Here is a 72,089-nt window from a genome sequence, read left to right as displayed (position 1 = left end):
TATATTACTCTGTGCCTCTGTATAAATCATAAAAAATATAATAAATAACTTGTGTGGTGATTTGTAGGTGTGTACAATTTATTGACTGTTCAAAGCCCCCATTCCGACCTGCCCGATCCCTCCCTTAACGTGCACGGTTGGCTTGGCTGAAAAGGCGAAGAAAAGAGGATCGGCCAAAAAATTCAACACCGCTGATATACCTGAGATGCATCGGAAAATATTTTTTTAAAGCGACACTTTCAAAGAGGACTCACTGCGTCTCCCACCGACATCTGCAAGCACTGGCGGGATGTGCAGCATCAGACAGGGCAATCTGGTTGCTGAGAACTTTGCAGGAGTGGCTTCTGGCATCATACGGTTGCCTTGACGACATGGTTCACCTTGTCTGGCGCCTCATCTCCCGCCGTCACATTTCCGTGAAAGATGCAACTAATTCTTCTTGTCACTTTGACAACTTGACTTTGAGGGAAAACTGCAGGACTTATACTACTGGTGATTTTATTTATTTGTTTATATGTATTTGGAAGTAAGACATGGAATCAAATCTTGGGCTCTAGACAGTCAAATGTAGCCCATAAAACACAAAAAAAAAACGGACATGCGCCATAATTCCCAGCACAGATCTACGGAACGGACACCCAATCTCTAGCAATACGGAAAGGTGTCCGCGGCCAACAGAACTGAATGGGTCTGTAATTGCGGACTGTATTAGGAACATTTTACGATCGTGTGCATAGGGCATAACAGTAAAACTGTCCTTGATGTCCATAGCAACCAATGATAGCGCAGCTTTCATTTTTCCAGACCAGGTTAAGAAATGAAAGCTGCTCTATGATTGGTTGCTATGGGCAACAAGGACAATGTTGATAAATCTGTCCAACGCCTCTTGCACATGACCGAGTTCGGGCCGTGAAAAATGTCGGCTGCATTTCCTGGCGCGACCGCGGTACAGGTGACCGGGACTCCTGGCATCATAGACATTTTATGATACTAGGAGTCTCAGCCTCCTTACGGAACTGCGGTTCCATACTGAAGAAAATGTTACAGGACGGAACAGCAGTTCCGTGGGGAGTCTGAGACTCCTAGCATCATAAAATGTCTATGATGCTAGGAGTCCCTTTCACTTGTACCGCGGTCGGGCCGGGAAATGCGGCCAACACTTGGACCGTTTTTCACGGCCTGAACTCTGTCGTGTGCAACTGCACTTATTGTGAGGCTTTAGGTTGGTTTCACATGTCCTTATATGACTGCGTTACCCAGACCTTATACAGTTCTGGTAAACTAAACTATAGGGTCCTCTAGTGATCTAAGTTCAGTTCAGTAAAAACGGTGGGGGCCAGTGATTGTGGCTGTAATACAGATGATTAAAGGGGTTGCCCGTTTTCAACAAATGAATGCTATTTTTTTTTTAAATATAATTAAAAGTTATACAACTTTCTAATATACTTTCTGTATTCTTCACGGTTTTCAAGATCTCTGCTTGTTGTTATTCAGTAGGAACATTCACTGTTTACTCCCATTGGATAAAATCCTGACCATGGTCATGTGATGGACACACAGGTGCTGGGATCGTTTCATAGTCATGTGATGGACACACAGGTGCTGGGATCGTTATATGGTCATGTGATGGACACACAGGTGCTGGGATCGTTACATGGTCATGTGATGGACACACAGGTGCTGGGGTCGTTAGAAGACACAGCTCTGATACACAAACTGTAACTAATGAGCCAAGCACCTGTGTGTCCATCACCTGACCATATAAGGATCCCAGCACCTGTGTGTCCATCACATGACCATATAAGGATCCCAGCACCTGTGTGTCCATCACATGAGCATATAAGGATCCCAGCACCTGTGTATCCATCACATGACCATATAAGGATCCCAGCACCTGTGTGTCCATCACATGACCATGGACAGAATTTTACCCACTGGAAGTAAACAATGAATGTTCCTACTGAATGACAACAAGCAGAGATCTTGAAAACTATTAGGAAGTAATACAGAAAGTATATTGGAAATTTATATAACTTTTAATTATACATAATAATAATAATAATTTGCCGAAACCGGACAACCCCTTTTAAATGTGGTCATATTACGGCCCTGTGAATCCGGCCTTATAAGCATCCAATGCGGACTGTTAATAGTTTCTCATTGTTTGGCAGATTATGTTATATTCATGAGATCTGTTAAGTAGTAACCTCCATGTAAGAAAACCGCATATGGACACATCGAAATTAGTCTTAATAATAGACACCAGCCAATGGTCATTTATCATTCATTTATGTAAAACAGGGCTAGGAGCCGGCAGCATGTCATTGATTAATAAAGACCACGCGTGTCATTTTGCTCTGATTCAAACAAATGTGTCCTTAATACAGAATAGATTTATAGGGTCAATCTTATCTCCATTGGCAGTGCAGTTGAATGCAATCTATTGTTCCTTGTTATCAGCTATCTTAAGGCTGCTGTTCCTTAATGGGATTACAGAAAGTCTAGAAAAATGGTCCTATAACCCTTCATTTATGTAAAATTTATATTTTTATGTTTAGTGATTTATAGATTTAAATATGTTTTTCCCCCTTTATTATTATAGGGACTCCTTAAAGGAAGTGGATTTTACAATGAACTGTGTGCAATTGTTTCGGTCACTGCTGGTCGGACACATTGCTGACATGTCTGACGGTTGACGGGCTGGTCGAAACTACAATCTGACAATGACTGAAGGAAACGATGAGTGATACTTTGTATCAGGATTGTCACACATGTCAAGACGCTTGATTTCAGATGCCTCGCTAGTGTCACAGCCATGATAAGAATGACACTTGATGCGCAGCTGCGTTCACAAATTACACTACTATCCGGAAATTGTCAGGATTCTCTTATCCTCCTGGCATATGATACATGGCACAGAGTAAAGATTGTCACCATCACAGATAGATTGGCTTTTATCGCTATGTACTATTACAGGCGTGACGTTTGTATGAAATAAAAATAACAAAAAATAAGAATGGTCCAGCATATGGCTGTTGTCTATTATGTATTCATATGTTGATAAAAACAAATTTTCCCTGTTTTTATAAAATATTTTTACAATTTCTTGCACACCACATGGGCATCTTATTACTATATTGATTAATATAACTGAGCTATGCCGGCTCCTGACGGATCCCATTGACTTTAATGCTGCCCATTTTGGATTCCGGTATTTTTTTAAGGCAAGAATAGTACAGCAGACGGCGCTATTCTTGCCATTAAAGATACCAGAAAGGCTAACGTAAGATAAAAAATCAAAATTTAGTTTTGCAAAAAACTGCATCAGAAACCGCATCATCCAGCCTAATAGCTTATCCACATGTAACGGAATTGCTGCGTATTTTCTGTCCGGAATTGAGGATGGAAAATACGCAGCGGAATACAGTAGCAGCAAAGTGGGTGTGAATTAATAAAATGTCATCCGCACGCTGTAGAAAAATTCAGTGCAGAAATTCACCTGCGGTGCGTAATTTTAGCACCGCAGCATGTCAATTACTGCTGCGGAAAGTCGACTGATGGTTTTTCTGATGTACTGTGTAATTTGCTGCGCAAACGCTGCAGAATTTCTTACAAGGAGTGGAAATTACAAGACAGGAAGAAGAAATATCACCATCACACAGCCCTTGAAACAAACGCACCAAAAAAACGCTGCAAAAATCTGCACTATTTTCTGCAGGAAAAATGCATGAAATGGTACGTCTCTGCTAGTTGATACGGAAATGCTCTGGAAATTTTCTGCAGCAAATCTGTTACGTGTGGACAAGTCATAAAAGTTTTAATGCATTTTTTTCTTCTTTGAAAAACCCTTTCTAAAATATTCCTGGTTTGTATTGCTACGTATATTTTTATTTTTCAGATCTGCCTTCTGTTTTTTTTATAGAAGTCACTTCTTTATTGCATTTTAGATTGAATTTGATTTAGAATGCAAAGGGTGCAGGACCTGTCTAAGAGTAATCTGAGCCGCCGGGCATTAGAGGTCATGGGCCCTTCAGTAGCCACTATAGCCATGATACACATGATTTGGGTTTTAAAAATTATTTTAAGAACACTTATCGCTGGCATTCCCCTATTGTAATCCCGTATGTGGTCCGTGCGCTGAAGCACTTAGGATTCCTCTCTATTATACAGCTAAGCTAAGGCGTCCGGCATATGAAAATTGCCCTTACCTGTCCCTGCCCATTCCCTGTGATTGATTGAAGACTGGCCTCCAACATCACCAGCCTTCCTTCAGCAGCATTGTGTGGGATGGGCCAACAGGACTAAAATATAAATATTCATAAAGTGGGGCAGAAAGTGGGCGGTGATTGAATTATATTAGCATAAAGGGCACAGACAGTTTGCAGGATTCTTTTTGGACAATGCTGGTGGGTAGAAATATAACAATTACATATTTGGAGTCAGAGTCTTCTGACCTATCATGCCATTATAATACTTTGTGGGGGTAAAATATGGTGTCCGGTTCCCTTTAACAGCAGCACGTTCTATTTCAGGCAACATTTGGGAGGGGAAGGCTGCATGTGAGGAGGGTGTCAAAGCAGCAAGGAGATGAGTTTTGAAGCGGGTGAAGAATGACTACCCTGAATCCATTCAGATAATGGGAATGATAACAGCAGCAGAAGAAGAGTGTGTTGACTTTGTGGAAGCAAGTGAACAGTATATGTGATTATTTTAGAACAATGCTGCATGAGACGGGCTGTGTCTTGATGTATGGAAGGTAATAGAAAAAAACAGACTGGAAATGAATGGCCAATGGAAAAATTGGGATTCCTGATAACACAGGGCAATTGGCTTGAGGCTCCTATGGGAAGATTGTGTTGGGGAAACCAAACGATATAATATGAAGTTCCTAAATTCAACTTGTTCTAACTTCATCATCACTGAGTACTAGGCATTTTCAGGATTTTAGCTCTCCGAGTTTGATCTTCATTTTACTCACATCATTACCCAGGTACTGCTTGATATAACTTGATTAGCTCCCTCCCCAGTCATGATTGGTAATTAAAATAGGCATTAAAATTAGTCACTTAGCAATTTTGCTGTTCAATTGGCAATTAAATTACTTAATTGCAATTACGGTCCTAATTTTAATTGGCAAAATGATAGATGTAGATTTAAGATAATATGTATAAATACTTTAATAAGTGTCTATATAAGGACGCTTTAATTGCTTAAGTTTATGCATATGCCTTTCACCTAAACTTTAAATTGAGGTAAAAACACGTTAACATTTTTTATACAACATGTAAAGAAACATTGTGGGCAAATAGTTTTGGAGCTTTTCAGATTGAACATTTTAGAAAATGTTTAATTAATTTTGATTGGTAACTTTTTTAGCAATATTGAAGGCAAAAACAATAGACTAACAATGATCTTAAATCAGATGAATATGCTCAGAATAAGGATACGTCCTCTTGGAGTGGTGGTAGCTAAGTGATAATTTCCTGTTAAACATTTACTGCACTTTCAAATTGCTGTAAGGGTATGTTCACACTCGGCAGATTTGTTGCAGAAATTTTCAAAGTTGCAGAAAATTCTGGAGTTGTTTCTGCAGAATATGCATGGATTTCTGCAAGCCCTATTCAGATGAATACAGTCGATGGAATTTCCTCAAAAAATCTGCCACGAATGAACATGGGCCTAATAGACTTACCATAACATTCACCATGACAAATCTTATCAAATAAGTCTTGAAAAAGGCTGTTTTCCACTGCCGTGGCCTGCTGCTTCCCAAGCTACCGGTTCATGGTACTGCCCAGTAGACACAATGTCTCAGGGCTGTGCCATGATTGGCCGCTATGGAATTTGATGCGGCATCTCAATGGACATATGTGGACATACATCCATTGAGATGCCACATCAAATTCAATAGCAGCCAATCATGGCACAGCTCTGAGACATTGTGGCTACAGGGCAGTACCATGATTGACTGGCATGGTCCTGAAGACATCTCAATATATGTGACCACTACACGGAGGATAGGTGGTGAGACGAGCAGTGGAAACAGTCTTTTTTAAGACTATGGTCTAATGCACACAACCGTGGTGATTTTGCGGTCTGCACTATCACAGATCCATTGAGAGCATTTGCCCGCAAAAAATCTTCCATAGTCCATACGTGTTTCATTAGTATTCACGGATCGCCAAAAAATAAAAAATAAAAATGCAGGGACGGCCATGTGCGATGGGCAAGTACGTGCAGCAAATACAGACCGCAAAATGACTTGTCTTGAGTTTTTGCGTCCCAGACTCGCTGCCCCAACATGGATCCGTGAACATCATGGTCGTGTGCATGGGGACATATAAATGAATGACCAAGGTCATGTGCGTCAGGCCTGTAAGTATATTTGAATTTATAGTCTGACATTCACCCAGATTTTGGGAAATCCCTTTAAGTAACTAGAAAAGCCCTTTCCCTTATGAGCTCCATATCTGAGAGCTCGTAGTATTGAATAATACATTTTCTAGATGAATTTTCTATATATAAATATTACAAGAACTGAAAAGTACCTTTATATAATAATTTCACATAATGTACCTTTTACCTAATTGTAAGTTTACCAGTTCTTTAAATAGTTTTTCCTCTTTTTAGTATATTCCTGAAATCATCACTTAATACAATCCGCTCTGTAATCCGTTTGACAGCTCATGCATTCATAGATAAGATTCTTCAAATACATGACAGGTTGTTACCGACTAAAAAAAAATGAGACATGAAATCAATGTAGTTTAAATGTGGACTTTAAGCTGTCATACTACATGGTGTTACGTAAACAGTCAACGCTCTGAGCTCTTTACACAAGGGGAATGATCGCATTACTGACGTCTGCTGCTGTTATGTGATCCTCAGGAAGTTTGGGGTGAGACATTCATTTTAAGATTGTTTGAAGAACATTATCAAGAAATGAGGATGATCATTTGAGTAAGCGAGGCCATAAATACCATAAGAAGGTACCATAGGGTCCATGAAGGAGAAGTAGTGGTGCATATTGTCCTCCATTCTTCTCTTCTAGAAGGGATGGTACAGAAGGAGTAGGACAGTACCAATAATTCTTTTATAACCCCACTCCTCCAATCCCATATTTGAGAAACGGGGTTTGGGATTATGGCATACTTACCATAGAAATAGGAACCATGAAGGCTGAAGGGCAGCTCATATTGGCTCCACATCCTTAACTGTTGATGGTGTCAACCTGCTCCCTGCAAGCAAGATAGTATTAAAGTAAATAAATCAGCAGAATATTACATATTTTATTTTTTTATGTAACTATTAAAAAATATTCCAGTTCTCACACTAGCTGCTGGAGCACACACAATACTGTAGGCTGACATTTCCTATTTTCTGCAGCCCATTTTTCAGCTTTACCATATAGAATGGTATAGGGTCAGCAGAGTCATCTTATTTTATGTAGGGGATTATCATTGGAGGATTTAATGACATATGACAGCTATATTGTTTTGCTGTGGGCCTAGAAAAGCAGGATAGTTACACTATACACAGATAAGACTCTGTATGCAGCTCCCCTGCCACTTCCTGGCATCTGGGGAAGTAGCAGCCCTCCATCTTCCCAGGGTCTGTATTAGTCTATTGACACTTTTCTGTCCATTAACTTCCATTCATTGCAGTTGCCATAAAACACACACCCTGCTGCACTGTATATACAGGCAATTCCGGATTTTTTTCATGAAATTCCACACAATTATTTAAAATGATATGCATATTCTTCCTTTTTACACTGGCGTGCAGATTATATGGGCATGACCAATAAAAATGAATTGTACTATATCTTTAATTAAGAAATAGTCGGCCAGTACTTTATTCTATTTATGTATATAATGTGAGAACACCTATTATGCATTCTCAATCAGGGCTGTCCAGCAAGTGGCTTTTGGGTTTGATGTGACCTTCTCATTCTTTGTTTTATAACTTGTTCCATTGAGGACAAACTACCGACCAAATTATATGAAAAGGCTTTTTACAATAGTCTTCAGCCTGTAAGAACATAGTCCTAAAAGAATAATACACCACATCTTTTAAATAGTTAGAAGTTAGGCAATCATCTACATTTGAATTCTGACATTTTAAAATTTTTGTTCTTAAATCCAAAAATGCGACATTCTCAATTGAAGAAATGAATCCCACAATGAGAATACTTCAGAATGGTTTCTAGAACTAAGGAAGAACCCAAGAAATGTTTTCATAAAGGACATTATTTTGCTTTAAAGAGGCTCTGTCACCACATCATAAGTGGCCTATATTGTACATGATGTGATCGGCGCTGTAATGTAGATTACAGCAGTGTTTTTTATTTAGAAAAACGATCATTTTTGATGGAGTTATGACCTATTTTAGCTTTATTCTAATGAGCTTCTCAATGGACAACTGGCCGTGTTTTACTTTTTGAGCAAGTGGGCATTGTGGAGAGAAGTGTATGACGCTGACCAATCAGTGACCAATCAGCGTCATACGCTTCTCGCCATTCATTTACTCTTCACATAGCGATATAGCTATATAGTTTTTCTAAATAAAAAACACTGCTGTAATCTACATTACAGCGCCGATCACATCATGTCCAATATAGGCCACTTATAATGTGGTGACAGAGCCTCTTTAAGCTTGCCACACACGCATGGTAACTCTAAGCATGGCTGGACTAGCCCACCAGAGGATCCTCCAGTGGGCACAGGCTCTGACCCAAAAATGGGCTCCAATAGAAGACAACCCCATTAGGAGCCATTCACTTGACACTAGGGTCTATTTGTTATGGGTTGATTCACAAATAACCTATTAGATCTTATTGATATATCCTGTGTGAGCAATGATAAGAACAAAGATTAGGATACGATCAAAACTGGATGTGCCCATGTATTTAAATAGACGAAGAGTGGGTCCAGAGGGCTCGAGGAACTCAGTTTGATGCTGGTGATAAGATAAATGATCCATCTGCTGCCAGTTATCTATTATACTTTCTATAACATCCAATCTTCCATTAATAGGATGGTTATGCCATAAACTTCAGGTGATCGAGGACTACCGGATGAAAAAAATCGAATGCAACAGAACAAAATCTTTGCATAAGAGAATTTTGCCAATTAGTAGCTGATAATTGTGAAAAGGGGTGTTTTGGCTCACATTTATCTCATGACTATGGCCAGCTTAAAGGGAACCTGTCATGTCAAACATGCATTTTGATCTCCGGGCAACATGTTAAAAAACAGCTAAGGAAGTGGGCAGATTGATATATAGTTCTATGCAAAAAGATTCAGGATAACCTGTAATTTATTTATTTAAAATCCTGCTAACACTGGGTTTAAGAGTCCAGTGGGCGGCCCTACTCAGTGATTGGCAGTGATTTATGTATTTACACCCATACAGTGGAGGCTTTCAATCAATATTTAGGACCACCCACTGGACTCTTTAGTCCACAGTGAGCAGGGATTTAAATTAATTAATTACAAATTATTCTGAATCTTTTTTTTACAAAGCTATATATATATATATATATATATATATATATCTACTCAGCTCCTCCTGATTTATAACATACTGCCCGCAGATACTGTATGCCAGCATGCTCGATGTGACAGGTTACCTTTAATGATTCCCCCATTAAACTTCACCCTAAGCTAATCCCTATTTAAGTGAATCTGCAATACGAGACACAGCCCATGGACGAGAGTGGCGCTGAAGAGAAAGCAGACCTTAAGTTCTCTAACCATGGACAACCTCTTGGACAATAAAAAGTTCAAGCTTGGAGTCACTCTAAATAAATAGCAGTTGCCTAACATAATGTTACTATATGAAGCGTCCTGCATTCCAAAAATAAAGTTCTACAAACCATTTAAGAACCACCCCCATGGGTTTGGGTATGCTGCCAAAGCGATTGGGCAGCTGCATGTCAGGTGCCTGGCAGTCAGAGACTGCCAGAGACCCTGGAGAGAAGACAGAAGCAGTTTTCGCTGTTTCTGTCTTCTCTGTACTCGCTTACACAGCGAAGAAGAAGAATAGAAGCAGCAACAGCGCCACTCCCTCTATTAGTCCCAGTGGTCATGTGACTGGTCACATGATCGATGCTGGCAGCAGGAGGCTGCTGCTGGGTCTAACTAGACACTAGTCACTATAAGGGCTCATTCATTTGTATCTCGTCCGTGTGACAGGCCGTTAAAACAACGGCCATCACACGGACTCATGTATTTCAATGGGGCTGTTCACACGACCGTTATTCGGAGCGTTTGAGGGGTCCATGAAAAAGTAGGACATGTCCTATTTTCCTGCGTGTCACGCATCCTTACATAGACTCTTGTCTATGGGGGATCCGTGACAACGTGTCCCGCACAGGTGCACCTCGGAAGTGAAAAACTGCAGTTTTTCACGTCCGCGGTTAGCTACGCTCGTCTGTATGTAACGGGGGCTGTACAGCTCGAATTACAGTGGAAAAGTATAGTGTAAAACTTTTTTAATGAAACACTAAAGTAACCCAAAAGTCTTTTCTGATCTTTGAAGTACAGGTCATAATGTAATATATAAAAAAGTCTGGTCACATAACGATCACAAATAAATAGTTTATTTTAGTTTAACACTGTATTATTACCATAAAAAAATTTGCTAAAATGTAAAAAAAAGCATAATTTTTTACTAAGTTTTTCAAACTATAAGCCTAAAAATGCTTAAAAAAGCAAAAATTACGTGTATAAAGATTATATAAAAAGAAACCTTCATTGATCAGGAAAAAAACATTGCAATAATCACGTCGCTAGCTAAACAAATAAAAACGTATAGTCTTTTAATTAACGTGTGATAAAAATAACTAATTGGTGCCTGGTCCTGAACTGGCTAGGGAATTGTTATTTATGCAGTTCTCTACTATGTAGTAACAAGAAATATATATATAAAAGCTGATGGACTGCCATGGTATAATATTACTAGAATGATCATGTGATGACAATGTTCTGATACTGCTACATTGTGATACTCTTATGATTCAATAAATACAATACCTGTTTGGATTTGCGTCTTGTCGTGGAACGTGTTTTCTGTGGCCACCTTCTGGCAAGTGCGGGCATTCAGTGTAATCCTTTTGTACTTCACATTGCAATGTTACCAGCACATGACGGACGTAATGACTGTAATAATGAAATATGAACTGAAGTCTTCTAGGCAGTGAAGAAGTGAACAAATACAAAAGACGGACAGAACTTTTATAAATATGTCACCTGACACATGTTCCTTCCTCTTAAGAACCAGAATGGGCTCCCACAATCCTGACAAGATACATGGAATGATATTTGAGTAAAGAATTTAAATTCTAAACATTGAGAATTAAATCTGTGGCTTTTCAGCTATCGTGAAACTACAAGTCCCATCATGCAATGAAAGCTGCAGACTGTCAGGTCATGCTGGGACTTGTAGTTTTACAGCAGCTATAGAGCCACGGGTTGCAAACCACTGGTCTTGATGCAGCTAGGTATGTAGAGCAATACCTTCTTCTTTCAGACAGATTTTTGGCTGTTTAAGAGAGTCTATCTGCTCCTTTTTCGATACTAAACTAATAATAGCGCCGGTTAGGCGACATTTAGATGTACATTTGTCGCTAATAGCCTTATCATTTCTTGGAAAATTTACTTTTTTTGTCATATGCAAATGAGGACACAATTCCCCCAAGGGTGGTCCCAAGCAAATGAAGTGCTCCAGCTCTCGTGAGTAAACCCTGCCCAGCACCTCCCCCTTGGCCTTGATTGACGGCTCCAGCATTCGGCCGATGACAATAAAAATAACGTAAGTTAAAATGAAGTATTCTCACTTTGTCATATTTAACCTGCTACAACTTTGTAAATACATGACATGACTTATTTTGTACAATACTATACTATCCTCCAGAGCTGCATTCAAAGCTCTGCTGGTGATTACTAGGACCAGTCAACAAGCTCGTTGACGGACACACCCCTAACAGCTTAGCTGAGCTCCCACAAATGCGGTGTTCTCTGTTTCACTGCATTCTGGGATTAGCTTTTCTCATAGATTACTGTCTAATGTACAACACTTCCCAGAATGGCAGAAAGCTCCATGCAGGCAAGGGTTTCAGCTCTGAAGCATGTAGTTTTATAAATGCAGCTATGGATTATAGTACAAGCTGTAACAAAGGATCAGTACAAGATAAGTAATGCAATGTATTTACAAAGTTACTCATCTCTTCACGCAGATTAATTATATATGTAAAATGATATTCCAAATTGGATATACACTTCCCTTCCCCCTTGACTTCATTGAAAGATGAAGAGGCTTTACAGAGGTGACAAGCCATATACTCATTAGCATATGCGCTGCTCTATTTTTCATCTTTTTAATTGGTACTTTGCAGGGGGTATTTGTTCTAGCTGCAGGTTCTCTTTAGGGTCTATTTACCCGATATACCAGTATTATATCTAGTTGATGAACACTTTCCCTAATAATGTGTATATAGGACATGGCTGATATATAGATACTGGCTAAATATACAATATTAAAAATACATTTATCATAAGAGGTCCTCGGTGAAATAGGAAATAAACGCTGAATTACTTTTCTACAGATTTGCATTATTGCATTTGTGCGGAATATGTGGAGATCCCATTCTCTTTCTAGTTGTATTATTAATGTGCAGCAGTTTTATTTCCAGGTTCACAATGCATAATTACAAGTCCCGCTCATTCTCATGGTTTTCCTTACATTGAAGACGTGTAATAAGTGGTTATGGGATTGGAATCAATAGAACAATGGAGATTTTCTGCAGCAGTGTAAAATTGTTTCCCTATTTAAGTGAAGGTATTGCTAATTGGATGTATTGTAGGATCGAGTATGTCTGGCAGCTTATTTATGGCAGCGTAGGACACGTTATATTAATTGTACTCAATACTTATAATAAGAATACAGTCGTGTGGGTGCTTACAGCGCATAGGTTATATAAAGGGGATTAGAAAAATAGATATTTTTTTTGGCCAGAGACAGCGCCACTCTTGTCCATAGGCTGTGTGTGGTATTGCAGCTCAGTTATATTTACTTTTATTGAGCAGAGCTACAATACCCAAAAATAGCCCATAGACGGAGTGGTGATGTTTCTGGGTAAAAAAAACGGAAAAATAATAAGGAATTGTTATATGTACAGGTCTATACTGTACTATCATCAACTAAATGTTTTCTTCAGGACCTAGAACAAAAAAATTAGCAAATTTACATTATTTGTGTTTGCATTAATTTTTTTATTTCCCCTCGCTCGTATAGTACCAACATATTCTGCAGAGCTGTACGTACTCATTATTTCCTGTTCCCAATGGGCTCACAATCTAATTTCTCCTCAACTCAGACTCTTAGACAATGGTTGGGAGGTTGCTTATGACTTTTATTCTATAGGGAAACATCGAGATTGTGGCAATCCCGAGATTTTATCACAACTTCCGGGTGATGCTGTGCAGTCCCAGCCTTAAAGGAGTTTTCTCGCCGTGGGTCCGCCTACTGGAAACCCCACAACTAGCTGCTATCACTGGGTGAAGTGTCGTCTGGCCATACATTTCCCCTGCTAATGAATAAGCATCTGTGTAATGCATGGCTGAGCCAAGACCACCAGGATGGGAGCCACGTTTATGTCGGCCACTTTTGGGCGTAACAACGAGCGACGGTCAACGAGACAGCTCGTTGATCGGTGCTCATTTGCTCCGTTTATAAGGAGCTATGATCAGTAATGTATTGGGACGAGCAATCAGGGTTTTATTTTATTATTTTTTCTATGCCCTTTATATCAAGTAAATAAAATATTGCGAGGGACCGATTAACAGGTCCATCAGCCAACATGGATATTCCACCCTTATGTATTTCATTCATTGGGTCCTTACAGCCTAAACATCTATGAAAGAACATGGAATTGTATCTGCGATGAATGAATGGACTTTTTTGTCTGTTTCCTCAGTACATGCCTTATGACAAAAATCACATGTACTGTACATTATATAACAGATTCTGACCCTGCGGATTATTTCCATGACCAGAATATTGAAACATTCTGTGCATCAACAAGTTTCAAGAGAAAAATGTATTCCGGTTTTCGGTTCACTTGTGGTGTTCCCCTGTTTTGTTCTCCTTTTTCAGTTACATTATAAGCTGATTAGCGGTGGCATGGTGAGGTTCTGCATTCTTTCTTGATAAGGAAATTACTAACAGAAATATTGTCCATCACATACAATTTTTGAAAAATAAGTATTTGGAAAAGAAATAAAAAAATTGGTCCAAAATATGGTATTTAGGGGTCCGTGCTATAAAGAGCAACTTCTACCTATTCACATCCTAAGGGCTTGGCCAGACGTGGCGGAATTGCTCTGGAATTCTGCTGCGGCCAGTCTGCTGCGGAAATCCGCAGCGGACATTTTCTCCATTGGTTTCCACACCTTTTTAGTAGGGTTCGTGCACTCGTGACGGAAAACTCCGCTGCGGACCATAGACTGCGGTGCAGAATTTGGTGTCCACAGCATACACTGGCTGTTGCGGATGTGTTGCGGACTTGTTGCGGAATTTCTCCATTGACTTCAATGGAGATTCAAAATTCCGCAATGAAATCTGCAGATGTTATGTGTGTTGCGGATTGGTTTTACAAACAGGATATTTCTTCATTCTGGCTGGACCTACAGTGAAGGAAATAAGTATTTGATCCCTTGCTGATTTTGTAAGTTTGCCCACTGTCAAAGATATGAACAGTCTAGAATTTTTAGGCTAGGTTAATTTTACCAGTATGAGATAGATTATATAAAAAAATAAAAATAAAATCACATTGTCAAAATTATATATATTTATTTGCATTGTGCACAGAGAAATAAGTATTTGATCCCTTTGGCAAACAAGAATTAATACTTGGTGGCAAAACCCTTGTTGGCAAGCACAGCAGTCAGACGTTTTTTGTAGTTGATGATGAGGTTTGCACACATGTTAGATGGAATTTTGGCCCACTCCTCTTTGCAGATCATCTGTAAATCATTAAGATTTCCAGGCTGTCGCTTGGCAACTCGGATCTTCAGCTCCCTCCATAAGTTTTCGATGGGATTAAGGTCTGGAAACTGGCTAGGCCACTCCATGACCTTAATGTGCTTCTTTTTGAGCCACTCCTTTGTTGCCTTGGCTGTATGTTTCGGGTCATTGTCGTGCTGGAAGACCCAGCCACGAGCCATTTTTAATGTCCTGGTGGAGGGAAGGAGGTTGTCACTCAGGATTTGACGGTACATGGCTCCATCCATTCTCCCATTGATGCGGTGAAGTAGTCCTGTGCCCTTAGCAGAGAAACACTAACCAAAACATAATGTTTCCACCTCCATGCTTGACAGTGGGGAGGGTGTTCTTTGGGTCATAGGCAGCATTTCTCTTCCTCCAAACACGGCGAGTAGAGTTAATGCCAAAGAGCTAAATTTTAGTCTAATCTGACCGCAGCACCTTCTCCCAATCACTCTCAGAATCATCCAGATGTTCATTTGCAAACTTCAGACGGGCCTGTACATGTGCCTTCTTGAGCAGGGAGACCTTGCGGGCACTGCAGGATTTTAATCCATTACGGCGTAATGTGTTACCAATGGTTTTCTTGGTGACTGTGGTCCCAGCTGCCTTGAGATCATTAACAAGTTCCCCCCGTGTAGTTTTCGGCTGAGCTCTCACCTTCCTCAGGATCAAGGATACCCCACGAGGTGAGATTTTGCATGGAGCCCCAGATCGATGTCGATTGACAGTCATTTTGTATGTCTTCCATTTTCTTACTATTGCACCAACAGTTGTCTCCTTCTCACCCAGCGTCTTACTTATGGTTTTGTAGCCCATTCCAGCCTTGTGCAGGTCTATGATCTTGTCCCTGACATCCTTAGAAAGCTCTTTGGTCTTGCCCATGTTGTGGAGGTTAGAGTCAGGCTGATTAATGGAGTCTGTGGACAGGAGTCTTTTATACAGGTGACCATGTAAGAGCTGTCTATAATGCAGGCACCAAGTTGATTTGGAGCGTGTAACTGGTCTGGAGGAGGCTGAACTCTTAATGGTTGGTAGGGGATCAAATACTTATTTCTCTGTGCACAATGCAAATAAATATATATAATTTTGACTAAGTGATTTTCTTTTTTATATAATCTATCTCTCACTAGTAAAATTAACCTAGCCTAAAAATTCTAGACTGTTCATGTATTTGACAGTGGGCAAACTTACAAAATCAGCAAGGGATCAAATACTTATTTCCTTCACTGTATGTGTTTCGAGGTCTATAGCCAGACTGAGATGGAATGTTTTAAAAGAGAGCAGGATGTACTCTTCACCTGAATACGCAATGCCTAATCCGCAGCAATTTACTGCACATTTTAGGCAAAGGCGCAACGGAATCCGCAACGCAGATTATGTGCGGCATTGATGCGGACAGTGTCGGCAGAAATACACCACGTCTCGCCATGCCTTTAGGAGGCAGTGGAAGGCCGGGGTCCGCAAATCCACAGCAAAATCTACATGTGCAACATGCAGATTTAGCGGCGGATTAGACCCAAGTTAATGAAATCTGCCGGCGAAAATCTACAGCAGAAATTCACATGCAGGACCACAGGTCAATTTCTGCATGAAAAAATTCTGCAGCATGTAGATGAGATTTGTTCGAATCTCATCCACACGGCATGTATTTTAATTCGCTGCAGATTTTCCATGTGCAACATGTGTACGCGGCCTTCGGGTACCCACACACGTGGTGGATTTGTCCAACTTAAAGAGCGTTGAAGTAAGATGCAACTAATTTATTAAGAGACGGACGCCTCTTAATAAATCAGGTGCATCTCTGGTCCTTCCAGACCAGAACCAGAAAGTCAAATCTAGATTGGCACTATAATTCATGCTAATTTATGGGGTCAATTATGGTAAATTTGTCGGGCCATTAAAGGTTCAGGCCTCTTTCACTAAGTACTGCCCGCTTTACTAGAAAGAAAGGCAACTTTTGCGATATTTGCACCTTTTCTACATATAAATGCCCCTCCTTTTTTCAGGCAAATAGCTGACTGGGCTTGAAAAGTGACACCTAGTGAACCAGAAATGTGCTCAGAACTATTGTTACTCCCCTTCCCCCACTCATACAAAGTGCATTACTCAGAGGGCAACAACAAGCACAAAAGAAATCTTCTTCCACCAGGGGAAGACTAAGAGCCTTACACCCCTGGGTTCAGTGAGACCTATATACATTTGTCTACAATAAGCTCCCCCTAGTGGTGGCGGCATGCAGCCGGAATTCTATCATTTAACTCTATGATGGTAAACAGGGAACACCAGGTTCGGCATCAGAAATACTGAGCTCCAACCCCTGTAAAGATATATGTTGCAGTTTGGCTGTTGGCTCCCCTAATGGCTTGGGCCCTTGGGCATTACTGATTGCCTGAACTGTCAGTACTCCCCTACCTTCCATAGTATCTCTGCTCTATCCAGGGATGTGAGAAAGTTGCATTTTAAGGGGAGCCATAATAGTATAAGCATACAGCCTATTATAGAATAGTGACATGAAACAGAACATTTTATGCCAAGTACAGTATTTGACCCATTTTTGTTATATATTTATACTGGGGCTAACTATAACGGAATTACCCTGTAATGGGCCATAAGTCTGCATCCCACAGGGCCCTGGTAGATTGACATCACTGTAGTTGTACTAATTATGACACTAATTACCTTTTCGCTCATTGCAAAATGTCACAGCTTTAATTTCGCTTTCTCGGTGGCAGAAAGTATCCCTATTCTATCACTACATTTGCCGGGAACTAAAGTGTAGGTTCATCTTTGGTGATCTTTAACATATATGGGGAATTGCATCTATAGCAGTTCACTAACATGTTTCTATCATTGCAATTCTTACTAGTAACAATAAGTCAAGGGAATTCATATTTCTCATTATAAATATAGCAGACAAGGAAGACACAAGAAATTTTTATTCCCTGCCTTTCTATCATTCCAACTTTTAAAAGGATATGTTCCAATAAGAGAAGTATATTAGGAAAATGCTTTTCATCTTGCCATAATATGTGTAGATTCACCCAAGGGTTTATATGCCATATAGGCAGCCAATGTTTCTAATAGGGGCCGCAAGGAGAAGCCGGTGGACTGCTCAGGTTGTTCCTGCCCCTCAAGAAATGGAAGGAACTTGAATGGTACGCTCCCTTTCCACACAATTTGTAGCATTAGCAGGCACGGAAAAAACAAGAACACAGAAGGCTTCCACCAACCTGTATAAGTGTAGAAACATTGGGCCATTCCTAACCCTAAATAGGGGCATATGGTTCTGTATTTGCTCTAGGGCCACTCACCATTATGTATGCCCATAGGTTAACTTTCCATCAGGCTTATAAAGGCAATAGTTCTCCAACTCCTATGGATCTAATAGCTTAAGAAATGTCTCTATTTGGGATTTTCTGTTACAAGGAATGGAAAATGTGAATCCTCGGCCGTTGCCAGGACTTGATGCAGTGAGATATACGGCATTTTTGGAGATCCATAATTTGGAACGGAAATCTTTTTCCATTCAGCTAGCCGGATTCCGTCACGTGGGCAGAAAGTTGTGCTGGGGCATGTTCTGCTAACGCCTACTTTAAATCTATATTTCAACATCAGAGGTGAACAGAGGGTGTGTGCTTATACTTTTACACTCATTCATTTTTCGATGCTGCAGATGTGATCACATGACATGGTTTTAGTGCTTAGGGTATGTGCACACGACCAATTTTCAGGCGTAATGGAGGCGTTTTACGCCTCGTATTACGCCTGAAAAGACGGCTCCAATACGTCGGCAAACATCTGCCCATTGCTTGCAATGGGTCTTACGATGTTCTGTGCAGACGAGCTGTCATTTTACGCGTCGCTGTCAAAATACAGCGCGTAAAATGACGGCTCGTCAAAGAAGTGCAGGACACTTCTTGGGACGTTTTTGGAGCCGTTTTCTCATAGACTCTATTGAAAACAGCTCCAAAAACGGCCGTGAAATACGCGAGTTGCACAAAAAAGTCTGAGGGTATGTTCACACACACTAATTACGGACATAATTCGGCCGTTTTTGCCCCGAATTACGTCCGAAAAATGCGCCTCAATAGCGTTGACAAACATCTGGCCATTGAAAGCAATGGGCTGACGTTTGTCTGTTCACACGAGGCGTATATTTACGCACCGCTGTCAAATGACGGCGTGTAAATAGACGCCCGCATCAAAGAAGTGACCTGTCACTTCTTGGGGCATAATTGGAGCCGTTATTCATTGACTCCAATGAACAGCAGCGCCAATTACGTCCGTAATGGACGCGGCGTTCAAGCGCCTGCACATGCCGTTACGGCTGAAATTACGGGGATGTTTCCGCCTGAAAACATCCCCGTAATTTCAGCCGTTACGGACGCTGTCGTGTGAACATACCCTAATAATGAGGGGCTGTTTTCTCTTGAAAACAGCTCCGTATTTTGAGACTTTTTTTGCTATGCGTGTGAACATACCCTCAGCGAGTATGTTAAAGGGGTTTTTTACTCACCTTTCAAATGCTTCATCCAACGGTTCTGTGGTCCCCCAGCCAATCACTGACATCAGTGGGGATGACATGTCACCGATCTGTTCAGTGACTGACTGCCACACGTACACTTAAAGACAACACGTCATTGCTGCTGTGGCATAAACAAAGTCCAACAAGGGACCTAGAAATTTATGCTTAAGCAGACTGGCGACCATCGCTTCTCCAGCAAAGTGAGTGATACCACTGGATCTCCACAGGAGCGTAGAGCCATGTCACCCGCTGGTAATGTTGCCAAGCATCAGTGGGCACATAATTAGGCTGCTGCTTATCAAACAGTGCCAACACAGTGTAATCCATTATGGGGTCTAAAGGACTCCCTAAGGAATAATTACAACGGGAAAACTATTTTTTGCCAGGGTTTCCCTTTAAGGAAATGTACACACACACACACACACACACACACACCAGATTTGTTGCAGAAATGTCTTCGTCCTTCCAATTCATCTGAATGGGTCTTGCAGAGTATCATACCCATGCTGCGGAAACAAGTATGGGAAGGAATTTTCAACTGCAGAAATGTCTGCATCAATTCTGCCACATGTGACTATGCACTTAAAGAGGCCCTGTCACCAGTTTCATACTTCCCTATCTCCTACATAATCTAATAGGCGCTGTGTTGTGAATAACTACTGTGTTGTTTTAAAAAAAAAAAAAAAAAGTTTATTAGTGACAAAGTTAGGAGCATTTTAACATTTATGCAAATTTTTGGTAAAAGTCCAACTGGGCGTTTTTTTTTACTTTAACCAAGTGGGCGTTGTAAAGAAAAGTGTATGACCAATCAGCGGCATACACTTCTCTTCATTCATGTCCAGCTTTAGTCACAGCACAGCGTGATCTCTCGAGATCACACTGTGCCATTACTTACCCCCGCAGTTTCTTCACCGCTGCGTCGGGAGAATGACCAGACATCATAAAATTCATAACTTAGATGTGATAGATTACAGCTGGACCCGCTAAGGGTATGTGCACACGAGAACTGTGTTTTACGTCTGAAAAGACCGACTGTTTTCAGGAGAAAACAGCTGCGTCGTTTCAGACGTAAAAGCTCCTCCTCGTATTATGCGAGGCGTCTTTGACGGCCGAACATTTGAGCTGTTCTTTATTGAATTCAATGAAGAACGGCTCAAATTACGTAGCAAAGAAGTGTCCTGCACTTCTTTGCCGTGGCAGTCAATTTACGCGTCGTCGTTTGACAGCTGTCAAACAACGACGCGTAAATGACAGGTCTGCACAGTACGTCGGCAAACCCATTCAAATGAATGGGCAGATGTTTCCCGACGTATTTGAGCCGTATTTTCAGATGTAAAGCGAGGCATAATACGCCTCGTTTACGTCTGAAAATAGGTTGTGTGAACCCAGCCTTACACTGAACCCGTCAGTCCCACGTCCTAACGGGAACAGGATTCAGCAAACGATACAGCTGCTCTGTATACAGCGCGCACACACACACACACACACACACACACACACACACACACACTCTTTTGGTGCAGTTTTTGTATAACAAAAAAAAAAAAAAGGAGCTAAAAACTGCACCAAAAATGCGTGTGTGATCCTGGCATAAGAGGAATGTTCCTGTTTTAACACCAATTTATATATTATTTAATCAAAAAGTTGCATTGTATTACTTTCCTTGTACTAATGTTCAGTTACAGTCTGTATTATATTCCAGAGCTGCATTCACACTTCTACTAGTTGTTATTGGAGACACAAAAAAAGAAAGTTTTTCGGCTACTGTACTACAGTCTACTCTTCAATGACCACTCTTCCCAGAGTGCAAATCGTTAGCGCATTTTATTTGTGGACACTGAGCCAGCTAGAAATGCAAAGAGATTTCAGCTCTGAAGCCTACACAATTGTGAATGCAGTTTTGGATTATAATAGATTAAAAAAAAATAGATGTTGTAAGACCTTGTTCACACAGTGCAGTTTGAGTTTTTTTTTTGTAAATTCTTTATTTTTGTAATAAAGTATTTTAGGGAGGGGGGATGGGATACAGGAAAGGAAAAAATAAAACAGTTTGAGTTTTTATGTTTTGTTTTTTAAATTAAAGTTTTCCTTTTGTACTAACTTGAAAAAAACCTGTATCTAATGACAATTGTCAGAAATATTTGTACCGATATCAGGAAGAACTACAGTCCTACAGTTGAATGTTTGTACACATATCAGTAGGATAGTGATAGGTGGGGAACCGACCACTGCGATCTCTGGCAATTGCTAGATCGAAGTGTCAGTGGCGCTAGGAAAGCGTTGTGCTAATTATGTTATTCTAATATATAATTATCACAGTAAATACAGCTCCATAAAAAATTTTTTATCAACTGAATATGAGTTAGAAAATAACAAAAAAACAATGTAGTTATCTTTCAATTCTCCCGCAGCTTCCATGCTGATAGTTTCCAGGTCACTTGCCAGTCTTTGTCTGAGCCGCTGCAGCAATGATGTGTTATGTCGACATATGACCACGACAGCCAATCACTGGCCACATCAGTGAGGTGTTGACCGCATTGATGTAATTAATTGGCTGCCACAGTGACCTATCGACATATCATTGCTGCAGTGTAGTAAACAAAGACTGGCGGGGGACAAAGGAAATGTTAGCGCAGGCGCGGTGAATTTGACATAGTTTTTTTTTTTTTTTAAACCCATATTCAGTGGATTTTACAAAAAGTGATGGAACTGGAAAACCCCTTTAAGGCTCTGGTCACATTTGCAGAGCCTCCGGATCAGTCACATGACAGAAAAAGCAGCGCCCGACGGAACTTATTAAATTTAATAGATACCGTCAAGTTCCCATCAAGGTGCCCATCGTTTTGCCAGACAAAATAGCGCTAAAGGAGCCTGCGACGCAGATGTGAACAAAGCCTTGTAAAAATATAAATGGGAACATAATAAAATAATAGTAAATATTAAACAAGTAATATAGACTTTATAAACCCAAGATGATTTCCCAGTCATTTAATGAGTTACACTGTAAGTGTATGTTCACATGGCAGCGTCCGTTACGGCTGAAATTACGGTGCTGTTTTCAGGAGAAAACAGCACCGTAATTTCAGCCGTAATGGCATGTGCAGGCGTCTTTCGTTGCGTCCATTACGGACGTAATTGGAGCTGTTTTTCCATGGAGTCCATGGAAAACGGCTCAATTTACGTCTGAAAAAGTGATAGGCACTTCAAATGAATGGGCAGATGTGTGCCGACGCTTTTGAGCCGCATTTTCGGATGTAATTCGGGGCTAAAACGCCCGAATCACGTCCGTAAATAGTGTGTGTGAACCCAGCCTTACAAAACTCTGTAGTAGTTAAATCAAACTCCACGTAGCCTGCAAGTAGGAATATGTAGGAGCAGAGGGTCAACGAGAACTTTCTACCCTGGGACTGTAGGTGGAACAAGAGTCCGCACAGCCACCAAACAGGACCCAGTAATAAATGAAATTTGCCACAAGCTCCAGGACGGTCAGCTGCCCCCAGGCCAAGTCTATTCAGATGCCCGGCAGTAGTGCAATGTGCCCCCCCCTCAGTCACCTCAGTAGTGCAGTGTCCCCCCCATTAGTTACCTCTCGGCAGTAGTGTAGTTTACCCTCCCTAGTAACCTACCTGCAATAGTGCAGTGTGCCACCCTCAGTCACCTCCTGGCAGTAGTACAGTGTGCCCCCCCCCTTAGTTATCTTTTGGAAGTAGTGCAGTGTGCCACACTCGGTCACCTCCTGACAGTAGTACAGTGTGCCCCTCCTTAGTTATCTCTTGGAAGTAGTGCAGTGTGCCCCCTCAGTCACCCCCTGGCAGTAGTGCAGTGTGCCCCCTCAGTCACCTCCTGGCAGTAGTGCAGTGTGCCGCCCGAGTCACCTCCCGGCAGTAGTGCAGTGTGCCCCCCCTCTGTCACCTCCCGGCAGTAGTGCAGTGTGCCCCCCCTCTGTCACCTCCCGGCAGTAGTGCAGTGTGCCGCCCCCTGAGTCACCTCCCGGCAGTAGTGCAGTGTGCCCCCCACTCTGTCACCTCCCGGCAGTAGTGCAGTGTGCCCCCCTCAGTCACCTCCCGGCAGTAGTGCAGTCCCCCCCTTAGTCACCTCTCGGCAGTAGTGCAGTGTGCCCCCTCAGTCACCCCCTCGCAGTAGTGCAGTGTGCCCCCCTCAGTCACCTCCCGGCAGTAGTGCAGTGTGCCCCCCCCCTGTCACCTCCCGGCAGTAGTGCAGTGTGCCCCCCCCCTCTGTCACCTCCCGGCAGTAGTGCAGTGTGCCCCCCTCAGTCACCTCCCGGCAGTAGTGCAGCGCGCCCCCCCAGTCACCTCCCGGCAGTAGTGCAGTGCGCCCCCCTCAGTCAACTCCCGGCAGTAGTGTCCTTTACTCTGACCCTAGTCACTATGAGCAGGGTGAAGGAGACCCCGCCTGGGGCTCAGCCTCCCGGCTGTACAGTGTATAGGAGGGGGGAGGAGGGTGAGTGGGCGGCCGTGCTATTTTTGGCCCAGACGCCCGGTTGCGTCAATGGCTGCGCCCCCTGCGTCACGCGCCATTCTTCCGTCCCCGGATCACTTTTTCCCTTTCGTTGGAGGCAGCGGGTCCGCCCGTCATGCTGGTGCCCTCCCTGTGTGTGAGCAGCCTGGGAAACTTAAGGTGGACGAGCCGGTTCCCCCTCCTCACAGGCGCCTTATTATAGCTGCTCTATAAATGGTCGCACACGTTGTGATATTATAAATAGTAGCCGGACCCCTCCCCCTCCTCACATACCGGGGACTCCCCTGACTAGTGATACAATGTAACAAGTGAAAGGGGAGCGCTGTGACGTCACTGGCTGTAGGGATCTGTGTGTGCGATGCGGTTATTATATAAGTGAAAGTGGCCGATAAAAGTGAACAATCCGGTCCAGATCTTGTCGCTGACAACACTTTATTATTGTCACATTAATGTCATAAGATAAACGTGCAGCAATGATCATAAACAATGACTGGGACGACGCATTCTGGCCATTGCTGATATCTTGCAGTTCACTTGTCACCTGGGTCCCTATAGTGGAGATATCAGAAGACTGGCAGGATCTGGGACATATGAATGGCCAGTGTTACATTGTAACTAGTGAGAAGCAAATAGTGTGAAGTCCCTGTCTGCAATGCTCGTCCATTTATGAGGCAGCTCCTTTGACTGTGAGTTGGTGGTGGGTCCAGCTGCTGGATACCCCTGTGCAGGAACATAAGAATGGATGGTGCAGAGGCAGCCCTGGTGCCTGAGGTGCCAAGTGGCCCTTTACCACATAAGACACCAGTATTGTAAATGGCACATAACAGGCAGGGGCCCCAAGAGCTTCACGTTACATCTCTGCCCCTGCAGTCAGAGAAGACGGTGCTCAAATGCTTCTTTAGGTTAGGGATAAGCAGTGTAATGAAGTCTCTCAGTCACTACTTGATTCACTATGGAAAGGAAAGTTGCATGTGTCCATGGGACTGTCACAAAAATTCTAACCCTTGTGAAGTTTTTGCATTAGTCTAAGGGTATGTTCCCACACACTATTTACGGACGTAATTCGGGCGTTTTACGCCTCGATTTATGTCCGAAAATGCCTGCTCGATAGCGTTGGCAAACATCTGCCCATTCATTAGAATGGGTCTTACGATGTTCTGTGCACACGGTCATTTTTTTTACGCCCCACTGTCAAAAGGCGGCGTAAAAAAGACGCCTGCGTCAAAGAAGTGCCTGTCACTTCTTCAGACGTACATGGAGCCGTTTTCCATGGACTCGATGGAAAAAAAGCTCCATTTAACGTCCGTAATGGACGCAGCAAAAAGCGCCTCAGCATGCCATTAGGGTATGTTCACACACACTAATTACGGACGTAATTCGGGCGTTTTTGCCCCGAATTACGTCCGAAAAATGCGGCTTGAAAGCGTTGACAAACATCTGCCCATTGATAGCAATGGGCTGACGTTTGTCTGTTCACACGAGGCGTATATTTACACCCCGCTGTCAAATGACGGCGCGTAAATAGACGCCCGCATCAAAGAAATGACCTGTCACTTCTTGGGGTGTAATTGGAGCCGTTATTCATTGACTCCAATGAAAAGCAGCGCCAATTACGTCCGTACATGCCGTTGCTGAATTATTTTCTCCTGAAAACATCCCCGTAATTTCAGCCGTTACGGACGCTGTCGTGTGAACATACCCTAAGAGCAACTCGTTTTTTTTCCGGCCGTTTTTGGAGCTGTTTTCATTAGAGTCTATGAGAAAACGGCTCCAAAAACGTCCCAAGAAGTGTCCTGCACTTCTTTTGACGAGGCTGTAATTTTACGAGTTGTCCTTTGACAGCGACACGTAAAATGACAGGTCGTCGGCACAGTACATCGGCAAACCCATTGAAAGCAATGGGCAGATGTTTGCCGATGTATTGGAGCCGTCTTTTCAGGCGTAATTCGAGGCGTAAAACGCCTCCATTACGCCTGAAAATAGGTCGTGTGAACCCTGCCTTAGGGTATGTTCACACGTAGTCAACAAAAACGTCTGAAAATCCAGAGCTGTTTTCAAGGAAAAACAGACCCTGCTTTTCAGACGTTTTTTTACCAACTCGCATTTTTCGCAGCGTTTTCACGCCGTTTTCGCGGCGTTTTTTACGTCCGTTTTTGGAGCTGTTTTCATTGGAGTCTATGAGAAAACAGCTCCAAAAACGTCCAAAGAAGTGTCCTGCACTTCTTTTGACGAGGCTGTATTTTTACGCGTCGTCGTTTGACAGCTGTCAAACGACGACGCGTAAATAACAGGTCGTCTGCACAGTACGTCGGCAAACCCATTCAAATGAATGGGCAGATGTTTGCCGACGTATTGTAGCCATATTTTCAGACGTAAAACGAGGCAAAATACGCCTCGTATACGTCTGAAATTTGGCCGTGTGAACATACCCTTAAGGTCGCTTGCAGATTGTAGTTCCATAGAGGACAGTTTAATTTTATTATATAAGATGTAGCAAGAAGCCCTAGATTGCATTGGTTTTCATTGCTATTCCAATGGTGCAAAACAAACCTCAATCTGCATGACCGTTCATCAGCCTGAGACTATTATTATGTTTATGTTTACAAACATACTGAAAACACAACATTGACAAATGAGACATTGCAGTATATACAAAGAAGAAACAATGTAACATCACTTACAACTATTGGTGCAAGAAAAAGTAAACAAATTATGATGGTCATTCATGTGAAAATAATTCTACCAGTCCATCCAGGAATTAGCTCAAAATGATCACCTTCACTTCTGAATAAAAAGACATTATATAGGACAAATAATAATCTGTTTAATTAGACCTCATGCCCACGGCCAAATTATGCCTACATTTTATACGGAGCTGCAATACGGCCCCCACTCTTTTGCATGGGGCCTCTAGTGTATCTATGTATGGCCTTCAACCCAATGTTGAGGTTTTATAAGGAAGAGAAAAGGATTTGGATCCAGCGCTGTATAGGATGTAAAACGGAAGCAATTTCCAAGTTTAATAGTCCTTTTTAAAAGAAGTCCAGTGGTATGAAGTCCTGGTGTGAAGAAAGCGGGTGGTGGTATCCTCAGAGCCTACGCGTTTCGGACGACATACCATAGCCAAGTCTAAGGACACAGAAGTCGTCCGAAACGCGTAGGCTCTGAGGATACCACCACCCGCTTTCTTCACACCAGGACTTCATACCACTGGACTTCTTTTAAAAAGGACTATTAAACTTGGAAATTGCTTCCGTTTTACATCCTATACAGCGCTGGATCCAAATCCTTTTCTCTTCCTTGTCTCCTACCGTGTGCCGACACGAGGATCCGGGCGCTGCTAGCGCTGCTAGCGCTGCTAGCGACACATTCCCTTGTGTCAGGTGAGCTGGAGGATTCCTCCCCCCTTTTCCTATTTTTGAGGTTTTATACGTATTAAAGGTCCATGCCGTGCATGGGTCATTAGTCTTAGGCCCGGTTCCCAAGGGTCGGATACACTGCGTAAAACTACGCAGCATATTCGACCTGGAAACCGCAGTACTTTCTGTCCGAAAAACCACACCAGTTTTTCAGGCAGAATTTTCGCTGTGGAAAGCAGTGGTAGAAAAAAAAAGCTCAAACTTATCTGGCCGTTGTCATGGTGACACGTCCCTCATGTGCCGTTCGGTCTGGCCTCCCTGGATGACGCTGCAGCCCATGTGACCGCAGCAGCCTGTGATTGGCTGCAGCGATCACATGGAGTGAAAGGTCTTTGCAGGAGGCCGGACTGAAGGAAGAACCCGGGAGTTCTGGGTAAGTATAGTTTTTATAGTTTTATTCCGCCTCAGAAGTCGCAACACTTGGCTATTTGTTGCGGATTTTGTACCTCCATCGAATTCAATGGAGAAAACCTGCAACAGAAAAGAAACGAAAGTGCAGAATAAAATGACATGCTGCGGATTTCCATTCCGCACCGCAGGTCAATTTATTAACGTTTTCGCTGTGTTTTATTTCCGCAGCGTGGGCATGAGATTTTTAAAATGCTGTGGAATTTCCGGACAGAATTCCATTACGGAAATTCTGCAGCGCTTACACTACGTGGGAACCCGGCCATATAAGCATTTACTGCTCAGTGCAAAAATGAAATGTATTAGAGTTTTGCTGTAATCAGTTTTCCATTGGAAGATTGGTCAAATTTTAGCAATGTATGTGCCTGTATAGGAAAATCGGATTTCGTTGCAGATTTTGGTACTGATCTAGTCAGTGCATTGCAATGGATTAAATCCCAGCAGATAGGGTATTAGGTGGATTTGGAAATCCATAGCATGTCTAGAATCCACTGCAAATGTTTTACGTATGAGGTTTGTTGCAGAAATGTTTTGCAGATTCCGCAAACAAAATTCTGCAACATTTACGTGATTCGCGGACCTGGCCCTTGCTGAAGTATTCTCCCCTAGAAGCATTGTTTATAAGGGAGACACTGGCAGCTTATGGAGCACCATACACAGCATTGTGTTGCAATGTGATATTGGATGAGATTGTACAGCAAAATTAGAATCGATAAGTATATTGTGAGGTTATTAGATATCACAGAACATAAAATCACATACATGAAAATGTGCTTTTCTGAAACTTATGGAATGAGCCTTGTATCAGATCACATAATATTACATACAATTTCAATTTAAACCTATGGGGAAGATGCAATTGTAGTACATTGCCTTTTTTTTACGATCGCGATATCGTGGTTCCATGAGATAAGCATAAGATTCGCCATAGGCACCACTGGGCCATTGCTTTGCAACAGACTCCAGAGCTGAAAGAGTGTCCTTTGCGATACTTATGAAGGTCTGGTGGCACTTAGTGGGTGGTAAGTGATTCAACGCCCTCTCAGAAGATTTCTATAAATGAATGGGCCCACAGATACATGGATATAAGTGCATATAAGTTACATTATCCTATCCTACAACCTACTACAGCGTATCATTGGGAGTATTTGGTTTTTAGTGTTTAGATATTTTCCTATGTAAACAATTTCAGATGAAGAATTAATAGAGTTATTCCTCAGACTGAATGTAGTTGCACATTCCGCACCGATGGTCTATTTCTGCTGCAGATAATGGGAACAACCTCAGGTCATGTTCATGATTAATCCAATAATATGAGCAAGTAATGGGTTAAGTATACAATGTTGCTCTTATCAGTGAGCAGGATTATTTTCATTATTATGGAAGCTTCTTGGGCGAGCGTCTCACAAATGCTCCCCACCCCCTTCGAAATAATCTCTATTTCCTAAGATTGTCCTTTGATCCTAGATGTTAATAACCTTAACCCCTCCTCATTATGCTTGTGGCAGATAGAACAGGCCCCGGCGGTGTATTTCATACATCATAATTAGCTATAAAATAGAAGACTTTATATTTTCTTCTAAAGACATTACACACGATACATAGATCTATGGCCTTGTCTTCAGGGAAGGTATTGATTTTGACTTAAGATGTATATATAGCTTTGTGTTTCTCAGATATGAATGGGAATGGAAACACAATCAGCCCCATTACTCTAAATATACACCTGTTGGCTGCATGAAGTGGATATCCCTGGAGAGCGGCGATCAGGCCTGAGAGAGAGTTTCTCCAATGTATTGAAGTGGAAGGTTCTATTGAGATCCATAATGTACTTCTTCATTATCACATTAAAGCCTAGTGGAACAAGTGTCACTCCTTAGACCACTTTACAAAGCATCGTCAGGCACAAAATAAATCTAAAGGTCACCAAGTGAGCATGGAAATCTTTTTTTTTAAGGTGGAAGGGGGTGAACAATTTCACCTATAGAGCCATCACTACTTAGTCCTATAATATAATAAGAAGATAAGACTTCTGGCTTTCTAAGTGTAGAAAGTAAAGGAGGCAGCTGTGCTCTTACTTAGTGTGTAGTTTTAATGTAAATTTATTTTTCTGGAATATGTTAGAAAACAACTTAAATAACAATTCCATTATGTAATATTATTCTCAGAATTGCTTAAAGTGTAACTAAACTTTCGAAAAACTTCTGACATGTAATAGTGACATGTCAGAAGTTTTAATCGGTGGGGGTTAGTGCAATGAGTCCCCACAGATCGCTGAGCTGCTTAGTTTCTGATCGGCTCGTCTCGGAAAGCTGAGCAGTTGGTGTACGGGCCCATAGACTTTCCTATTGAGCCTGTACACCAATTGCTCGGCTTTCCGAGAAAAGGCAATCAGAAACCAAGCGGCTCAGCGCTCACCACTTCTGACGCTTCGTTTTAGCGATCGGTGAGGGACTCAGTTCTCAGACCCCCACCCATCATAACTTCTGACATGTCGCTATGGCATGTCAGAAGTTCTTCAAAGGTTTAGTTACCCTTTAATTTAAGCACAGGAGTGATCCATTGATAACAAGCAGGGCTGCCATTGATATTTTAATTTCCTGGACTTCTTCTTAAAGTTAAACTTCGGGAAGAATAATTTTTTTTTTTTTTTTACTAAAATGGGTCAATGACTATGCCTTTGTTCTCCCTTTCATTCCTTCTTCCCCCATTTGTACTGATATTAGGCCCATTAAAAACGATATATAATTATAAGAAAAGCAACCGCAGCTATTGGCTGAGGCTATAATTGCTGACCGCCCGCCATTGCCATTTCTGTACTATAGACCATAAAAATAATTGCCACTTCTATGGCCTGTCTTAGAGTAATCCCTCAGAAGGTCAGGGTTGCTCATAGACAATTGCCACATAATGTGTGGTATATACAAATCACCGATGCTGCCATGAATATTATTATGGGGTCATTGCTGCAGTAGGATGGTGTGATTGGGATGATAACAAAAGGGAAATGGTATTCAAGCAACATTTCCTTGAATTAGTGTGCCGACATACTAATGTACTATATCTGTGGTGGGCTTACAAATTTCCATGGTGGGCCAGCACACCCAGACAGAAATAGTTGTACCAACCCTCTGTGAAACTGAACGTCAGGGTGGATACGTGTATGTGTGAATATGTCTTGTGTAGGTGAGAACCTGTGGTTTCATACTCTGCATTAGCCGTCTAGGTTAATCAACTTCCTTTAGGTGGGATTCAAACACAGTGTTTCGTTGCATTTTTCGTGGCTTTTCATTGACGTTTTTCACAGTTTTTTTTTGTAAAAAATGCTGTGGTTAGATGTGACTAAAGTTTACAGTGGAATATAGAAATCACTACATACAAAGCATTTTGGTTTGTGGCGTTTATGTGTTTTTTCTGGGGTCAGTGACACTTTTCTTTTTCAACATCTTGCTTGCTCTGGATAAAGCGTTTTTTTTCCTGGTGTTTTTGCCATCGGCTTCTCTATAGGAATTCAAAAACTATAGAAAAAAACATGAAAAATTTTCAAAAGTGCCACCAAAACGCTTGCAAAAAATGCCATGAAAAATGCTTGAAATTTATGTTTGTTTTTTTACAAGCGTTGAAAAATATTGAAAAAATAGTGTGTGCGCAGGATTAATATTTCTGTCTGAAAAGGTATCAATTAGGGCTCATTCAGCCGAACGCGCAGCACACGGACCAATTGATTTCAATGGGGCCGTTCACACATGCAGGAGTTTTCACGCAGCGAGTGTCCGTTGCGTAAAACTCACTGCATGTCCTATATTGGTGCGTTTTTCAGGCACCTATCGCCCATTGACGGCGATGGGTGCGTGAAAATCACGCACAGGACCTAAGTTCTCAGCATATTACAGGCTGCCGTAAAAGCTGAATTCTGATAGGTTGATATGGGCAGCGACGTAACTGGAAGCCCCAAAGCAAAATCTGTAACCCCACCTACTATGTGCCATTTGGAAATACTGATGTCTTCTAATGTTGCAGAGGGACTTGGCCTACAACAGTTTTTTTAATGCTGTAATTGAAGCAGAGAAGTTCCACAGAACTTAGGGGTGGGACAATCACTTTTTTGTTAGAAGAGTCCCCTAATGAGAAACTTATCACAGGGTGCCCTGCTGCCGATTAGCTGTGAACTGTGGGGGAACCTGAAAGCAAGTATTTATATTCCCTGCAGCGCCACCACAGGGAAAATAAAGCATTACACAGTGTCTATTGATTTCAATGGGCCGCCCATGTAATGCAGGGATGTGATGGATTCTTAGATGCATTTTCTAGCTGTTCTCTGTTTTGACCAATAGATGATGGTCCTGAATGGAGAAGTTCATTGGGATGTTGTATACTTTTGTATTGTACTTTGGAAAAATAAAAACCAATTGAATTTCATAATAGGGTAACTTAGAATTCCATAATAGGGTATTTGATAATGGATTTCTAAACGAGACAGAGTTATTTGACCCAGGCTAAGGTTTGGTATAAGATTATGGAAACTGAATTATATGCATGAAAAAAAATAAATCTGTTTCGATGGCAGCCTGTATGTATATTCAGCCAAAAAATGTACAATGAAACCTCTTTGGCCTTTCATAGACAGCAATTCATTCCATGTAGAATGCCACATGCTGGTGGGTGGCACAATTTAAAACGCAACATGCAACTTTTGCGAGTATAGTGTCACACAGGTTTTTTACTCTTCAGTCATACCCCATCCATATATAATAGTAAATGTCATGTGACCATTGCACAAGTGCAACATCTATTCAACCTGGTGTCGAAATTGTTGACTCCCGCACATTCTGACTGCATTTTGTCGCCATGTAGCCTGGGCCTTATGCACATGGCAGTGTTCTACGAATCCATAATATGGCCTCTACAGCCTGTCCATACCGTGTGCCTCCGATTTTATATATAATTGTAATTTATTTTCGTTAAAGTGATTGGTTATATAATAGCCATACTAGTGAAATGGCTGCAATCGTTACAATACAATGATACATGTGCACAGAAATATTACAAATGAACCAATATCCCTAACATGGCGAACGCTCTGATTAAACAGCCCTTTATGCATTAGACAGACACCTTGACTCCCCTATTGGAGAACTATCTCATTTAGAAATGATATGATTGACTGCTCTAATTACAACCCCCCTGCGCTCCTATTCATCTTCACCACTTAGGGTCAGTGTGGCGAGGGACTGTGACTCAAACCTTCATCATGACAATGTTCCAGTACCTTGAAATTGCCATTTGGCAACCATCCTGAGTATTGAATTTCCAACATGGGGGATGGGACGTTACACACAGGCACAATATGTACTTGAGTGAAATGAATACATCCTCATGCAGGTAAGCTGAAGTGATCCTTGGTATTACCTATGCAAATATTGGGAAAACATCTGCAACCTAAAACACCATCAAGCCTTTGTGTCTGACTGCTCTGCCTTGACACTGACTGTAGGCTACAGAAATTATTAACACTTCATTTGCTGTGCTAGCTGACACATTCAGGGAGACATCAGTGGGCATTCTTCCATAAGGAAAGTGCATATAGTTTTTTTTATATTACAAGGCCTCTGTATACGGGCATATAACGTAATGATTTTACATATGTAACAATTAATATTGAGCACTCGTTATAATCATGTCTATGATACAAAATCAATCCGATATGATCAATTAAACCCATAAAAAATATTATCAAATGTTTTTAATGTTATTTTAATTAAGAGAGATGAGCAAGTTGCATCGCCAATCTACAAACCGTAAGAACAGTTTCCAGAGTTTTCAATTCAGGTTCCCAAAAGTGAACCACAAACTTTGCAAATGAATACCCCCAATGCATTTTAAAGGGGATTTCTGCTTTAAACATTTCCTTTTATGCTAGAATGGTTCCCCAGTGATAATATCCCAAGTGGTCTGCTGCTGGGCCTCCAACAATCAGCTGTTATTAGGTGTTTCAATTCCCTGCAGTGCCACTTCAGGGGAAATGGGAGTATTACACAGCTCCCATTGAAATCAGTGGGCTATCTGTATAATGCACGGACATGCTGGGTCCTCCATAGTCATAGACAGACCCCCTATTAACCCAGAATTCTCTAATAGGGCATTTGAAAATAAGTTTCCTAAACCAAACAACCCTTTTAATGACATGGGGTCCACAAACTGATTTGATACGTATCGATGGTAGATTGATTCTCTTATTATATTGATTTAATTGTACGTGCATTTGGTAACCAGACATGGATGATAATTCACTGTGAAGTACACTAAACCAGGACATGTTGTTATTTTGTAACAATCATGCAAAAATATCAGATTGTTTATTGTATTCAGGAGAAATTGATACATGTGTGCCCAGCTGTACTACCTCATCATACATTCATATTTATTAAGTTAGTAATAATAATTATTATTTGTAATTAGCAGCTAATGTTCACTTTGCATATACCAGACAGAGCAGCTCTGTCATTTTAATTGTCCTTTCACTGAAAGCTGTCAGAATCAGCCTTGTATCCCCCCTAAATAACAGGAGGTCTTCTCTATTATCATTACACAAGGACTAGGGTCTGCCCATCTCAGCAGCAAGCAGGAATTAGACAGTTGGATCCTTCAAGGGGCAGGAGCTCCTTCTACAAGCAAAGAGAATGGAGGGGGGGGGGGGGTCCTGTTTATAACACTGCACAATGTCTGGATGGATGGGGCCAGGCAGATACTATGCTCCTCTCTGAAACACATAGAAGAATTCTGGCTGCTTAGAAGACAGCAGCATCCTCCTCACCCACATGGCTAATTATAGGATCCAAGCTGCATATGTGTGTAGATGTTATGTCATTTTGTTATTTATGACTCAGGAGCCTGCATAAGAAACAAGGTTACTTGGGTGTGAAGTCTTCTATTCTCACACGTGGGGCAGATGGAAATGGTTCATGTTCCATTGTTGCAAGTGTCAGGTTCAATTACTGAGTGCAATGGCAAGTTGTAGCTTTCTATAGACTTAGCTACTGCAGAACCTCTTGGAAAAACCCCTGGGCTGTCAATCAAATCATGATCAGAATTGATGTGCATGGGGTTTTGCAGCAGCTGCAGTCGTGCACCTGTTACACAGTTCTATGTATTTTATTATGTAAGTTGTAACTTCCAGCTGCTGGCAGAATTGTAGTAGCTGGACTTCCCGAGTAGTGTCTATGTGCGATCTTCTTGTATCTCCCTACACACAATTCACTGGTGAATCATATCAGCAAAGGAGTTATAAAGATACAATGATTGACACTCTACACGAAATATCTGGCGGATCACACACATTTGTGTCAGGTTGTAATCTGACACATTGGCAGCGCAGTAATAATAGAGCTACAGATACAATGTTGCAATAAACAGTCAGATACAATGATCTCTAGAATACACCACAACCTGCAAATCAAAGGGTCTCCATAGACAAAGTGCACAATGAATCAGACTAGAACCACAGTATAATAAGACACAAGAAAACACATAATAATTATCAATCATCATCATCGTCATCGTATTACATCACTATTTACACACACAACACAGTGTGTGTGTGTGTGTGTGTGTGTGTGTGTGTGTGTGTGTGTGTGTGTGTGTGTGTGTGTGTGTGTGTGTGTGTGTATCTGTATATATGTGTGTATTTGTGTGTATGTGCATCAGTACATATGTGTGTGTATATGTGAGAAAGTGTGTATGGGTGCGTGTATATATGTATGAGTATCTGCGTATATGTGAATATTTGTGTGTATATGTTTCTATGAGTGTCTGCATATATATATATATATATATATATATATATATATATATATATATATATATATATATATATATATATATAGTATGTGAGTAGATGAGTATATATGTATGTATGTGTGTATTTTTATGTATGAGTATTTGTGTATGAGTGTGTAAAGCTTTGCACAAGTTGCAGTCCACACAGTTATATATTCACACCCACCCACACACACACATAGTCAGATACAACTACATAGACACACATATACAGTACACACACAGTTTCCTGGGGTTGCCCCCACTAGGAAGGCTCCACAGAAAGTGAGAACCCAACTCGCTCCCACCTTAAACCCTGCTCACTGCGTGACGTCACATCGGAAATTTACCACAAGCCAGAACGGGGCCAACAGCACAGACGGAGCAGGACGGAGCGCAGCTGATTGGCTGCACGGTGCTGACGTCAGCTGACGCCGCTGCTTGTAGAGTGAGCGCTGAGGAATACTGAGCCCACATAAACAAAGGCACATTGCACGGACTGATCACTGCTCCGCCAGCAACTTCTCCTCTCCGTCCACAGCAGCAGCAGCAGCCACTGCACAGGGATGTACAGCAGCGCCGGCACCGCACAGCTGGAGGCATAGAGGAGCCAGCAGCTGCACTGCCCTGCAAGTAAGTGCCGGCTCCTCTCATTCATCCCCATACACCGAGCACGGATACAAGTCACTGACGGGAGCAATGATACAGTGTAGCACGTTATTCCATATATTGTATCAAATATCAAGTCTAAGGATTATTATATCCATGTCATTGTATTATGGATTGTCATTGTTATTCATTTTAATATTATTATATTATAACATTCAAACTTGGCACTAACCCATAGGACTTGAGTTTTCTCTGTGCTGGAGGAAAGTAGTAGTAGTGTCTAATGATAGCTGGTTTATTGGAAAATGGAGTTGTTTGATCTATCTATCTATCTATCTATCTATCTATCTATCTATCTATCTATCTATCTATCTATCTATCTATCTCTCTATCTTTGTAAAGCCCCATGTGTAGTAGAAGTAAACTTGCACTATATGGATTACCTGTGTTCTAAAGAAGTTATGAAGATAGATGATGGATGGATAGATAGATAGTAAGACAGACAGACAAGTATTTCTAGTATTTACTAATATCTTCCATGTACTATTTTGCAGTAGTGATGTGCAGCATAGTCTGTCTATCTATCTATCTATCTATCTATCTATCTATCTATCTATCTATCTATCTATCTATCTACCATCACCATGTGCTCTATAGTAATGAAATGACATTAGAAATAATAGTCGAATATTTTCAGTGTGTTAATATTGAAGTAGGTCTATCTACCTATCTATCTATCTATCTATCTATCTATCTATCTATCTATCTATCTATCTATCTATCTATCTATCTATCTATCTATCTATCTATCTATCATCTCTGTCTCTGATGTTTATAGAGAAGCAGCTTGGTGTCTGGCTTTCTGGAGTGTAGTTGTCCTGTTAGCTGCTGGCTCTGGGGGAGGTGATGTTCTGGTCTCCTAGTTACTGTACACGGGGCCATCAGCTGAAGGAGGTGATGCAAACCAATTAATATGGACTTGGACAGGATGTCTTGATACAATGTAGCGCTATTTTTCTTTTATAAGACATTTTGCAAGGGGTGTCCCTTCCTTTCTTTTCGGAGGTTATTTACACGAGGTCTTTAGAACTGTCGCACCACCTGATACATTGTGTCTATATTATATCAATATATATGACCCCCTTGTAGCAATGGGTTACTGTCACAATTAATTTATTGTCTTTTTATTGTGGTGATGACTGTAAGGTAAATAGATAGAGAAGTATTTAAGGTGGATTTTGAATATTACATGCTGGTGATCAGAAATAATGAACCCATGTGACAGGTGCTAGGCCTGACTGTAAGATTTGTGTCCTGTCACTATTTAAATGCCTGTCATAGTTGTCAGTAATGGATTGCTATTTTATAAAGTGAACACCCACTATGAACAGTGAAATGATTCAACACAGTCTAGTGAACGTACAGTGATTTCTAGTGAGTGGCCAGAGTTAAGGGTTTCACTAATGACTCATGTGCACCATACAAGTCACTTCCAATCATCAATGAATTTTACTTTAGATATTTTTCCTCTGGAATTAATAACGTATTATGTGCGTTTTATGTGTCAGTAATATTTTTTTGTATTATGTATGTGTGTGTATTATGTGTGTGTGTGTTTTATGTGTCAGTATTATTTTTGAGTATTATGTGTGTACTGTATATGTGTGTTTTATGTATGTCGATTCTCCTATTATAATTCCACCTCATTGACTGCTTATTATATATAACGTGTGCTCTATTTTTATTGCAGACACCTATGCTGGAAACGTGGGTTCTATTGAATTGAACATTTTTATATCTTGGAAATATTGCCAACAAGAACTACAACACTGTCATCCTTTACTTACATCGAAAACGCCCGCAGCCCGGCTGAAGGTTTGTTCAGTTCATTATGGGTCGGATTAGGGGTGGGGGGGGTCACATATTTTCTATATTGTTTTCCATAGTGGTAGAATTATACAATAGTTGAATAGTTTTTTTTGGTAGATAACGTATAGTTTACTTTTCTGCCTTTTAACTATATCTTGGCACTAGGATGTCATACTCTAGCATAATTTGACTTGTAGTTTTCACCATTTAAGTAACAGGTGGGACTTTATTTGAGTACTACATATCCCAGAATAAGCTGCCAGGTCATCACAATTTACAGTACTCAGATGGGGTTATAGTCAGTTTTCAAGCATGCATTGGGTACCCAGTACGTTTGGGAAGGTTTAAGGGGGGGGGGGGAAGGGGTAGAATATCATTGTTTTCCATTGACTTTGTAGATGTTTTGGGGGTGAATGAAACAATACTCCAGTCTTTGGAGAAGTGCGCAGTTGAACAGTATGGGTATCTATTTAATTGTTTCATTTACAGCCATGCCCTGTGTTCAGGCTCAGTATGGGTCATCGCCACAAGGAGCCAGCCCAGCTTCCCAGAGCTACAGTTACCACTCTTCAGGAGAATACAGCTCCGATTTCTTAACTCCAGAGTTTGTCAAGTTTAGCATGGACCTGACCAACACTGAAATCACTGCCACCACTTCTCTCCCCAGCTTCAGTACCTTTATGGACAACTACAACTCAAGCTACGACGTCAAGCCACCTTGCTTGTACCAAATGCCAATCTCTGGTCAACAGTCTTCAATAAAAGTTGAAGATATTCAGATGCACAGCTACCAACAGCACAGCCATCTCCCACCCCATTCCGATGAGATGATGCCACATTCGGGCTCAGTCTACTACAAATCCTCTTCACCCCCAAGTTCAAACACTCCAGGCTTCCCTGTCCAGCATAACCCAATGTGGGATGACCCTGGTTCCCTTCACAGCTTCCATCAAAACTATGTGGCCACCACCCACATGATTGACCAGAGGAAAGGTCCTGTCTCCAGACTCTCCTTGTTCTCTTTCAAGCAGTCTCCACCTGGGACCCCTGTGTCTAGTTGTCAAATGAGGTTTGATGGTCACCATGTATCTATGAACCCCGAAACATCAGGAGCTCATCATATAGTGGATGGACAGACTTTTGCAGTGCCTAACCCCATCAGAAAACAGGCAGCCATGGGCTTCCCTGGACTTCAACTTAGTCATGCGTCTCAACTCATTGACAGTCAAGTTCCTTCACCCCCATCCAGAGGTTCCCCGTCCAACGAGGGTCTCTGTGCGGTCTGTGGAGACAATGCTGCCTGCCAACACTATGGAGTTCGTACTTGTGAAGGATGCAAAGGATTTTTCAAGGTTAGTATCAAGTTTACTAGATACTTATTATTAATTCTGGATCATTTTGATGAGATAAAACATTTTAAAGTTGCAAAATATCAGAAAAAAATAACGTTCTGCATGAAGATCCTGTAGCGTCATCAATTCGGAACATTGTATCAGTAACTCAATGTTCCAATTTTTTATTATTCGTGCTGGTCAACGGTCCAGGATATAGAAACATTTTGCAATAATACCTATTATTCTTGTGGCCAGCAGTAGTTTTGTGATGAGACAGTTGTTAAGTGTCATCTTCATGACGTATAACCCTTAAAGATCATATCTCAAGACACTTTATCCAAAATATTTCTTAAGGAATAGGTCAGAATCGAGGAACAATAAGATCTGTTAGGACTGTTAGTCTATACACAGCACATTGTATTTCTTTGCTTGTGTTTGGTAGAACATTTCTATTTGTGTTCCAAGCAGCTTTAGATATAAATTGGTTAGGACAGAGAACCGTGTCTTAACTAACCAAGTGGAACAGAATTCCCTATGGTAAAATTAAGTGATCTCTTTATTTCAGCGTCCTGATTGAATAATCTTATCATGTGAAATAGAGACGTCTCTGAGGGATGTAAATAATATGAATGGCCACGGATCTGTATTTACTCCTTGTCTTCTTGGAATATAAAACACAGCTCTGTGGCTGAATGTTAATGCTCCTTAATGTCCCCTCCACACACATCACATACAGAACACAAGATTCATGAGAATGAGCAGATCCCATGGATTCACCTTCTGTCTCTCTTTCTTCTCTTTCTTGCAGCGCACTGTGCAGAAAAATGCCAAATATGTTTGTTTAGCAAATAAAAATTGTCCGGTTGACAAACGACGTAGGAATAGGTGTCAGTACTGTCGCTTCCAGAAGTGCCTTGTAGTTGGGATGGTCAAAGAAGGTACAGAGTCCAATTTATCTATTGATATTATTCATTAACATAGATAGATTAGATAGATAGATAGATAGATAGATAGATAGATAGATAGATAGATAGATAGATAGATAGATAGATAGATAAACAGATAGATATGATTAGGTAGACAGATAGATATGATTAGGTAGATGTATATATGTACTTTCCAAAGTTTAAATGTTTTTAATGCATGCTACCTACTATGTAAATATTTCACGTTCTAATATATCCTCACACATAAACATATTACACGATATATATATATATATTAGATAACTCGTAGACATTATTTTCTAAATATTTTACAATGATGTGCAACAATTGTAAAAGTCAATTACAGGTAGCTATAGATTAGATAGATAGATAGATAGATAGATAGAGACTCACTGTAGATAATTATGTAGGAAACAAAGAAATATATATGTATACAAGACACAAATACACATGCTCACTACATATATATGAACGCAAACATGGCACATTCATGATAGATAGATAGATAGATAGATAGATAGATAGATAGATAGATGTGTATGTACAGTATGTGTGTATAAATGTAATAAGAGGGTATAACTTTCTTGCCATGATTGTACATTTTATGATTGCCCCGTATTTTCAGTGTATGGACCCGTGTTATGTGTTGGGGTAGAGTGGGACCGGGCTTTGGAGAGAACTTGATGCCAGGGAATTTCCTGGGCACCAGTAGTGATGATCACTGCATTGTTCCTATATTATAAGCAGACTGGCCGGAGTGAAGGGGTCTTTGTCATGAGGCTGAGTACACTGTGTGCCAGGAATGTGTGTGGGATATTAACGTCCTCAAATTGTATTTACATCCAGTGGTTCGCACAGACAGTCTAAAAGGTCGAAGGGGTCGCTTACCATCCAAACCCAAGAGCCCCCAGGAGCCGTCGCCCCCCAGCCCCCCGGTGAGTTTGATCAGTGCCCTAGTGAGAGCCCACGTCGATTCCAATCCGGCTATGAGCAGCCTGGACTATTCCAGGGTAAGTGGGAGTATGGGCTGGAGATCTCAGCCCTTGTGGGGTCATCCCCATATTCTATATCAATCCCATATTGTAATCTCAACCTTTATATGAACCAAATTCTATATAAATCGGCCGCAAATATTAGGATGGAAGCGAATGTCAGGTCTCCTATCAATCAGCCTAGATCCTTCATTAGAAACTTGGCCAGGAGATAATCTCAGCCACTTTTATGTGAACCACATTCTATAGCCGCAAATACTTCTAAAAATGCAGAAGAATATAGGAATATAACGTGGTTTCCTTCCAGACATGTATAATTCCTTTCTGCTAATTTACACCTGACCCTTCTGCACATACTAGGACAGTTTGCTTGCGGCCTCCAACCTTCATTCTAGACCCCCAAACAATCCCCCATCCTAATACATACATATAATAGTCTCTATTTATAATAACACTACACATTTATTTCATGCAGAAATGTATAGATTCACTTCAGACCTTCACTAAATTCCCTCTCAGTTACTTCACAATAGAATTTCATTCATATTAAAGTAATTTCCCGATTATATTATATCATGGAAATGATGTATTATGTTATGTTATGATGTATTTTTCATGTTCAGATATTTACTGTTTTATAGTTTCAAGCAAATCCAGAGTTCCAAATAAACGGAGATGACACTCAACATATACAACAATTTTATGACCTGCTTACTGGCTCTATGGAGATCATCAGAGGTTGGGCTGAAAAAATCCCCGGTTTCAATGAGCTGCACAAACAGGACCAAGACCTTCTCTTTGAATCAGCTTTCCTAGAACTCTTTGTTTTAAGATTAGCATACAGGTAATTATTAGCAAATTAAGATTTAATTGTTATATAAGCAACCCCTCGTTCAAGGTCAATTGATTTGCATTTTATTGGCTCTGCGGTAATTAGAAGTCTTTTAAAGGGCCATTTATTACATTGATACTAATTAGTTTTTTTTTTTGTCTTTAATTAATTCCAGGTCTAACCCATCTGAGGGCAAACTCATCTTCTGCAATGGGGCAGTTCTTCATAGGTTGCAATGTGTTCGTGGCTTTGGGGAATGGATTGATTCTATCGTTGAGTTCTCCTCCAACTTGCAAAGTATGAATATTGACATTTCAGCCTTCTCATGTATTGCTGCACTTGCCATGGTGACAGGTGAGTATCTTAGGATGCCCGATCCTAAATATGACATAAGTGATATGTTACAAAAATAACCTTGTATATGGGATGACTAACACTGTTGTGTATTACCTTCTGCAGAGAGACATGGCTTGAAGGAACCAAAAAGAGTAGAAGAACTTCAGAACAAGATTGTAAACTGCTTAAAGGACCATGTGACATTTAATAATGGGGGACTAAATCGCCCAAACTACCTGTCCAAACTTTTGGGAAAACTACCAGAACTCAGAACCCTTTGCACACAGGGTCTCCAACGTATCTTCTATCTAAAACTGGAGGACTTGGTGCCACCCCCAGCTATCATTGATAAGCTCTTTTTGGACACATTACCTTTTTAAATCAAGACATTTCAATGAACATTATTGATTTCCAGATCAAGAGGACTCTACCTGTGAACTAAACCATATGCACTTGGTGTGTCAGTTGCCAACAGTGACTAGTGGTGGCATGTCTTGCCGATCACAGAGGATGGGGGGCACTTCAGGATCGAAGAACAAAGCAATTTATCATTAGAAGAACGATTATGATTAAACAAAATACATCTCTAGGAATGACCTCAGTCAATAGTATTAAGGTGATCAAGCCCATCCCCCACCCCTCCTTAAAGAGACTATGTTGTATAAGAAAGCTGTAATATATTGTGACATACATGTTCAGTGGATGGCATGAAGGATACAAACAAATCATAATAATAATAATAAGGCTTGTACATGTATAAAATACAGTTTAGCTATTTTTAATCATTTTGTGCCTATTTATGACAATTTGTGTTTGCAAAAAACATATGAGAAATAAAACTATTGCATACAAAGGTAAAGCATGTTTATACAGTGCTAGATCTGGAAACACAAGGAACCTATAGGCAACTGCTTAGACAGTAATGTCTATATTATATAAATAGTATTCAGACACTATGTAGTCTGCTAGATTTTATAAAGACTGGTAATTCTAAGTAGGCACATGTATTATCACTCCACCTTGATGATGATGATGATGATGATGATGATGATGGTGACAACAGAGAACACACCATGCGTGTACACATTCCTTGTTTGTATGTGTTGTATGTACTGTTGATGTTAATACACCATTTCTACAGTATTTTAGTTTTCCTTTCTTCAGTTGTCTAAGGCTTCTAACATTGAACTTGCATGCAGCAGCAGCTTCTTCTTCTTCCAGGAACACCAGTGCAGAGCCCCATTGGGCTGATGATGAGCACTTTGGATTTTTTTTATTTTTATCATGATTGCCTCAGAAATTGTCAGTCAATATATTATTATTATTATTTAATTGTTTGGAAAGTAAAAATTTGTAATACTGACATCAGCTCTAGTACGCTTTTTCTTATGTCGCGTGGTATGGGCTGTGAAAGGTTTATGAGATAGATAGATAGATAGATAGATAGATAGATATGTAAACAGATACCCGATAGATTAATTAATATAAGATAGACAGAGGTATTTATCTGAAGGAGAGGCATTGCTTCTAATAGGTGTTATAATAGTACAATAGCAATTATAAAGTTTTGATTATACATTGCGGGGCATTATATGAATTGTATATTTGCATAGTACTTATAGCAAGTGCTGTAACTAAGTATGACTCTTGACTGGAAACGTTTAAGAATATTTTTACTTCTCTCTTTGATATATGTATTCATTATTTTTCCTATAAAAAATAGAAAATATCAAAAGACGTAAAAATGAACTGACAGCTTTTGAAATAGTTTATATATACCACGTGTATATATATATATATATATATATATATATATATATATATATATAATGGAAATTACTGAAGCCGTATGATAAAATATCCAGAATCCGCACTCTATTGCAGGTGTAGTTATCTATCTATCTATCTATCTATCTATCTATCTATCTATCTATCTATCTATCTATCTATCTATCTATCTATCTATCTATCTATCTATCTCTTGACCTAGGGATCTCAATCATATTCACTTTTAGTTGACAGACAGACAGACAGACAGACAGACAGACAGACAGTTACATACAAAACCATAGCTTCCAGCAGCAATCTATTGCTGAGTTTTCATTTTATTAAGGCGCTGCCTATAAGTACAGGGCGGTTATTGTATAGTCCTCTTCCTCTCAGTGAACCAAATAAGCAGAGTATTAAGCGTGTGGAATAATCGCTCCTATAATTATCGGTATCATGTTTTTCACAAAATAAAAACGTTCTAGAAGCCAGAACACTAGCGATAAAAATCTGAAATTATCTGGGTGAAAAGAAAGCTTTTATTATTATTATTATTATTATTATCAATAACATAATTTTTGCAATAGGAATTTTCTTTTATTTAGATACAAATATGTACATTAAACACTTCCTTTATTCTTCATTATTAATCCTCTTTGCATGAACCCACTGACATATTACAAGATTTTAAACTTACTCTCGGCTTTCCATAGATTGACTGTTACAGATGTTATCTATTTTCCTTTTTTAAATTTTTTTCAATAAAATATTTTATTTGGTCCAAGAATACTAAAATAATATATTATCATCTTGTATGTATATATATATATATATATGTATATATGCTATTGTTTTACTTTTATTAATACATATACTATTATTTTATATTTTTATTATTCTATTTTATTTGCCTTGTTCCAGAGTAGCGATATATAATATATAGTAATAATAATCTAGAACATAGGGACTGTACAGGAAATAACAGCGGATACAACAATTTTCCTACTTTTTGTTAGGATTTTTAATTTGATTTTCCTCTTTATTACATTACATTACATTATTATCTATCGATCCTTCTATTTCTCTCTCCCCTTCTGCACTGATCCCGCTCTATATACAACGAAGAGATCAATAGCAGAGATGTAGTGCTAATATTTACCTGCATCTCCCTGTAACGAGGAAAGTGCAATTTATCTTCTAATCAACGTTTCTGAAGTTAATGAAATGAAAATAATCACTTCCTTACCAATTCTTTTTATTTTTCTTTGTAGTATCGATAATATTTATAAATTAAATGTCAGCGAGAACTATGACATAAAGCCAAACATTTTAGCGATTGTTTTGCGCAGTTTTTGCTTAATAGGCGCAGTGTGTAAACTCACTAAATACATTATTATATTAAAATCCAGCGCAAAATAATCTGTTTATTCAGGAAAACCTGTAAATATAATCTAGACTATTGGTGGATCTTCTATTTGTCTGTATATATGGAGTTTTTATATTTATTTTGGGGATGATTCTATCATGCGCCAGTTTTATCCCAAACATGTACAAAAGCGCTAAAGGATTATAATACAAGTGTGTATCTCCCCCTCTATATCTAACTTTACCTTGTAGTGTGATGAATCTATCTATCTATCTATCTATCTATCTATCTATCTATCTATCTATCTATCTATCTATCTATCTATCTATCTATCTATCTATCTATCTATCTATCTATCTATCTATCTATCCGATTTTTTTTTTTAAATTTAACTTTATGGGACTTCATTATTATAACTAAGCAAAGATAATTCTGATAGCTTTACCTGCAGTCCAAACTCACAGATGAAACTAATGTGAAATTAATCTGTGCTGTATCTGTATGTGTTTTACTAAACGTGGCAAATACTTATCATCCTTTTTATAAGTGTATAACTTCCAGTTTGCTTCCTTTTTACGTGCATTGTATAAATTGCAGTAGTTGCTGTAATTAACCTTTTCTCAGCCGGGCATGGAACGCTTTTACTATTTCTACAAAGGGTTAAACTTGACACAGATCTGTGATTTGAATGCATAATCTAGCGAGCAGTCAGACGTGGCTGGGATTTACTAGCAGACTTTTGCATTGAATTTAGGTTATGTGGCTGAGTGCAGTTGTGCAAATATCCAGCTATACATTGGCAAAGGATGCTGAGACTTGTTGTTCCTCAATAATGTGAGATACAGGTTGACTGAAAATAAGGGATGACTAGTAATATAAGATGTGCATTTTATTTTATTCCTATTGCTGCATATATAGCAAGGTGCTGATCCTCATCTCTAGTTTTAAAGGGACATTACCCTCTAAACTCTATCTTATCTCCATTTGCTGTGCAGTTGAATGCAATCTTTTGTTCTTTGTTATCAGCCATTTCAGGCTGGGGAGGAAGCTGACTATAATGTTTTTCAATAGGATTACTGACAAAAAGTTCAGAATGATATCTGCCCCCATCACTACTTTATCTCACATATCCACTTCTGAGAACCTACACAGACATTAACATATATATATGTGTGGACTATAGGGTTAGTGCTCCTTTAATGACAATGTGACACTGAGAGTGACAGTAACTGCAATTGCTGAGACACAGGCCTATTATTACATCAGTGTTGGGTTGTGACTGAGGATAATACTAAGGATTGCAGCAGATGGATTACATTTGTAGAATTGATCAGGTATAGCTGGTCACAAGCATGAGGGATCCTCCATGACTTGAGAAGCATTTAGAATATTTTACTCCGGGGGCGCTTGTTTTGGAATGGGGCGTACATGAACAGATCGGATATGATCTTTGTTATGGAGAAAATAATTTGTATTGTGGCAAGTATCATCTTTTTTGTTCGCCTGATATATTTTATTGGATACTGGTAACTCAGATGTCAAGTTGTGAGTTTAAAATTATATGTCAGGATCTTTGGGTAATACTTACCTGCTATTTATGTTCTTAAGTTTTGGCTTCTTGGCGTGGATTTTTACCTCTGCTTCATTAAGACACATTTAAGATATTCCAGTTAAGCTGCTTTGTCTAAGGGGAGTTTGTGCTAGTCAAAAATCCACTTTTTTTTAATTTATTTTTTATAGCAGAGGCTTATGTACCATTTTATTCCTCCCCCCATGCTTTACACTTCATCTTTGCTTGTTTAAATTGGTTTCTGTGAATAAGCATATGTTTATCAGGAATTTGATGCATGGAGAATTACATTTAGTTACAGCTAAGATAGAAGAATTATTAAATTGCATACAATTTAGGGCTTATTCAGACGAATGAGTGTAAACTTGGATGTGAAAATGGAAATTTTTCACATCCGAGTCGCATCCGTGCGGGACTTGTTTTCACGGATCCCTCACAGACTTGAGTCTATTGAGGGATCCGTGAAAACGGACAAAAATAGGACACAACCTATTCATGGGCCCTTTACACGATCCGTTAAAACAACGGCCCTGTGAACAGCCCCATTGAAATACATGAAGAATAAAAATAAACGTTTGTAATATTACATTAGTCTGAATAAGCCCTTAGAGTGAGAAAAAGATGATCATAGTCACCACAGATATACAAAGCAAAATGAGCCTTCGTAGAGTGGTCCTGAAAATCTGCTCGAACTATGGTACAATATTTTAACACAATTGTGACCAGGGCTTTAAATAAAAATCAAAACTGATACGCCGTGTTATGTCTAGTATAGGTCCTGAGTGGGCGGTGCATGACACAGGGATACAAAGACAACAAATAGAGAATCCCTGTGTCATGCCCCACCCCCTAAACCCTGCACGAGGCATGACTCATTGTGCCTGGACTTTTTCTATCTATCTCATATCTTTACATTTTTAGACAATTTTTTTTATGCCTACAATAGTAGCATCGACTATTACCAGCTAACAATTTTGATGCATGAATTGTTCTCAGCTAATGAAATAAATGACCATTGGTTGGATCCAATTGTTTTCATGAATTATAATCATTATCAGTTATTTTGGATGAAAAAGTGTAATGTTTATAAGCGGTGATAATGGCGTATAATTGACTGAAAAGGTGCAGTGGCAAATATAGAAGAGAGGGGGCCAATGGTAAAGACCCCAATTATGGGGCTGAATTTTGCCACGCACGACAGAATCCCCCTTCCCCCTTTGTTTTCTAACAATGCAGTTTCTCTAGAGGGGGGAGTCCAGTGCAGGTTCTTGGCCTTGCAGCACTGCAGTCCTGGGTTCAAATCCAGCCAAGGACGACATCTGCATGGAGTTTGTATGTTCTCCCTGTGTTTGCGTGGGTTTCCTCCGGGTACTCCGGTTTCCTCCCACACCCCAAAAACATACCAATAGGGAATTTAGATTGTGAGCCCCAATGGGGACAGTAAGAGGACCTCTGTAAAGCGCTGCGTAATATGTTGGCGCTACATAAGTAACTGAAATAAATAATAAATAAGGGTAAGGGACCAACCAAGGCCGGCCCTCTCTCTCCAAGGGTCCAATAGTAGCTATACATGGTCTGCCTGTGGGGTTCGTACGGCCTTGAAAAGTTGACTTCTTCCAGGAATTAAAGCTGGTCACAGACATCGTAATTATTTGCAGGATATGGCCAATAGAACACTTCATGACAATAATTATTGCAATCAGAAGAAATATTTGAATCAGTTGGAAAATGTGTCAGATGTTTTAAATATTTACATTTCTAACCCCCATAAGAAAATAAAGTGCAATACATGTATCATTACATTTTTGCCATTCCCCCATCACGTGTGCACAATTCTTCCATGCAGCTCTCTGTGTTGAAAATGACTTGATTACATGACAGCAACTGTTCTGTCACATGATCATTGTAACCAATCACGGCCGGCATTGACATTGGGAAAGTCACCGCTACCAGTTGAGATTGGCCACAGCACATACATGGTTGTCAAAACACAGACCAACATTGAACGACGGCCTATGATGGCGTAATTTTTTTTTCTTTTAGGGGAAATTAAAAATAAAACTTTGAGAAAAAAGATTATCTTGTTTTTTATTACATTTTTAGTGATGTCTTGTCTTTTAAAGTAGGGTATTTGTGATAATTTATGGAAGGTGCTAGTTGTCTTTGCAGAGATTTAGCTTGTTTAGGGAGTCCTACAGGCAATGCTTCCTGGAGAAAATTATGCAAATTCACTTTTTTCCTAAAGAGAAAAAAACAAAAAGTCTCTCTAGCGCCACCTATAAGTAGCTACCCTTTAAAGAGACCTGAAACATGACTAGGAATATCAGCCAAACCAGAGTCCCCCATCTGTGGACAGCAACGTTTCCACATCTGTACATATCATCGGTATAGTGTAAGGGAGTGGTTGACTGGACGAAATGCGTTAGACAAAGCCCTTGGAAAGTACTGGATCTCCTTGAGGAGATTCAGCTGGTGTAGAGTCTTACAGGCAATGCTCCCTGGGAAAAGTATGCAAATTAGCTCTCCTCTCTAGTGCCACCTATAGGTAACTACCCTGTATGTCAATATTCGGCCCATTCTTTCTCTTATACCCCATAGTTGAATATAATACTAATATGGAAACTGTAGTAAAATCTATTATTGATTATAAAATATCTAAAAATAGAACATTTCTATCTATCTGAAATTCTTATCTTGGTGACGTCAGATAAACAGGGATATTAATGCATTATCATGCTGTTTATATAAAGACTCCCACCACTCATAGTATATCATTCATAAGATATGATATCACTGTCTCATTTTACTAGTTTTACGTGACAGAATGAATAACAGGATTTTGCAAGTATTCCCTAATGGAATGTATAATAACGTCAGCATTTCTCACTGCTATAAAAAAAATTCCTAGTAAATATTAGGCTGTGAGTTATACTGCCAAGTGTTTACAAACTATTACGTCTTCATTATATCCGATTCTGGGAAAGCTGGATGACAACCGATATGTCCTCAGTTACATCTCACACAGCTTTCCCATACTCCTGAATGACAAATACATCGGGTTATGCATTAAGGCATTCCTAGCTGGGCAGATTTGCCATTTAGGGCATGACCACACGTGGCGGATTTCCTCCGCAACTGTCCGCATCAATGCCGCACAGAATCTGCGTTGCAGATTCTGCTGCGGATCTGCACAAAATGTGCAGTAAATTGATGCGGACTAGCTGCTGCGGACTGCGGTAAAAGTACTTCCCTTCTCCCTATCAGTGCAGGATAGAGAGAAGGGACAGCACTTTCCCTTGTGAAAGTCAAAGAAATTCATACTTACCGCCCGTTGTCTTGGTGACGCGTCCCTCCTTCGGCATCCAGCCCGATCTCCCTGGATGACGCGGCAGTCCATGTGACCGCTGCAGCCTGTTATTAGCCTGTGATTGGCTGCAGCCGTCACTTAGACTGAAACGTCATCCTGGGAGGCCGGACTGGAGACAGAAGCAGGGAGTTCTCGGTAAGTATGAACTTCATTTTTTTTTACAGATACATGTATATTGGGATCGGTAGTCACTGTCCCGGGTGCAGAAACAGTTACTGTCGATCGCTTAACTCTTTCAGCACCCTGGACAGTGACTATTTACAGACGTCTCCTAGCAACGCTCCCGTCATTACGGGAGCCCCATTGACTTCCTCAGTCTGGCTGTAGACCTAGAAATACATAGGTCCAGCCAGAATGAAGAAATGTCAAGTTAAAAAAGCAAGACGCATCCGCAGCACACATAACATGTGCATGACAACTTGCGGACTTCATTGCGGAATTTAGAATCTCCATTGAAGTCAATGGAGAAATTCTGCCATGAGTCCGCCACTGCTCCGCAACAGACAGAGCATGCTGCGGACACCAAATTACGCTCCGCAGCCTATGCTCCGCAGCGGAATTTTACGCCTCGTCTAAACGAACACTGCTAAATTAAAGTGGAAGTCAATGGACAAACGGCTCCGCTGCGGATTAACGCTGCGGAGTGTCCGCAGCGGAATTTAAGTGAAATTCCGCCACATGTGAACCCAGCCTTAGGAAAAGCTGGGTGGAAAGTGTTATGTCAGTCACACTGATTGCCACCCAGCTTATCTGAAAACAGAAATTATTTAAATCAGATTTTTATCATAAACATACTGTATATTTATTTTCTTCTTTTATTTCTTTTATTTCATCTATATAAAGAAAATTCTGAAACATTCCAGTTTTTACACTGCCACTAGAGCAGATACATAGGCATAAGGCCCTTTTATACTGGGCGGTTATCGGGCAGACAAGTGTTCACAGAACGCTCGTTCCCGATAATTGTCCTGTGTACACAGGGCAGCGATCAGCAGATGAACGAGCAAACGCTCGATTATCTGCTGATCATATCGTTTTAAAAAAGTGAAATATTATCGTTGTCGGCAGCACATCTCCTTGTGTAGACAGGGAGACGCGCTGCTGACATTATAATAATGTATGGGGACGAGCAATCGGAGTAACGACCGCTCGTCCCCATCCATAGCTCCGTGTGACAGGAGCAAAGGAGCGCCGATCAACGATGTCTCATTGATCAGAGCTCTCTGCATCGGCCGAATATCGGCAGGTGTAAAAGGCCCTTAAGGCCAAGTTGAAACCTGGCAGAATTTTTCCGCTGCAAATGTTGGTGCAGATTTACGCAACGAATCTGCAGAAACATTTGCATATTTGACAGGTAATTCAGACGTTGCGGATATCACAGCGGACTTGCCACAGATTTCAGTTTTTGCATTGCAAAGGCTGAAATCCGCAGTGAAATTCCGCGTCTTCTCCGCAACGTCATGAGCATGCTGCGGAGGGAAAATTCTGCACCGCAGCCTGATTTCTGCACAGTTATTTTCTGCAACCTCTGAACTAAGTTTCCTAAAAATGTATAGAAACAAATGTAAAACAAATGGCTGCTGCAGAATTCCACTGCGGACTGTCCGCAGCCGGATTCAACAGCAATTCCGTCAATCTGCAAATGTTGGTGCAGATTTGGGGCAATTACGCAACGAATCTGCACCAACATTTGCATATTTGACAGGTAATATAGACGTTGCAGAAAACACAGCGGACTTGCCACAGATTTAAGTTTTTGCATTGCAAAGGCTGAAATGCGCAGTGAAATTCCGCTTCTTTTCCGCAACAGACAGTGCATGCTGCGGACTGAAAATTCTGCACCACAGCCTATGGTCCGCAGCGGAGTTTTCTGCAACGTCTGAACTAACTTTCCTAAAAATGTATTGAAACAAATGTAAAAAACGTCCGCTGGAGAATTCCTCTGCAATTCTGCCACATCTGAACGTGCCCTTACTGTTCCTTTTTTTTTCTTGCAGGCTCGCTATTCAGCTTTGCTGTGTAGACTGGGACAGGGTCAACAGAGTCATCTCATTGCTATCAAAGGGTGGGGGATTGAATGACTAATCTATTGTACTTCTAAAGGCAGGATAGCAACTGTAGTATATACACAGATACGGCTCTGTACGCAGCTCCCCTGCCACACCCTGGTCTCTGGAGAAGTTACTCCATAACTTCCTGGAAACTGTATTAGGCTACATTCACACGAGCGAGTTATGCGCGTAAAAACGTGCAGAAATCTGGTCCGTGTGCGGACTCTCGCTGCGTGAAAACTCCTGCATGTGTGAATGGCCCCATTGAAATCAATGGGTCCGTGTGCTGTGCGTGATTTCCATGCACAGCGCACGGACGAGATTCCCGTTTGGATGAATGGACCCTAAGGGCAAAGCCCCACGTGGCGGAATTGCTCTTGAATTCCGCTGCGGACACTCCGCAGTGTTAATCCGCAGCGGAGCCGTTTCTCCATTGCCTTCCATTTCTTTTTAGTAGGCTTCGTTTAGACGTGGCTGAAAATTCCGCTGCGGAGCATAGGCTGCGGTGCGGAATTCGGTGTCCGCAGCATGCAATGGATGTTGCGGACCAGTGGCGGACTGGTTGCGGACTCATTGCGGAAGTTCTCCATTGACTTAAATGGAGATTCTAAATTCCGCAATGAAGTCCGCAGATGTCATGCACATGTTATGTGTGCTGCGGATGCGTCTTGCTTTTTTGACATGACATTTCTTCATTCTGGCTGGACCTATGTATTTCTAGGTCTACAGCCAGACTGAGGAAGTCAATGGGGCTCCCGTAATTACGGGAGCGTTGCTAGGAGACGTCAGTAAATAGTCACTGTCCAGGGTGCTGAAAGAGTTAAGCGATCGGCAGTAACTGTTTCTGCACCCTGGACAGTGACTACCGATCCCAATATACAGCAACCTGTCAAAAAAATAGAAGTTCATATTTACAGAGAACTCCCTGCTTCTGTCTCCAGTCCGGCTTCCCAGGATGACGTTTCAGTCTAAGTGACGGCTGCAGCCAATCACAGGCCAATCACAGGCTGCAGCCAATCACAGACCAATCACAGGCTGCAGCCAATCACAGGCCAATCACAGGCTGCAGCGGTTACATGGACTGCCGCGTCATCCGGGGAGGTCGGGCTGGATGCCGAAAGAGGGACGCGTCACCAAGACAACGGCCGGTAAGTATGAAATTCTTTTACTTTCACTAGGGAAAGGGCTGTCCCTTCTCTCTATCCTGCACTGAGAGAGAGAAGGGAAGCACTTTTACCGCAGTCCGCAGCAGCTAGTCCGCATCAATTTACTGCACATTTTGGGCAGATCCGCAACAGAATCTGCAACGCAGATTCTGTGCGGCATTGATGCGGACAGCTGCGGAGGAAAACCGCCACGTGGGGCCATTCCCTTAGTCTATTGACACATTTCTTTCCATTAACTACCAGCTGCCATAAAGCACACACACCCTGCTGCACTATCTATACAGACAATGCAAAATGAATTCTGTATCTCTAATATTATTGTCCCAGGGAAAGGTTTTAAAAAAAAAATAAAAAAAGGTGTTGCAACATTTAAAAAAACACATTACACATTATTTTCTGTTACATCTTTACACCTACATCTAGTTAAATAAACGACAATTAAATGCATAATACATTCCCTTTAATGTTGCTTGCAAAACTATATGCCCCCTCAAATTGGGAACACTTCTACAATTGTGGGGCTCTCCTGTCGTAGAGCTTTTTGATATCTTTGATACAAGTAATAAAATAGCCATGAGATAATTAAATATGAGGCTTGAATTACCATGCGAGATCTAAACACTGTCGAAATGGGAAATAGAGATGGTGAACAGAAGCAGAACTTGCGCCAGCCTGTGACCTGACAAGACCCTAATGTATTTTATAGCCTCCGGTGCTTTGTCAAGCCTTTCTGTTCCACCGCATACATTTATGTAATATGCAACTGAGTATGTCGTCCACAATCTGTAAAACCATTTTACTTGGAGATAGAGTTTTGCAGATTTAAAAATAAGGTGACAATACCAGAGATTTTCAGCATCAAATTGTATCACAAATTTGCTGTATCCACAGAAATTGGATTATGTGTACGGTTTGATTCAGAAGAAAAAAAAAATTACAAATGGTTTCCCCCCGTAGGTGCTGCTGATTCTTCATCGTGCTGGATCTGAAATCCCTCGGATGAAAGGAACTATTTCAGAGTTTCTGCTGTACTGAGAATCACAAACTTTTTGTATTTTCAGATTGTATTTTTATATTTTTTCATGATTTTTCATAACAATTTATATTGTTTGATGTTTATCTTAAAGGGGTTGTATAGGATTAAAAACATGTCTGCTTTCTTTCAGAAACAGCGCCACACCAATCCATGGATTGTGTCTGGTATTGCAGCTCATCTCTATTGAATTAAATGTTTGCGAGCTGCAATACGACACACAACCTGTGGACAGGTATGGCAGCCATATTTTTCTAATCATGGACAACCCCTTTAAATTATTTGTTTTATCTATGCCTAGATCCATTAAATGGTAAAGGAAAAAAATATATGGGTCCATTCTGAAGTCTCCAAATCAACTTTTTTTTCCCTCTAGAGTTACCTATATTGGCCCTCATGCATAAAAAAACGCTTGAGAAGACCACCCCGATCTAGACCAGATTTTTCTTTGACAGTTTTTATTTTCCTAATATTCCATGTATTTTGGCACTCTTGTTTAAGAAGACCACTCCTTACCTAGACCGTATTTTTCTCTGAAGGATTTTTTATTCCCCTATATCCTATGTATACTGTTCCTCTTCTTTGTCAGAGGTTTCACTGTATTTCATATGTTCATATAAAGTGAAACTTCTTTGGGAAAACCATCCAACCAGCAAAAAATGGTCTTCTAGAAGGATGGTTCTCTTAATAAATCTGGTCTAGATCAGGTTGTCTCAAAGAGCTGGTATTTTGAAGAGGCTTCACAGTATTTCCAAGTCACCATACAATTTGCCATGAAAATTAGGGTTAAGTTTGCTGCCTCAAGATTAGCGGGTCACTTGAAGGCCTCACCATACAGGTTACTACAATGTCTTCTACTACTGAGGTCTTCTGTACTCTCAATACAGTCAATGCCTTTGGACTATACACAAGTGTAAGGTTCTTTACTCCCTACGAGGAGCAGATTGGCTATGCAGATGTTTGAAGAATTTGTATACACCGTGGACTATATTCATGCATCCTCACTCTACTTTTGATTTACTACTCATACTCATAATGAACTTAGAGTTATTTACCATTCAGTGCATAAAGCAAATGATAAAACTATCAGGTGTACATAAGTAGTAGCCATGTGAATGTACTGATATACGTACGTGACGGAGGTTAGTATTCCTTTGTATGAGATTTGTGCAGAGGTGGATTAAAGCATGTTCAAAAGGGACAATTACCCCAAGGGCGCTACCATTCTACCCCCAGAAAGGTGCTTGAGGCTAAAGATGGCCAAACACTTGAAATCTGCTGAACAGATTTAGTCAATATCAGTTGGCCATCTCATGTGAATGGGGGTCTCCCGACTGTCTGGGGGAAAGAGGGAACGGGCATGTCAGATTCCAACATGCCTGATTTTTTGCTTTTGTGGAGGATAAACTGCTGCTAGGGGTGTCTGACAACGGCCTAATCCCCTCACCCCATTAGAATAAACATGCATGTCCGGATGAGCTTGCATGTTTATGATAGAATTGGAAGAAATAGCAGACAACCGGCAAATATCTCAAGTATATGGTGAAGTGTAGAGGAGGACCACAATAAGTGGCAACGAGTAGAAAGCGGATTTCATGACTTCTAGGTTTGACTGACTGCTAATAAAGACATCAGTGCACTACTACTAAATGGTGATAACTTGGCAGTGTTTGTTTAGGCATCATATGTAGAGAAAGTGTGGGAAAAGAAACAAGATTATAGGCTGTGTTCACAATTTTTGGCCCTTTTTTTTTTAGAGGTGTGGGAAAAAAACATAGCGTCCAGATGCTGGATGTGAGTGAATAGAAAAATTGGATTGTAAAGTTAAGGGACCTATTTTAAAAAACTCTTTAAATTTATGTGAAGACACCTTAGGGTTAGGCCGAATTCAGACTAACGTTTTTCACATCCGAGTTGCTCCCATGCGGGTCCCATTTTCACGGATCCCCATAGACTTGAGTCTATCGAGGGATCTGTGAAAATGGAACAAAATAGGCCATGTGAAAGGCCCCATTGAAATACATGTGTTTGTGTGACGGCCGTTGTTGTAACGGCCATCACATGGATGTATACTACGTTCATCTGAATTCGGCGTTAGGGTAAGCCCTGAAACTTGCAGCCAAAAAAAAACAACATTTTTTGATGCATCCGTTTAATTCTTTAATGCAATATCAATGCTTGGGCTCAATTATGGAAGCACGAGGTCTTATACATCTATAGCTATGCAGATTATCTAGAACAGCATGCTTGGTTATAAAGCCCATTAACATGTTTTGGAAAAAAAAAAAAAAAACATGAAAAATCGCACCTCCCACGATAATTTTTTCCTTAAAACATTTATTGAACAGTACTTTGTATGGTGGCAGGTGTACCCTGCAATTATTCCTGTGGTGACTGACAATCCATACACTTTCAACCTTTCATGCAGAAAAATTAAGAATGTAATGTATGTTAAACTGTTTGTTTTTCAACATTCATCATACACACAATACGGGGCTAATTGTAATTTCCTGTGACACAGCCGTAAGCACAGCAATGTTTTCTGTCAAAGCCGTTGAAATTCTTAGCACTGTTTCAAGTTCAGACACATTTCAAATGCTGTCATACAACAAATGACATGAGAGGAACTTGCAGTGTTTCCTTAGTATTTAGCAAATTGCTTTGTAAATGTCTTGTTATATTTTGTGGAAGATGGGATCACACTTTCCAGGGGGAAAATAGACTAATGTTTGTCAAGATGTGAGAGGAGAATGTTAAATGATTTGAAAGTCAAGCTTAACATAAAATACTTGATGCCGGAGGCAGAAAGTCAGAGAAAGAGATAGCCTCAGGCTTATGGCAATGTTACACCTCATATGATGATCGCCACTTAAAGGGGATGTCCACCTTCAGACAAATTTAATCTATAGGCTTAGACTTGTGACTCAAAATAAAGACGAAAAATGGTAGCCTTCTGAATAGTTCTAGGAACTTTTTGTTAAAGCTTTTATACTTTTCTATATCTTTTGCCCCTCCCACCATAGATGCCAAGAATAAGAGTCAGAGCCTGAAGTTTCTGGGTCCTAATGCAAAATCTGTAACAGGGCTCTCCCAACCATCACATGCTATATACTGTATACTATTGCTGTCCTCTTGTGAAGCAGAGGGGTTTTTGAGCCCTCTTATGTACCCTGAACTGTCTGCACCTGCTATAGCCATGCCACTGACCTGAACAGCTAGACCATCTCCCTACTGAGATCCTATGAAACCTATAAATCAGAGCAGATCAGAGCCTGCCTGGGACTCCCTTGTTTAGGTCCTGGACTGCCACCAATATAGCCCCACCAATGACTTGTCAGAAAATCCTAAAACTTCAAGACCCCCTCCAGCTCTGCTGCAATTCTTGGTCTCCTGTAGGAGGTCAATGGGAATTATGGACATCACAAATATAGCGCTTATGCCTACAAATAGCAACATGTCCTGTGCTAGGACATGAAGGAGGAAGAAATGAGACCATAAAGGATACATTCATCGCTCATTTTGTCAGTCATAAATTCCTTTCTTCACCTTTTTTATCTTCACTTCACCAAAAGTATGTAATTAATGCAGATTTTTTTTTAACCCCCATCATATATCTATACAGATCAATGATTTGTGCAATCTGCTTTGCCTGTCCTCTTAAGAGTAGTGGGGGAAGGGCAATGACAACTGCTTTGAGCACAATTATGGCTCAGAAAAGTGCTTGTCACTTTTAAAGCCCATTCAGAAACAAACATTAACTTGAAATATATGGATCTGAATAGATAAAAGAATGTTCCTATCTGATTGGTCTTGTTATTTAAAGGCTAAGTACACCTTTGAAAACATTCTTATTTCATGAGATATATTCTTGAGATATCTATCTATCTATCTATCTATCTATCTATCTATCTATCTATCTATCTATCTATCTATCTATCTATCTATCTATCTATCTATCTATCTATCTATCTATCTATCTATCTGTCTGTCTGTCTGTCTGTCTGTCTGTCTGTCTGTCTGTCTATCTATCTATCTATCTATCTATCTATCTATCTATCTATCTATCTATCTATCTATCTATCTATCTATCTATCTATCTATCTATCTATCTATCTATAGATATATCTACACATATCTCTCTCTCTCTCTCTCTCTCTATATATATATATATATATATACATACACACACACAGTATGTATCTCTCTCTCTGTGTATATATATATATATATATATATATATATATATATAGCACACACCAAAACAGGCCAAAAGAGCAACTCATCGCTACCATGATGTGAACCTTTCATCTGACCATCTGCATGGCAGTTTTATCACTATAGTCAACATTGTGGAAATGGTTTCCTTATTATAATGTCATATTTAGTATGTGTGAAACCCATGTGTGAAATGTTATCTTAGCTGTCAGTTACTGGTAAGTACCAGCATAATACCTCCATTTATTAAAGATACAATAAATATAGTAACAGCATCAAACTGGGGTAACTTAAACCCACCTGAAGAAATTATTCAGAGGACCCACTGCCTTTAAATACAGAACATGTGCATGTCCACTTATAATTGCATTGTAAGCTTTCTTATCATTGTACACAAAGATCATAAAATAAAAGAACACTACAGGCAAAACTGAAAAGTGCATTATGACTAGTGCTGGGCCTGAGGGGGTGGAGCATGATAGAGGGATTCAAAGAACACCATGTGTCATACACCGCCCCCTCAGGTCATGCATTTGCCACACACACTAAATATATTTTCCCTAGAGTGTTCCTTTTCTAAAGTCTAATGGATTAATTGTGAAAAATGTTTTTCATATTCCAATTAAAACTATGATAAATATATAAATATTTCTGAATATGTTCCAGGGGATCATCCATTTTTTCTTCCTCCTCACAATCCTTAGTGTGGCTGTAAAGCAACTGGCTGCAGAAGGAGCTCTCCCCATTTCTCTGTCTGCAGTATGAGGCCAGAAATGCTTTAAGCCACACCCTTTCAATAAGCCCTGCCCCTCAGCTGTCTGTTGGTCGAAAATTGAAGGAATCAAGAGGAAATTAACTCCTGAGTTCAATGTAAGATTTCTACAAGTCTTTTTGATTCAGGAACAGGAAGAAAATCCTGCGGACTGACAAACACTGTGGGCAATATTCTCTCCTGTTGACTTTTATCATTCATTTCTAGATTTAGTGTTCCTTTAATTTAATATCTGTATAGGACTGTGCAGACACAAGCATCCTTAATTTTCCCAGAGGTTATTTTTTTTTAAGCCTTTTTATTACAAAAGAATTTGTGAGTTTTCCCTTTTTTATGCAGTCTCTAGACTTAAGATAATTACAATGGTCAGTTGGGAAATAAAATTGCAATTATCTATGATGGGCAGTAAGTAAAGATAAACCAATATTAGCAAACATAGCTACTAAAGAGGGTACACAAAACATGAAACAGCCAAAGCCGGCCATAGACACGAGGGTTTATGAGATGACTTTCAATCCTATTTTACTATGGAAAATCATTCTGGTCATAGCAAAAACTTTATGGGTTGTCCCACAATTAAAAATTAATTTACTCTGTTAGATCACCGTAAAAAGATCAAGTTTCATTTGGAATTATTAAATATTATGCTCCTTGGTCTAGATATTGCTTGTTAAGGCGTCCCCTGGTTTTCTTTTGATTTCCTCTCAGAACGTCCTTCTAATGTATTCAGTGCCGATGAGAAGAAGCTACTTCAAGTACACTGATTCTTATTGACCTACCTTTAAAAAATAGCAGGAATCATCCCGCCGCCCATGTACAAGAGGATCCGGACGGTGGGACTGAGCTACTGAGCATGTCTGTCCACCAGATCTGGCACATGAGGCGGACATCCTGAGAAGTAACCAAGAGAACAGCAGGGGGCACCCTGAGGGTATGTTCACACGCAGAGTCAAAAACGTCTCAAAATACAGAGCTGTTTTCAAGGAAAAACAGCTTCTAATTTTCAGAAGTTTTTTGTGCCACTTGCGATTTTCGCTGCGTTTTTCACGGAAGTTTTTGGAGCTTTTTTCAATAGAGTCTATGGAAACATCTCCAAAAACATCGCAAGAAGTGTCCTGCAGTTAAAAAAACGGCCCATCGGAACACAACGCCATTATTCCCATTGAAATCAATGGGCAGATGTTTGGAGGCGTTCTGCTTCCGATTATTTCCATTTACGGCCTGAAAAACTGCGTAAAATAGGCCGTGTGAACATACCCTAAGGGTATGTTCACACACAGTGTTTTCAGACGTAATTCGGGCATTTTACGCTTCGAATTACTTCTGAAAAACGCCCCTAATACGCCTACAAACATCTGCCCATTGCTTTCAATGGGAATTACGATGTTCTGTTCAATATCTAGAGACAGGAGTATTTTGTTTTAAAAACAAAATAAAATAAACGATTCCAATGGAGATTTTGTTATATTTTACTTGATCCAGCACAGTAAATTAATATTTATTTGTGGGCAAACCCTTTAAGTAGGAATGATTATTGTACCATGATATTAAAGGGCTTGTCTAGAGTAGAGGACCCATATCATGGTACTGCAAGAAGACGATTCCCCTGCAATTCATTAAAGGCAAACTCCAACATCCATGTTTTAAATGAGTGCCCTTAGGTCCCCTAGTGTCGGTAGTCAGTCAGTTAGGTGTATCCTATGGTCCTATAAACATCAAGAACCATTCAAGCTGCTGCATACTCAAGGGTTAAGAACCTTGCTGGCTGCTCTACCCTGTGGTCTGCCAGTGTCCAGAGTAGTGGGGATCATCATTAGGGCGGTTCGGGCGGTCGCCCGGGGCCCAAGGCTTCCAGAGGACCCATGGCCGCCCGAACCGCACATGACTGCCCCCTCATGCCTGGTAGGGTCGCTTGCACCGGAGGGGACCCCGCTGCAAGCGGCAGCCACATTCAGTTGTATCGGAGTCCTCAAGACTCCCATACAAATGAATATTATAGGCTACAGGCCACGTTAGGCCTGCAGCCTATAAGGTGCTGGGAAGACTCCCTGCGCAGGCCGACGTGATGAGGTAGTGCACATGCGTCTAGTCCGGAGGATTCACATGTGTCCAGCTGGAGCGGCCGCCACGGGGCAAGGTAAGTAAAATATATATATATCTTTTAGGTGGGGTAGTGCTGTGTATATATTCACGGAGGGTGGGAGTGCTCCGTGACACTATATACAAGGGGGGAGTGCTGGCTGGCCCTATATACAAGGGGGAGGGTAGAGCTGTGTGGGCCTATATACAAGGGGGAGGGAAGCGCTGTGTGGGCCTGTATACAAGGGGGAGGTGAGCACTGTGTGACACTATATACAAAGGAGGGGAGTGCTCTGTGACACTATATACAAGGGGGGAGTGCTCTGTGACACAATATACAAGGGGGGGGGGAGTTCTCCGTTACACTATATACAAGGGGGGAGTGCTGTGTGACCCTATATACAAGGAGGGAGGGGAGCGTTGTGTGGCACTATATGCAAGGGGGAGCACTATGTGACCCTATATACAAGGAGGAGCGCTAAGTGGCCCTATATGCAAGGGGGAGCGCTGTGTAGCCCTATATACAAAGGGGGCAGCACTGTGTGACACTATGTACAAAGGTGGAGGGCTGTGTAGCACTATATACAAGTGGGGGCTGTGTAGCGCTATCCACAGCGGTATGTGTGAGGTGCTCTTTACACGGGGCTCTGTGGCACTATTTACAAGAGGGGGAGGGCTTTGTGGTGCTCTCTACAGGGGGGCTGTATGGTGCTATCTATAGGGGGCTTTGTGTAACGCTCTCTACGGAGGAGATGTGTGATATCTACAGGGGCTGTGTGTGGCACTATGTACAGGGGGCTGTGTGTATGGGGTGTTTTACAGTGTATGTTATTATTATATTCAGGCGCGCAGTGTTTGGAGCTATTATATTTAGGGCCACAGTGTGTGGCACCATGATAATTTTATTTTCGTTTATAGGTGTGGAAAAGTGAGGAGCCGAAGACATCTGAGTGGCAAATTCTGCAGAAATGGGTCATGGCCGGGAGAAGTCGTCATGAGCTCTGGACCGGATGGAGAAGAAAAGAGGAAAAAAACTACTAGAATCTGAGACGTCGTCACCTGTGAGTCACTAGATTTATAGAGAATCTGTCACCTCTCCTGATATGTTTATTATAGGAAATCCTTGCATTTCACAAAAAGTCTTTCTGCAGTCCAGGACTGATAGACAATTCCCCTTTTCAGGAGGATGTGTCCCTGCACAGTGTGATCCTGTCAGTATGTAGGGACACAGCCCTGTGACAAGGGGAATCGTAACACCCATTTGTTAATCCTTGCCCAAAAAGTTAGTGTTAAAAATAGTTACGGCGCGGTAGGGCGGCGGTGCGGAAGGGGGGCCCAAGTTTGGGTAACAGCCTATGGCCTATGGTCTACTTAATCCGCCACTGGTCAAGAGCTATTCAAGATACTGTGTCCTGTGATCCTTCAGTATTAAAGGGTAACTAAACATTCAACAAATTTCTGACATGTCAGAAGTTTAGATTAGTGGAGGTTCGAGCACTGAGACCCCCACCAATCACTAAAACGAGGCGGCAGAAGCGCTTGTGTGAGCGCTCAGCGACTTCGTTTCTGTTCGGCTTTTTCCAGAAATCAATGTATCGGAGTACGGCTCAATAGAAAGTCTATGAGCCCGTACTCCGATACATCAACTGTCTGGAAAAAGCTGAACAGAAAATAAGCAGCTGAGCGCTCACACAAGCGCTTCTGCCGCTTCATTTTAGCGATTGGTGGGGGTCTTAGTGCTCGGATCCCCACCAATCAAAACTTCTGAGATGTCATAAGTTTGTTGAACGTTTAGTTACCCTTTAAGAGATATTTAGGATGTTACACCATGTGATCCTCCAGTGTTAAGAGCCATACAGAATGATTTACCCTGTGGTCCTCCAATGTCAAGACCTATCCAGCATACCGCCCCCTGTGGTCCTCCAGTATTGAGCCTTTATACGTTAAATATGTTCTATTTACCATAGACACATAAGTGACACATAAAGACACTTATCAGGCAGTGTGACTTCTTGTATGTTACATTGCTCTTTATAAAGCTTTTTGGGCATTGTAGTTTTATATATATACAGTAAGGGCCTTCTACACCTGTCAATATTCGGCGTTTGCTCGTTCATCTGCTGATTGCTGCCCTGTTCACACAGGGCAATTATCGGGAACGAGCGTTATATGAACGCCTGTCTGTCCGATAATCACCCAGTGTAAAAGGGCCTTTAGACTGGGATGTGATGTTGCCATATAGCAACATTGCATCCTAATACTGTAGCATTAGTATTCGAGATTCCAGATAATCCTATTTAACTGGCCTGACATTTAAAACAAGTAGTACTACTTCTAACACTTTCTTTAATTTAGCCAATCATCTCCAAGCTCCAGGCGGGAGAATATCACGCAACATGGAAGAAGTCAGCAAAATGAACTTACTGCTCTTTTAAGAGGAATATTGTACTGGCACTGCACCTGGCACTTATAGAGGCATTCTGGATGACAGTTTAGGGAGACACTCTGGTTGGCATTTGTCAGGGCAATTGTGGATAACAGAAAATACTGATGCTGGCATCATTTGTGGGGGCACTGTGGCTGAAAAATATCATCTTCTGGTAGTTGTGGGGGTACTGTCATTGGCACTCATGGGGATATTGCTGCTGGCAGTTGTGGGACACTGTGGCTGACACTAAGAGGGACTGTGGCTAAATATTATGGGGGCTTTGGTTAGCGCTTATGGGGCACTGTGAAAGCACTGAAATGGGGGCAGTAAAAAGGGCCTCAGTATGTATGTAAGGCAGGTGGTGGGGATCATAACTATTTTTTATTTCATAATATCGTAGTCTATAGTGTTGTATCTGCAATCTTGATCATTGAAATAGAACATGGAATTCAACCTATGCATTATACATGTTTCTCCTCCTGCACTAATACAAATAAAAAATATTGAATTTGCCGGAAAAAACACCAAAACCGGGTACAATCCACAATAGTTATGCATGCGACACCCCATTGTATTCACAGTAGAAGTTCTTTTACAGCTACAAGGCTCTCCAGAATTTTCTTTATTTCACATGTACAAGTTCCAATGACATTAAAATAGCAATTTAAGGGAAAAACTACAATTATCTCTCCTTTATCTCACCCTAATTAAGGATATCCTCCACTGTGCTTAACTGCGAGATGAAAACCTATTGTAAGTGTTTTAATAGCCTTTTGAGTAATGAGGACAGGAAATCATCCGCTGTCTACTAACACAGAAAAGTGTTCATGTTCTTTCTCAAAATAACTTACAACGGATTCCTGTTTCCAAAACCACTTTCTATGGAAGGTGTAGTGGGTGTGAGTGTAAGTAAGAGGAAATGTCTACGTTTGACGGTGTCAATAACCTGTAGGCTGCCGTCTGCATTAAAATACAGACAAAGATTGATTTACATAAAGTTTGAACATCTGTTTTATCATCATAGTCAAATAGAATGGTCTTTCTTGCTTTTTATTCATCTTCTTAGAACAAATGCACATGAATGTGTGTGCCGCCCGAGTCCCATCCGTGATCCGTAGAAAGATTGGACATGTTCTATCTTTCCAAGGATCGGAGAGCCGGGTCCGTTTTTGCAGACTCGATTCACCCACTAAAGTGAATAGGTTCTTGAAAACTATTGGGTGCCACTTTGATGCTGTGAAAAACTGCCTGAGTGGCACACGGTTGTGTGCAACTGGGCTTAGAGAGTTATAAATCATTCCAAGCCAACTTTTGATGGCTCTGTCACCAGATTTTCCAACCCCTATCTGCTATTGCAGCAGATAGGCGCTGCAATGTAGATTACAGTAACGTTTTTATTTTTAAAAAACGAGCATTTTTGGCCAAGTTATGACCATTTTTATAGTTATGCAAATGAGGCTTGCAAAAGTCCAAGTGGGTGTGTTTAAAGTAAAAGTCCAAGTGGGCGTGTATTATGTGCGTACATCGGGGCGTTTTTAATACTTTTACTAGCTGGGCGTTCTGATGAGAAGTATCATCCACTTCTCTTCAGAACGCCCAGCTTCTGACAGTGCAGATCTGTGACGTCACTCACAGGTCCTGCATCGTGTCGGCCACATCGGCACCAGAGGCTACAGTTGATTCTGCAGCAGCATCAGCGTTTGCAGGTAAGTAGCTACATCGACTTACCTGCTAACGCCGATGCCGCTGCAGAATCAACTGAAGCCTCTGGTGCCGTTGTGGCCGACACGATGCAGGACCTGTGAGTGACGTCACAGATCTGCACTGTCAGAAGCTGGGCGTTGTGAAGAGAAGTGGATGATACTTCTCATCAGAACGCCCAGCTAGTAAAAGTATTAAACACGCCCCGATGTACGCACATAATACACGCCCACTTGGACTTTTACTTTTAAACACACCCACTTGGACTTTTGCAAGCCTCATTTGCATAACTACAAAAATGGTCATAACTTGGCCAAAAATGCTCGTTTTTTAAAAATAAAAACGTTACTGTAATCTGCATTGCAGCGCCTATCTGCTGCAATAGCAGATAGGGGTTGCAAAATCTGGTGACAGAGCCTCTTTAAACTCACTATACACCATCTGGGGGATTACAGACATTTCGCTGACAAGGGACGAAGTTAAATGCCCCTCCCCAGCCAAATATAAGATGAAATAGGTGATGGGTACAAATGGCACACCAATGAATGCTCGGAACACACCTGCTAAACCAATACTGACAATACCCATAGTCGTGCCTATAATGCCACAGTTAAGGGTATGTGCAGACGACAACTGCAATTACGTCTGAAATTACGGAGCTGTTTTCAGGAGAAAACAGCTCCTAAATTTCAGACGTAATTGCATATACTCGCGTTTTGCGGGGCGTCTTTTACGGACGTAATTTGGAGCTGTTCTTCATTGGATTCAATGAAAAACGGCTCCAATTATGTCCCAAGATGTGTCCTGCACTTCTTTTGACGAGGCTGTAATTTTACGCGCCGTCTTTTGACAGCGACGCGTAAAATGACAGGTTGTCGGCACAGAACATCGTAAAGCCCATTGAAAGCAATGGGCAGATGTTTGCCGACGTATTGGAGCCGTTTTTTCAGACGTAATTCGAAGCGTAAAACGCCTCCATTACGTCTGAAAATAGGTCGTGTGAACCCAGCCTTATTGTAGTACCAGTAGTGTGATCCCCATAATAAAGTTGAACACATTTACCTGTTTTATGTTCCCACAGTTTGCACAGATCTTTGACTAGAGGTGGGCCACCTTTTCTGAAAGTTTTTTGGTGGGCCCTTCATATATTTACCTAAAAGTAAAAGCCATTAAAGTACCGTGTCCGATTTGCATCCGCAAACAACATACATATGACTGTCCGTGTTGCGTCAGTGTGCTTTCTGTATGTTACCCCATTTTCTCATCCGTGTTTCTATTCGGAAGCACTTCCTGGTTTTACTTTTCTTTTTTTTCTCTGCATCTCTTTAGCAACTGATACAGGATAAACGGACAGCACACGGATGTCGTCCATGTGCTGTCCGTTTTATTCACGCACCTATAGACTTCAATGGGCGAGTCTGATCCGCAAAAACAAACCAGAAGAGGACATGTGGTGAGTGTCACGCAACGTACACCCAGATGTATGAATAGCCCCATTGAATTGCATTAGTCCGTGTGCTGCCAGTTATTTAAACGGACAGCCCACAGACATGAAATATGTTGGTGTGAATAAGGCCTAAAGGTCTTGTCCTGCATTTCACAGGCAACCTATTGCTTTTTTTTCCCCATGTGGTGGCGCTGCAGGGAAATTGAACACTTACTTACAGATTAAAGTTTAATCACTGGGGGAGCCTAGAGGATCCTTTGTTATGTGATGTTATTGTCCATGGACCCTTCTAACAAGTAGGGATTGTCCAATACCAAAAACCTTTTTAAAGTCTTTAGATGGCTATATATATGAGTTTTTTGTTGGTAGAATCTGACATAAATCTTGTGTTTATGGTGTCCGCCTGATGCAAGGATCTGACACGTTGGACTTTGACCTGAACATATCTTGTTCCCCGGCAAGATAAGCGATGCCGTAGGTGCCTGGAAGCCACTTATCACCTGTACCTATTAACAACTATCTATTTGGGGCCCATCATTTATTTTTATAAAAGTATGTACAATGATTACCATTGTTGCCATAGTAAAGCAAGCCCAGATGTTTAGGGTATTTAGGTGTTTGGCACAGTTTTCTTTTAGATTTTAGTAGGTTTTGTAGTTGTTACACTCTATGTGTGTGAGAAATGTTACTGCAAATTATGTCTTTATGTGTCATTTTTGCCAAAAATTGTGTTTTGGGCTTGGGCATGGATTGTGTAAGTATCAGGGCCCAGCTTTGAAGTGAAACGTTTACTTGCAGAATATTTGTGGATTTGCGGCCTGCCCTGTTTTTAGCAAAGTTTGTTCAATTTTTTTAAAGTTTAAATCTTTTACATTGATACCGTGGCTACCATTTTGGCAGCTCTACTCAAGTGAACCTAGACATGTAGGATATCCATGCATCTGACACACTTTGTTCTTTTAGGTTTGTTTTATGGTTGTTACACGACCTGTGAACGTAGGCGTTTTGTATTGTATTTTTGATTCAAATGACAGTGGCATAGTTTGTTGAAGAAGGGATCAAAACAGCTTTGAATGTTGTCTCTAGTTTCAGAAGACATTTGAAAGTTGTTTTATATCAATTTATTTTGACTCTGTGTCAGTGATAAATTGGGGTAACATATACATTTAGGTATCAATGGACTTAAGAGGGTTTTGCCTTTTAATACATACGGTAGCTTGGACTACATAGTTTTGCATTTATTGCCAGTAATATTATGAATAATTCGTTTTTTGTAATACTTTTTGTATTTTATTATATCATATATTGTAACACTATCAAAACCTTGTTCTTGTTCTGAAAAATCTCTACCGCCAAAGAGAAAAAGCTCAGTAGTCCACTTATTCTATCATGCCTTGTGTTACTCAATATACTGTATGTGCACAGGGCATCAGCATGGAGCTATTAGTCAGCAATCATTTCCCCACCCTCACATGTTCTCCTTTTTTTTTTTACTTGAGTCAGTAGAAACTCCTGACTGAAGAGATTGCTTGATGAGAATTTTTACCCAAAAACAGGATTTTTTTTTCAGATTACGATCCACCATGAATAATAAAAAAAAAATCCCTCCAAAACCACAAGCATAAGCAAAAATCAATAAGCATTTTATTAAGAGTATACGGCAAAATGTCTTAATTTCTTATGCTTCATATTTTAACCTACAAATGGAACGTCATAGCAAATCAAAATTCAAAAGTGAAAAGAAAGAGTCCTGTGGAAATAAAATTCAAATCCACAAAATTCCTTTAGTCTAAAGGCCCGTTTATACCGGCCGACGCTCGGCCGGTGAGGCGAGTGCCGCTCAACTAGACATTGTTGATCAGCACTCGTTTGCTCCTGTCACACAAAGCTATGGATGGGGACGAGTGGTCGTTACTCCGATCGCTCGTCCCCATACATTATCATCATGTCGGCAGCGCGTCTCCCTGTTTACACAGAGCAATTATCGCCAACGAGCGTTATATGAACGCTCAGCTGCCCTATAATTGTCCTGTGTAAAACCCCCTTTACACATTATATTCAGAAACTTCTGTTATTCTAGGGACTCAAGCACACGGCAAAGCACTTCACTTCTGTATGCTGATATTCTTCCCTAGAAGTAATGCTTCAAGAGGACAATTCCTCTATACAGACAGAATCCCATGGACAATGCCACATTTTGGCATCCAACAGAAAAAAAACCTGTATGTCTCCGATCTCGCATACAAAGGTACAGTAGAGACCTCATGCACCTCTAAAGCAGCCATATTACGGCTCCGTACATATGCCGTAATGCAGCACAGAAATGAAAAAATATGCCTGATTTTCCGAAGGGTTCATTATCTTCCCTTACACTGCCCAATACTTTCCCATATAGGCCAAAATAATCCATTTATAACCACCTTTACGAAAATATACCATTATTGTTTGAGGAAGAAAATTGTGTCAAAGAAAACATGCATGCAGACTTTCCGTAAAACATTTTCTCTATGCCATCAATTTTTTTGCCTTAAAAAAAATAATGTAGAAGCCATACTGCAAGTGTTTGATATTTTTGCTTCTAGTTCGAAATGGCTAGGCTCTTATTCTCCGGCTCCGTCTATCAGACAGCAATTCAGAAAAAAATTGTCCTTTGTAATAAAATCACACTTGTAAGTGACATTGTGTATATTATCAGCCTCTTCATTGGTTTGCGAAAGGGTTAACGCATGCAATGTCCTACTGTTTCATTCAACATCCCCATTACAGCAGAACAGCTGGCTTCATTACCATGTAAATGAATACAGCTGTTCGAAGACTTATTGTCTTAATAATTTACATTGTTCCCCATCAAATCTTTAATTTTGCATTGTAGTTCTCTTTGACCAGTCCAGAACTAACCTTTATCCTTCGGAAGTTTTGAAATATGAAATAAGAAACTCAAAAAAAAATATTAGGGATTTGTAACGCAGTCAATCTGTTGTGCATTGTACAGTATGTCATTCACTTTTTTTTGGACATATGTGATAAGCAATTCACACTACACAGGTGATGCTTTGGGTTGGATTGGCCCACCAGTTCCAAAATGTCCTCCAGGACACTAGTCCAGCTGGTGCACTTCTGGGGTCTAGTCCGGACAATTCTGTAGCCCATGCTATCAAAGCTCTATACCGACCTGACCTCCGTGATACACTCCTATGAATGATTGAAAAACATAGGAGATTTATGATTTATAAATGTGTTATTGAATAAGGGATTACGTAATAACTTGCCGAAATTTTGGTGTGCCCCCTACAAGGCGTGACCCCCTGAATATGTTTGCCTTGGGAAAAGAGGAGGACAAGTAGATAGGACCTTAAATAGAAGGAAATAAGTTTTGGTCTGCTTTATACACTAACCTATTTTACCTAGGTGTTTGACTAATTGCCCAAGTTTATAACAATCTCAAATTTGATACTATAGATTTTATGTCTATAACAAAGAACATCAAAGTCGCAATAATTTAAATCAATAAATGATAAAGAGGACCTGTCCCTCGGTCATATAAGTTGAACTGGTTTACTGACCTGAATAGCGCTGTCTCCCTGATTCCAGTGCTGTTTTTTTTCTCCTGCCCCCCCCCCCCATTCTAGAGAAATGGCCCACTGTTGTGTTGGCTTTCTATATGTTAATTTGCTGTAGTAACCCAATGGGGTGTAGCTAGATTCCCTGCCTCTGATGCTGACCAAGCAGCACGAGGCAGCTTAAAGGTAGTTCATGCCCTGTTTCAGATGTAACTTTTAAGACCTTGTAGAGCCTTTTGTTTATTACACAATGCCAGATAAGAGGTCCCAACTTATTGTAGCACCATTGACCACGAGAGTTCCTGGAGGTATTGCTGCTGAAATGTGCAACCTAGGATCTATAGTGAGCATGACGTACAGAACATTAAAGAGGGTTTTCCCATTAGGTTAATGTAGGATTAAGAAATAGTTCATAGCAAACAATAATATCTGTAATATATTTCTAATTTTTATTATGCGCCGTTTTCTAGATATCACTCTACTGTGCCCAATTAGCACATCTACTTACCTCCTTGGTTTCTATGGATTACGTCCACTCAATGCCGTTCTTTGGTGGTCACACATGTGCAGTTGCACTGTCCTCTTTTTGCTGTATTCCCCAGTGCGCAATTCAGGTGCAGTAGTGCTATTGGACTGCGTTCAGCCTAACTGCCCGGCTACGTCACTCCATCACACGGTCATGCCCTGAGGTATTGTTGCTACAGGAAGCACATAGAGGCGCATAGCAAATTTTGTAGTGTTATACTGGTTGTGAATGGAGACGATGGGTAGGTCACCTTACTGAAAATGTATGATAGCCATTTTTTCTTTTGCAACATCCATGAAAACATGCAATGAAATCCTAACCTAAAGCCGACCATATGTGGAAACGTGTCTTGCTGACATCATCAGTTTATGGCACATCTTCCCATCTTCACCACATAACTCTTATTCAATTACTATTAAGATTTACCA

At 40.7% G+C, this 72,089-nt stretch overlaps 1 protein-coding gene across 1 annotated transcript; it reads left to right on the top strand.

Moving 5' to 3' along the window:
* Nucleotides 1-36,187: 36,187 nt before the first annotated feature.
* NR4A2 (nuclear receptor subfamily 4 group A member 2) lies at nucleotides 36,188-44,061 on the top strand. The gene is made up of 8 exons (XM_075831090.1): nucleotides 36,188-36,327; nucleotides 38,054-38,178; nucleotides 38,662-39,524; nucleotides 40,315-40,444; nucleotides 41,300-41,463; nucleotides 42,087-42,289; nucleotides 42,453-42,631; nucleotides 42,737-44,061. The coding sequence occupies exons 3-8, from the start codon at nucleotides 38,664-38,666 to the stop codon at nucleotides 42,991-42,993; spliced, it is 1,794 nt and encodes a 597-aa protein (XP_075687205.1). The 5' UTR covers nucleotides 36,188-36,327; nucleotides 38,054-38,178; nucleotides 38,662-38,663; the 3' UTR covers nucleotides 42,994-44,061.
* Nucleotides 44,062-72,089: the final 28,028 nt, after the last annotated feature.

This window comes from Rhinoderma darwinii, chromosome 6 (genome assembly GCF_050947455.1).
Source record: "Rhinoderma darwinii isolate aRhiDar2 chromosome 6, aRhiDar2.hap1, whole genome shotgun sequence".
NCBI classification, from domain to species: domain Eukaryota; kingdom Metazoa; phylum Chordata; class Amphibia; order Anura; family Rhinodermatidae; genus Rhinoderma; species Rhinoderma darwinii.
Note: the sequence above shows the minus strand (reverse complement) of the source record. Positions and strands in the feature narration are given on the sequence as shown.

Bases quoted from the DNA above. Each gene is read 5' to 3' on its own strand.
- NR4A2 (XM_075831090.1), top strand. From the start codon at position 38,664: ATGCCCTGTGTTCAGGCTCAGTATGGGTCATCGCCACAAGGAGCCAGC. The intron at 41,464-42,086 runs GTAAGTGGGAGT...ACTGTTTTATAG, and splicing joins GCAGCCTGGACTATTCCAGG to TTTCAAGCAAATCCAGAGTT. The intron at 42,290-42,452 runs GTAATTATTAGC...AATTAATTCCAG, and splicing joins GTTTTAAGATTAGCATACAG to GTCTAACCCATCTGAGGGCA.